This window comes from Haliotis rufescens, unplaced genomic scaffold (genome assembly GCF_023055435.1).
Source record: "Haliotis rufescens isolate VD_foot unplaced genomic scaffold, xgHalRufe1.0.p SCAF_17, whole genome shotgun sequence".
Taxonomy (NCBI): Eukaryota; Metazoa; Mollusca; class Gastropoda; order Lepetellida; family Haliotidae; genus Haliotis; species Haliotis rufescens.
Genome location: NW_025963857.1, coordinates 8,350,580 through 8,415,977, shown reverse-complemented (window position 1 = coordinate 8,415,977; position 65,398 = coordinate 8,350,580). Strand labels below are relative to the sequence as shown.

The following is a 65,398-nucleotide window of genomic DNA, read 5'->3' as shown; positions in this document are numbered from 1 at the left end:
ACACATATACACCTGTGTCTACCTGTACACAACACGTGTATACTTGCATCTACCTGAACACAACACGTGTATACTTGCATCTACCTGAACACAACACGTGTAAACTTGCATCTACCTGAACACAACACGTGTATACCTGCATCTACCTGAACACAACACGTGTAAACTTGCATCTACCTGAACACAACACGTGTAAATTTGCATCTACCTGAACACAACACGTGTATACTTGCATCTTCCTGAACACAACACGTGTATACCTCCGTCTACCTGAACACAACACGTGTATACCTCCGTCTACCTGAACACAACACGTGTATACTTGCATCTACCTGAACACAACACGTGTAAACTTGCATCTACCTGAACACAACACGTGTATATTTGCATCTACCTGAACACAACATGTGTATATTTGCATCTACCTGAACACAACACGTGTATATTTGCGTCTACCTGAACACAACACGTGTATACTTGTGTCTACCTGAACATAACACGTGTATATTAGCATCTACCTGAACACAACACGTGTATATTTGCATCTACCTGAACAAAACACGTGTAAACTTGCATCTACCTGAACACAACACGTGTATACTTGCATCTACCTGAACACAAGACGTGTATACTTGCATCTACCTCAACACAACACGTGTAAACTTGCATCAACCTGAACAGAACACGTGTATACCTGCATCTACCTGAACACAACACGTGTAAACTTGCATCTACCTGAACACAACACGTGTAAATTTGCATCTACCTGAACACAACACGTGTATACTTGCATCTTCCTGAACACAACACGTGTATACCTCCGTCTACCTGAACACAACACGTGTAAACTTGCATCTACCTGAACACAACACGTGTAAACTTGCATCTACCTGAACACAACACGTGTATATTTGCATCTACCTGAACACAACATGTGTATATTTGCATCTACCTGAACACAACACGTGTATATTTGCGTCTACCTGAACACAACACGTGTATACTTGTGTCTACCTGAACATAACACGTGTATATTTGCATCTACCTGAACACAACACGTGTATATTTGCGTCTACCTGAACACAACACGTGTATACTTGCGTCTACCTGAACACAACACGTGTATATTTGCATCTACCTGAACACAAGACGTGTATACTTGCGTCTACCTGAACACAACACGTGTATATTTGCGTCTACCTGAACACAACACATGTATATTTGCATCTACCTGAACACAACACGTGTATACTTGCATCTACCTGAACACAACACGTGTATACTTGTGTCTACCTGAACACAACACGTGTTTATTTGCGTCTACCTGAACACATCGTTATACAAGTATACACGCATTGTGTGAACAGAATCATATAAATCATCAATAAAGATGATCATATTCTTTTACAGTATTTCCTCCACCTCCTTCTGCAACAAGATCGAATAGTTTAGTCGTTATCAAATTTTAAAAAATAGCGTCACCTTATTTATGACTGCGGGGTGATGTTTACATGTTGACGAAGTCATCACGACTCTGTTGTACATTACTCCGTGGGGGGTATGTTTGAAATATGCAAGTCTGCCCCGTAATGACGTTAAACCAGGGACGCATTAGATTCTTAAGCGATCATCAGATTTTGCAAAATGCTCTCTAGTTCCTAAAAACCTAACCTCCATGAACCAGTGATGTCTATTCATGGGAAATACATCGTTAAATGCAGTACATAACATTAGCTTTAGCGTTTATACGCATCAAAGAGAAAGTGCTTTTAAGAATTTGATAATAAAGAATTCCGTGTTCACTAGTTACCCCCTTTGACGAGAACTTCTGACGAATGGGATTTGATTTATGGTTTAAATAGAGTGCCAAGGGTTAACCTATTAGAGGCGTACGCATAAAGAAACGAAAGTCATCCATCTTCTTTGAAACATAAAGGGGAGATAATTGGACCGGTGGCCCGCTGCGCTGCAACTCGCTATGCAGAGTTACGCCCCTTAGCTTTATCAGGATCAACTGCTATTCGTTTTAAATTCCAGATTTACTGGTATTATCACCCCTGGTATGTCAGCATCATACCTGTGCTCGTTTGGTTTCACCAAAGTGATAAGTACCATCACATACGTAGTTGCCCTGCGGGGGGCACGGGGGGGCCCAGTCGTCTAAGGCGCCGCGATTCGCTGTGCAGAGTTGCGTCCCTTGGGCACGCCAGAAACCTATGATTGTGGGTTTTGAATCCCGGTTCGCCCCGATTATGTTTCTAGGTTTGTCAGCACCATACCCGTACTCGTGGGGTTCACCGAAGCGGTAAACGTCTGAGACCTGCATCACTTCGGGCTTTCCTCCCACATTAAGCTGACACGCCGTGATATAACTGGAATACTGTTAAAAGCGGCTTTCAAACCCAACTCACTCACTCACTCTAACATATCGCCTACCTATATTTATCAATTATTGTCAATTCTCCTACAAACCTAATAAACGTCTATATTCCCTTCGTGTTAGTGTACACAAATGATATTCAACGGTTAACAGGGATTTATATTCTATATACATGACTTATTTGTTGGATTTACGATTACAAACCTGCTGATTAAAATATTGTACTCTTTGGACAAACTCTGTTATAAATGTTTCGTGTCGAACTGCGTGTGAAATCCATAAGGAAATACAGTAAACTACGTTTATAACGAACCGTCGGATATTACGAACTTGTTTTGGACCCGGACATTTGCTATATGTATGCTGTACTCGTGCTTAAAACGAACTACGGTTATAACGAGCTAATATTAGTGCCCCCTTGAGTTCGTTATAACCGTAGTTTACTGTAGTAGTTGGTTGACATAACTAAAGCTTATTAAACGATCACACTGGTCTAATGCTTTCAATGAAAGATACCATTGCTTAGGACATTGAGGTAACAGTTCGAATCCCAAGCTGAAAAAGGTGTAAAAAGGTGTTCAGTTAATATGCCACACAGTTCAGCATTTCAATGAAAACTATCCTCGTCAGCGTTTAATTTCACGTAAACTTTTGGCGACAGTTCATAAAAAATCGCCCAATATCAACCTGATTAAAGTGAGATGTTTGCTCCGATTCGACACGATTCTTCATCAAGAGGGGCAGTCAGGTAGCCAAGTGGTTAAAGCGTTCGCTCGTCACGCCGAAGACCTGGATTCGATTCCCGACATGGGTACAATGTGTGAAACCCATTTCTGGTGTCCCCCGCCGTGATATTGCTGGAATATTGCTAAAAGCGGCGTAAAAACATACTCACTCACTCTTCATCAAGAGACAGAAAGGGGTGATCTATCTCACTCAAAATGCAACTGCTCAGTATTCGGGTACAGTGAATATAAGTGAATGAAGGGACATAAAATCTCTGTTGTGCTTCGGGGATCATTTTAAGGCCACACGAGTCTGCACAACGTATACGTGGGCGAGCATGCCGTCAGTTTCAGGTGAATCAGCGTTGTTTATATCCGTTTTCTTGACCAAACACTGAAAAACACATGATCGACTACATTTAGTACTAATAGGTGGCACACTCATTGCAACCTTTACGTTTTTGGTACATGCATTTCTGTTGTATTATTAGAGAGTTGCAACTTGCTTTGATAAATAAGTGACAGCAAATAATTCGTCTCGCTGAATACTTGAGTGAGTGAGTGAGTGAGTGTGTGTGTGTGTGTGTGTGTGTATGGTTTTACGCCGCTTTTAGCAATATTCCAGCAATATCACGGCGGGGGACACCAGAAATGGGCTTCACACATTGTACCCATGTCGGGAATGGAACCCAGGTCTTCGGCGTGACGAGCGAACGCATTAATCACTAGGCTACCCGACCGCCCCCTGAATACTTGAGAAGTATATTAAAAAATAGCAACACCGAAGCTAACTGTTTGTTTGTTCATTATATAACGCCGCACCCACCAACTTTCCAGCTACATGATGCCGGCCTGTGAATAGTCGAATCTGGACCAGACAAGCCGGTGATTGATATTATCGGGGTGGATTACAGGCAATTCAGTATAACAAGCATGGGTTAAATGCTTGGAATCTACTTTTTCCGTGAATCCCCACATGGTTGTATACGGTACTACTAATATGTGGTTCCTGAACTGTGGATAAAGGCCAGTATTCACTGCCATAAATGATCAGAGAACTATATTACTCCTGTAGATCGAACCCCGGACCTTCCGCTCTCCGGGCGGACGCTCTACCACTAGACCACGGAGGCGGTCAATGTTCTCTTAAATAAACAATCTCACAAACTCAGATACATTGTCACACATTCACATTAACAATATGTATCGCTCGCTCGTTTCTAAAATATTAGAAAGCAAAAACGTGTATTGTAAATATTTATTTCATTTCTTCAGAAATACGTCTCTTTCTGTATATTTCTTTGAAAAATGCAAACTGATACATAAATGCTTCTTCATGCATCAAGAAATAATAAACGCTGAGGTAATATGTTTCCTTGCCGTACTCCAGTTTATTTATGAATGCGACAATATCCATCCTATATGCATCTGGGGCAGAGCTGGAGAGGGTAGGTGAACAAGCCTGTGGCAAGACGCAGGAGCTGATGATGGTGTTTGCGGGGAGAGTCAATATTATCTACAACATACATCTAGCTGAGAAAACAATGCCGTGTAACCGTTAAAACAAACCTTGAAAAGGTAGACAGGCATGTGTTATGATTTCCCCAGCGTTGTCACGACGATCGGGTTCGCCAGGATTCATCAACGCAAGGGCGGTACAACTGAAATTGATTCCAATAAAAATAATTGGATTTCACATGGGGCCGTGCATTGTATTTTGTTTCAAAGCCAACATTTACCATTTTACGATTATTTCGTTTAGGTATTATAAAATATGTGTGACAGGAACGATTCTTTTGGTAGATATGCAGTGACAGTCAATGCATGATGTTTTACGCAGGCAGATATAACATTATAAGGATAATTACCAACGGCCTAATGTAACTTTCCCATTCATATATACACAATCTCTCTCTCCCTCTCTCACACACACACACACACCAAACAGACACACACCACACACATTACACACGCACACACCACACAGACCCACAAAACCACACCAGTAATGCACACACACACACACACACACACACACACACACACACACACACACACACACACACACACACACACACACACACACACACACACACACACACACACACACACACACACACATGTTGTGTTCAGGTCACACACACACTTACCAAAGACCCACCAAACATCACACACATCTCTCTGTATGTCCCTGTCATTCTCTCTCTTTTTCTCTAAGAGCAGGAGTAAAAAGGCATATCTCTCGTTTATCTATTTAGTGTAAAATTGTGGAAGAGTGTATACATATTTTGCATATATTTCATGTAAATATACTCGCGCGCAGACACACTCACAACCTACACACACCTAACACTATACTCCATACAGTGTCTCTGTTGTGATGGATCGTAACTAAAGTACAGACGTTTGATAAAATGCAAGACATGAATTACCAGAAAGGGCACACTTAACCTGACTTAGAAATACGAGAGAAACGCGTCTAAGCTCATGCTCTCGGCTTCACATCAAACAAGACAAATATCACTCGTTCGGCGAGATAATTACTTTAAATGAAGCAAATGTGACAAAAATTCCCCTCATTTCGACCTTCCGCCGGCACCTGTCCGACCGGAAGTTGAGCAGGAAGGTGTCGTCTACTCTTCTCGCCAGTGGCGGTAATAAGCGAGACTTTGAGACCAGCTGTTTCACAGGCTTGTGACCCTGTCTTCTATCTCATGGATGTGTTAAATCAGTCTCAAGGATCAATAGAACAATAGCAAGCATAGGTTGTCAAGACAGTAGAACAACTTTTCAGTCACGTGACTACATGAACGTATAAAATATAGTATTAAGTTGCAAAATGTTTTTTGAAGATCCGCAGTAGATCATTTTAACATGTTGATTTTTGTCGTTTAAGAACACACCTGCTCATCGTTTAAATTATATAGTCGATTTTAGTTGTCTCGAACGATTTCATATACATTTAGATGCAAAAGATTCAGAGTGACAAAACACTCTCCACAAGACAAGAGGGATGACGTCAACTTTCCAATAGTCAACTTTCCCTTTACGTCGAGCAATATTCCAGCAGCTCCAGCCTTATGTGTCTACATTTTAAAACTTTTGCGATACAATCGAACATGCTCATTCTACCAACATTTCAAACGGCGTCACACAACTCTTGCTCAGAAGTTTAAAACAACTTCTGAGCAAGAGTTGTGTGACGCCGTTCAACATTCGAGGCCTCAGTAATCTTTCATAAAGTTTTATGGTAAACATGTGGAGCACATTTCCAAATTTGACGCATCAGTGACAAAAATTAAGTCCGACGCGATTCCTCATTTTGACTTGCACCATATGATCCCGTGTTTCCCAGGTGAACAATTGCCTTGCCTTTGCATGTGTTTGTTCGAGTGCTACCGGTGGGACAGGATACACGCACCTTTACGCGAACACCTGGTATCATCGCTATTTAATAGTGATTCATAAAGACATGCTTATCATCATATCGGAATCGTACAATCGACTCTTCTATTGGCAGTTATTTCTTGTGAATATGGAAAGGGTTTCGCCCCTTCTATTTAACATTTAAATGGAAGCAATGGATTCTTTTGAATTATTGAAATCTAGTCACTACTTACACAATTACAATTCTTCCACAAAAATTCGTACAATCGACTCTATTTTGGCAGAGGTTTCTTATAAATATGGAAACTTAAAGGGTTTTGCCCCTTTTATTAAATATTTAAATTGAAAACAATAGATTCTTTTGAATTATTGAAATCTGGTCACTACTGACACAAGTACAATACTTCGACAAACATTCGTACAGTCGACTCTCTTTTTGGCAGAGAATTCTCATGAATATTGAAACCTTTATTTGTCCCTTTTATTTGGTTGTCTCGAAGTGATTTCCCGGTCCAGCATCTACCGTACAATCCGGCAAGGTTCTCATTCTCTGTCAGCTATGTTAATGCCATGGGGACCAACAAACAGCCAAACAGCAAAAAACGCTCAAACTTTTTTGTTTTCGTGACTCTCTGGGCCAAAACCGCCTCCGTGGTCTAGTGGTAGAGCGTCGGCCGGAGAGCCGAAGGTCCGGGGCTCGATCCCCGATCGCGTCATACCAAAAGACGTTAAAAGATGGTACTTGTTGTTACCCTGTCTGGCGCTCGGCATGAAGGGGTTAAAACAAGGAGTGGTGGGCTGAGTCAGTGTACTGTGTCTGAGTGGGGTATTCATGTTAAACTGCGGCATGGTATCTCAGTGAGCTAGCACTATAAATCGGCATCAGTCCGGACTAGTACAAGCAGCCACACACACACGCACACACACGTGCATGCACGTCGCTATATAAGTGCAATAATCTTGGACGCGACGTTAAACCCAATTTCACCTGAACTTCTGGGCCAAAACTGATATCGGCACCTGACGCTGTAGTTTAGACATGGCATTTAAATGTGGGTTTAGTGTAACTTACCAAGACGGAAATCTATGACGGAAAGCATGCGCATCTGAAATAGGCTTCACACATTGTACCTGTCTGTGGAATCGAACCCTTGAAGAACGAACGCTTTAAATAACCACAAGACCACCCTAGATACTTTTAGAGACGGTATGTCTCAATACATGAAGGCGTTATGTTTATACATATTTGAAACACTTGATGATTAATATGGTGGTTATGTACATTAAGTCACGAACCAAACCTATCAAGACTGAAAATCGTCGCCTATGTCCTATCTGAAAATAGGTAACGCCAGCAAGCGAACCTTCGTATATTACTCCATAAATCAGGACCCACCCCCTTCAGCTAATAACATATAAAGTAGGTGGTAGTATGCCACGATATATGAAATTTTGAATTTTGAAAACAAATATTTCCATGCATTGTAAACAGTAAAATGTTTAAGTACAGTAGGCCTGAAAAGAGTACCTTCAATATCAATGCGAGGTCAGGCCTACATTAACTAACAGTACCTATACATGTTGGATATACAATACGCGAACGAATTTAAAGATTTATTGATATAACTATATTTCATCTATCATGCCATGATAGATAGACTACAGAAATATGAAATAATCGGATGTTTTTTTACTTTTTTGAGTAGTAAATAATGCTGAATACAAAGACACATCCTTTGTTAAAGTTTCAGTGTCAGTTTCTGGTGGTTTTTCGTCGGCAGTTATAAGAGCCGTTTATCGTGTCGGCCAAAGTTTTCTTTAATTCATTCATATATAAAATATTAAAATAATTTCGTTTCAGATTTGTTGACTATTTAAGAAAATGCGACATGTAAAAATTGCTGATTTGTTCACTACGCGTAGAGTTAAATATTAACATGATTTACATACCATGAGTGAAAATTTGCTTATTTTGTAGTCACGCATCATTATTCATTATACGGCACTGAATACCAGCTCAAATGTATCATTTAACAGATGAATGAACATTTGTAATACAAACATATTTCGTCGTGCTCTAAATAACACTAAAACCAGAAAACAATATGTGCCAATTATGAGACCCGCCCGGCTAAACAACGCTACGGCGGTCTGCCGTGTTCTCACACACAAGACCACAAGATCGCGTGACAGGTGCGATCTCGCGTGGCTACAACTACACGTGGGGGCCGCGAGAATTGAGCATGCTGATAATTTGCTAACTAGGGACAACGCAAGTGATGTCATTATGATTTGTAAATAATTAAAATTCATCATGTCTTCCGAAGTTGAATTAAGATTGAAGACAAATATCAATTTATAATGGATAAGGGAAAATTTGTTTGCATCGATTTGATGTCGGGTTAAGATTGAGCAGTGAAAACGAAAAACACTATGCTGCGACGTCGTTACAGTGTAGACAGGCAAGGAGACGACGCCGTGGCGGCTAAAACAGACACTTCCATCGTGAGGGCCCGTCCTCTTGTCCATTTGTCAAGAAGTGGCTCACCACAATAATGAATAGCCATAAAAACAAAAGGTTTTCTTCCTCATTTTTTCATTACAAGCAATTTGTTTCAGCAAACGTAAGATATTTAGATTCCATCATTACTTCATTGTATTCCAAAGCGGAGCAACATTATTTTCTGTATGAGAAGACGACCCATTGTAAACTGTCTGACGGGGTATCGTTCGGAAGAACACTATAGTGGAGTTCCAGTCCGGTCACATATTTTAAAATTTCAATTCAAACGCACAGTAGTAAATATTTTAGGGTTGTATTGTTAAAGTGATTTCCGAGTTTGTTTTAGCACTCACAGTGTAACTTGAACCCCCGTGCTTTAACTGTAATGATCATCTTGAAGATGAAAAACATGTTTTATTCGAATGTCCACTATCCGATGATCTAAGATCTACATTATTTACGGGTATAACGGCTAAAATGTCCAACTTTTTAAACCTATCAAACAATTAGAAATTGTGTGTCCTTTTTAAACATTGAGGTATATTTCTCTGCCAAAACCTGCTTTTTAATATTACAACGAAGAAAGCTTTTGCTGTATAGGTAAAACGTTTTTTTATCAGTATAGACCATCGAGTTCTGTGTATCGTCTCTCATAACTTTTTATGATTGGCGCTGTATTGTTATTTTTATGCCAAAACGTCAATTTTATGCATGTTTTTTTGTGATGAACAGCGGTGAGACGAAAATAGAATATCTGTCTGTCTGTCTGTATTCTCACGAGAGTTTCTGAGTTCATTGCGATATTTAAGATGCAGCCAAGTGTTACTGACTAAAGCCAAATCATGAAGAGACAGCGTTTGATCTGAAAAATATAATACATAATTACATTTTCTGTCTGTCACAGTCACCTATATCGGAGGCCAAGGTGGAATATGGGACGTCTACAACAACCGCTTTTAATAACTATAAATCTTTGCTCACCATTGATGGCGACATAGTGTAATAAAAAGAAGTGTTAAATGCGCATAGTTTTGTCCATTTTTTAGCTTAGAACATCGATGTATTATTTGTTATTTGTAACTGTAGAGATTTACGAGAAGAAATACTGGTAGTTTATTGTTTTAGAATGCAAATTACTTGGGGCGTTTCATAACAGCTCTAGCAGCTTCGTATAACATTGTATAAAGATGACATAGTGACTCTTCATGTAGAGTTGATCTAAATCCTAGTTTATTGATGTAAATAGATGTCATCTTTTACAAATAAAGAATCTTCAGGTCTATTATTATTATCATCATCATTAATATCATTATTGTTATTGTTGTTATTATTGTTATTGTTGTTATTGCATATATTAGTATCCCCGTGCAAGCTTAATTATCAACAATTATGTTCAGTATATGACACTGAACCGAATGTGTCCTTTCTAAAAAAATAAATCTTAAATGAATTTGCAGTTTATTACAAAACAGTATTAATATTTTGAAAATATTACTTTCAGTTAAGGGGGTACACTGCTATTTGTCTTTCACACACAGAGAGAGAGAGAGAGAGAGAGAGAGAGAGAGAGAGAGAGAGAGAGAGAGAGAGAGAGAGAGAGAGAGGCCCGCGAAAGAAAACAAAGCATTAACATAAGATAAGAAACAAGCTTTGGGTTGACATACAACTTATGTCTGCTATTTGAGAGATGATCGAGAATTGTTCACACTTTGGCCGCTGTTGTACTTGTACTACATTCGAAATACAACGGTCGTTGTATCGGCGTTGAGGTATTTCAAGACGAATTAAGCCAAGAACGGACAAAACAAAGCACTTGACAGTGTTACTCCCCGCCTTTGAATATGTCTTTCAAAGACCCGAATATCCTCATAGTTATTATGATATATAACGCTATATAAATTATTATTTATTAATATTTTTTACACGATATACGCCTTTTCCACCAGACGAGAGGTCAGTGTCGTGGGTGCGCAAATTGACGTTCATATGTGTAGGAACGACATATTTTTACGTTCATACATTTTTCACGAGACTGTATTCTTGAAATGACGTAAACACTGACGGACTACTCCCACATGCCTTGGAGAACACCTGGCAATTCCCCAGCACGAATAAATACAGAAACGTTGTTTCTGATCATTTAGACACTATAATATTGAACACAGCGTTATAGCTTACTCTGGGATAAGTCAGCGAGTTTAACCGAATGTCCGTTCAGGAATATCATCCCGACGACCAATCCTAGTGAACAAAATTATCCTAACTATCGTAGTATCGACTCGAACAATCACAGCAATCTATGAATTTAATTTAGTATGTATTTGACACATATCTTTAATCACTTTTCAATGATCGGCCAATGAATCAATGATGTAACCGCCACAGGTTCATAAAATCTCTCCCGCCACGATTATCGTGTCGGCCATTTTGACGTCTTGTACTTGATGTGAATGTACTACGTCGCGCTGTCATTGTGACTACCTTTCTGAGGTAGTCCTTAACACATCGTTCTCATCCAATGATGATATTATTTGAATGCATTTGTCGTAAGAAAAACTACAACAGACGTTCCTGTTGAGCAAGTCGAGCATACATACGCCCACATCACCCCTCTTTTCGAGGAACTATTTTATTCCGCGATACAGCTGGTTGTGGAATGACTGTCAGACCTACATCCTTCGAAGTAAAAAATAGTAACATAAAACATTATAAGAATTGACTCTCACTTCGTGTGAGTTCATTGGAGTATGAACCTTCATACCCCCAGTGAGGGCCAAATATTTCATGATTAATTTATTTTTTATTATAACAGACAGGTGTTTTGTTTTGTTTTATACGGGTAATTCGTTACTTTTTCCAGGACGGGAGGGTTCACATTCAAACGGGCAAATGGGTTAATACAAAAACGTACTTGTTTATCTTTTAATTGGATGTAAATTTCAAACCCATTGAAAATGAGAAACACTAAATAACAGATGCCCTATCATATAGGGGGCGAGGAACAGTATCGGGCTTTAAAGATACTCTCGTTGAAAACAGCGGGAGATCTAGACGAAGTGGGAAATCCTTTTTAACGATCGTACACCTATACCCAAATAACTGCGCTCTCACGAATTATGTACCCTTCTTACAGCACATCCAAAATGATATTTCAATGTGCACGAAATGCATTGTGAAATTCGTGTGAGGTTTTGCACGGGTGTCAGGATATGTATGTACCACACGTGATGAAATGAAGATCCACCATTGGATAAAAAGCCTTTACAGACAAGACAGGTGGAGCATCTTGAGAAGACAAGCATGAGCGCTGAGCATGAAAGGAATAGCAAGGGGCATATAACTGTGAATAGATAACTCGCGTTAGCCAGGGGCATATCCAGATACATTGTCTAACGATGCTAATAACATGCAATACATGCTAATGTTACACACGGGGGTTTTGTTGACTTTAATGACCAGCACATGTGTTAAATGTCATTGTTGCTATCAGATAGGTTCCATGTGGATGAACTGATCAATGACGTCGGCGAAGTGCGTATGATATTTTTTTCATTTTTTCAAAGTAAGAATGTTGGAAATCAGATTTAAGACTTTTTGTGGTTGTTTTTATGTACTTTTAAACAACTTATGTCGCGAAGGTGGATGTTTGAGATATTTTGTTCCTTTTTAAAAAGTCGCAATATGTCCCAGTGGTATTTTTAAAAAAACTTGCGTTTGTGTTTGATTAGATATTTTTTAACGGAGGTATATAGCCACGACTGTGGAACATATTAGACGTAAGACCTTTTACAAATCCGCGGCTCAAGCCCTTTGACTGCAACTGTGCATTGTGCTCCGTGTTGTGTAGGTGTGAAGCTTTCTTAAAGTTTGTTTGTTTGTTGTTTAACACCGCACTCAGCAATACTTCAGCTATATGACGGCGGTATGTGAATAAACGAGTCAAATTTCAGGTTTTGACACATTTTCGATATTCACGGTCAGTGGACACCAAATTCGTGGAATACTAGTCAAAAGAAGTTCACGAACATCCGATTTTTTCAGATGACTCTAATTAATCTGTCATGGCCGCTGTAAACTCCTCCTGTTCTCTAACATTTTTGTAGTAGTAGAACATTTCCGTTTTGTGTTTGGTTCCGTCTGTGTAAATATTCATATATTTAGCAGTATGTTTGAATATTTCATATCTCTTAAAGTTATTTATTAAGTAAAGTCAGAGTTAGAACATGTTATTACAGTAGAAATAGCAGAATCTTGTCAAAGAAAGAGTCCCCACATGACGACACATCTGACCCACCGGACAGCCTGCGTGGTCTAGCGGACAGAGCGTCTGCCAGGAGAGAGGAAAGTCGGTAGTTCGATCCCCATGCCACGTCATACCATAAGACGTTAAAAGTGTTACCCTGCTTGGCGCTAGGCATAAACGGAATAAAACAAGGCCTGGTATGCTTAGAGTCAGTATACTGTGTCTGAGTGGGGTATTCGTGTTAAACTGCGACATGGTATCTCAGTGGGTAAGCACTACAACGCCAGCATAAGTCCGGACAAGTACAAGCAGATACACACGCACGCACTCACGCACGCACGCACGCACGCACGCACACGTCCATATATAAGTGCAACGATCTTGAACGCGACGTCAAACCCAATTTCACCTCACCTCACCTCACCTCACCTCACCTCACCTCACCTCACATCTCACACAACGTAGTAGTAAGGTACACATGGACTCCAAAGTGGCTGACTAAATGTGACGTTGTGGGTCGTCTCGGTAAGATAAACAATCGCTTGAAACCAGAAACATCTTGCATATTTTAATTATCTTTAAGATAAGCAGGAAAAAAAGCTCTCATATATTGATAAAGGACAACCAATTTCAAAAATAATTCAGATACAGAGAAACCTCGTTAACTCGAATTCTGCAAACTCGAAATACTGTTTAAGATGATGTGGCATAACGGTCCTACAGAATCGTTATCAGCATCATGGTCTATGTCGAACTATGGACAACTCGATGTAGGGCCCTGCACCTCGTATAAACACTGTTATGCTGTATACTCGTTAGATTCGTCATATATGGACTGCATTGGGTGATGAAAACAATATATACAATGTATTTACCGAACAAATTCCTTCCAGTTCGAGTGCGCGTTGAATGCAGTCACAACACAACTAGCGCGAGACAGGTGTCGGGGAAGCTCTTGCCCACAGGGGACTACTTTTTGTTGAGTGTTGTGCACTGATCTGCGGATCGATTTCCTGGCCGGGAGCCGCTTTGCAACTCTGTAGCGTTGATGAGATTTTTAGCATCCATCAACGAGGCTCTATCGCTGGAACACAAATAACGCTCACAACCTGTCTTGTTGGTGTACAACTTTGATGAAAGCTTCTGTTACCGCGGAATAATATTTAAGAAAGAAACAATCTCCGGTGGAAGAGAGATCGCAACGTTTTGAGGTTGTGATACGGCGGGACTAGGGGTGAAGGGGCACCTGCATAGAGGTGTGATGATATGTCGAACTGATCAGCCTGTAGATGAGAGAGACCTGCACAAAGTGCAAGCCAAACACTTACAACAGCTACGAGTGCATTGAAACTGGAAACCAGTCCAAGATAGCATAACTGGCGATCCTTCCTTTGTGAAAGCAATGTTGTCATGCTTAAAGCGCCACAATGTACATTGACTTTAGAATGCAGTAATTTGGAAATAATTCGTGATATCCAAAATTTGTCAAAGTTGTTAAAATCATTATTTTAAGTACTGTTTGATATTGTTATATCCTCCTTTAAAGGTACCGACAATGTACATTGACTTTAAAATACAGTAATTTGGAAATAATTCGTGATATCCAAAACTTATCAACGTTGTTTAATCGACTAAACACCATTATTTTAAGAACTGTCGGATCTTCTTATATCCACCATTAAAGGTACCATTGCTATGTTTCTGTGGGGGTGATATAGTTTTGTGGTAAATGCTCGGCGAGTCGAAAATCCAGATTTGATTCTCACCATGGTATCTTTGCACACGTGAAGCCGTGATGTGGCTGGGATATTGCGAAAAGCGGCTTCATCAATACTCACTCACTTACTCAGTCGCCCAGTGACAAGTGAGGATGTGATGAGCAGACAGTGAGGTATTGTGACTTCTCCGGTACTCAAGATCTGACTGCAAGTAACGGACAACAAACATCAACATTTAGAGATACATTTCTAATTTGTTGATGTTATAGATTGCAAATCATTATCTATGCTAGATATTTTCAGGACCAACGGCCTTTGGTATGTCGATATTCGCTGTTCTGAGTTGCGTCCCTTACTTGGCCAGGATCCACTAGTCTGTCCAAAGCTATATTTGAGCCGATAATGAGTGAGTTTGGTTTAACGCCCCTCAGTACTAGGCTGAACGTCACTTTGAACAGAATGTCAGTTATATCACGACATGTCAGCTTAATGTGGGAGTGATGCCCAAAGTGATGCAGGTCTCAGACTTTTACCATTTTGGTGAAACCCACGAGCATGGGTATGATGCTGACAAGCCTACGAACATAATCTGTTCAAATCAGTACAAATCTGAAATTCATAAAATTCTGACACGTCTAAGAGAAGCAACTCATCGCAGTGAACAATCAACGACAATATAATGAACCAGCACGAGACATTTTTGACAATGAGTCCAACAAACCTACTTGTAAGATCGGGGCGAAAATGGTTAATACTTTAGGGGTGTACTATCCTTTCCTAATTAACGCCATGAATAACAACGGACCGTCGATGAAACTTTTGATAATATTTTTCCATCCAATTCGGGTTAAAACATGGCAGATAAAACTAAGGTTCTCTTAAAGTATTTGATGTTTTGAGAATGGAATAAACAATTTTCACTTTTGGTCGATGTAATACATTTTTAAAACACTGCGAAATATATAACTGTCGATCAATACTCTGTAGAATGTCTATGTCGGTTTTAATGTCATACGTTTCTTTGACGACGGCCGTCAACAGCTTTGATCAATTTGAAAACTTGGATCAAATATTCATCGAGTTTTTCAGTTTCTGTTCTTCTCTGTCAGATTATAACGCCATAACGAAGGGTAATTGCTGAATCACCTAAGGCAGCTCAAAATTGTCTTACGCCGCATTTAGATACATTCAAACTGAACTAGTAAATAATTGAGTCTGGATCAGAATAAAACCAGAAGTTCATATTATGAGAAGCGTCCCATGCCATCAGATACGATGATACCCAGTCAGTCAAGTCGCCGAACCTTATCCTCCGATCCAGAATAGTCACCTTTTACGACAAGCAGTAGAGTAAAACGTCAACGCTGAGAAGATTCAGACACGATTATCCGCCAAAAAACATATTCCATTCGGCGTAAGAGGCAAAGTGGTGACGCAAAATATGCATGTATCACTGAAAATCAATGATGACACCAGGTGTTCGCGACAAGGGTATCATATATTTTTTCTGACGGTAGCACCCGCTACTGACATCCTGTGACCAAAAGTAAGTGTTTGTGTGTTGCCTAGCACCCGACGGAGCAATAATCCAGGGACGTTTAGGTACTGTCGACTCTATATTTCTAGGTTCTATCGAATACATTGTAAGACTGGAAGTTATGTATTGCTGTCGATGCCTCGAAAATCTTCTTGTATTCGAGATAAAGGGAGTACCTCGATGTACTGATGCCCTATTTCACAAAAACCTTCCACTACCTACTCCGGCCTGTACAAATAGGAGCCTGGGTCAAAAACAAAAAGTGGTTGATATTATGAGCAATGACCCATGTCATCGGGTAAGACATCACGCGATCGGCACAGTCAGCGACCTTGACCCCAGAATCCAATTTACTCGTCTCCTACAAGTAAGGAGTGTCGAGGACCCACTTTAACCAATACTGCCAACTATAGCCTTAGGTATTACAACATCTGTACCTTTTTTTTCGAAGCATCCCTTTAAATCGAAACATGGATCTTAATTCCACCATACTGTTTACAAAATTGTGCACTTTTCATTGCCCTTTTTGTTTTAATGCCTAACAAAATATGTTAATATAAATAATCATTTCATTTCTGACGAAGACTGCCTATTTATGAATGACCGGCGACCTATTATGCGTTTGTTTAATATGAGAAATCGATCCGTGTTCAAAAGCAAGAGTCTAGAGGCTACAGTGGAACGAAATACAACCAACTGGCATTGTTTACACGTTGTCTTAATTCAGGAAAATGAGACTTATACAAATCCATATTACGACCGCGAAACCGGAAGTCTAGAAGAGGTCACGTGATCACCGTTTCCGCTGTTCGGAAGCCATGCGCGTGGCTGTTTCATTCAGGTGGTCTCTATGTTAGTAGCCGCCTGGAAATGTTGAAAAAATCTGGAAATAAACGGAACGCGCGATTTCTTTTCATTCATACACACAAATGTAATCATATGGGAGGCTCCAGGGAGAAAATCGTATGTGTCGGATAGTTTATGACTTTGATATCGGCATTGCTTATTTACTCAGAGAAACACCGATAGATTTCCCATGCGAATGGGTGGGCCAAGTTATTACATGTGTGATGCACATCACCACCAATAAACAATAGAGCGATACATTGGGTATTAACTTTCATCGGCTAAAGATCCATAAAAACAAAACTGCTTGTCAATTTCAGGAACCAAATTAATACGGTAGAAGCAGCTGGTAGCGAAATATCATAAAATATAAAATGTCTTCACGTGCGCAGCCAAATCTGAAGATAATGATAACTTCAAGCTTAAAACAACTTGAAATGATGCATAATTGGGTATTAATTGCAGCGTTTATACAACGATGTAGCGAAATAAACACGTTCTTGACTGTGTACATTTCGCGAAGTAATCCAATAGCAAATTTTATCGGGCTACGTTTGAAGACCCCCCGCAGATGTGTGGTATACAACGGGCGGACAAATAAGCACAGGTCCAGATGAGAACTAAATTGCTACCTCATTGCCGCGTCGGAGATGTCGCCTTGCTGCAACCAAAGAAGATGAAACAGGTTCTGCTGATACACACATCTTAAGCATTCTCGTTAACGAAAAATCCACAAATTCCGGGGTTTTATTTTTAATATTTTTATTTGAAAATTGAATATATTTACTATTTGTATTATCTCTATCAACACTGTGTGGAATGAATATGAAAAAGGTTTGAATTTATGTAAAATGTAGTTTATCATTTTTCAGTTACTACTTACTGTGTCATGTAGGCTTTTATTGTTTATCATAATTGCAATCACGTATCTCGGCGACCACAATACACGTGTATCAATAATTTTGATATGATGTGTTATATAACTGTCTTCTTAAATATATAACGTCAGAGAATAATCAGTCTGAATTATCTGCTGAAACAGATTCAATTGGGCGTAAAAGGCGAAATAGTGATGAAAATTATTTTAATAGATCACTGAAAACCAGTAATGACAAATGACATGATAAATTGTATTACTGACTCTAACAAAGGGGGGAGGGTCGTCAAATGATGTGTCATATATTATTTCCTTCTACAAATAATGAGACAATAACGACAATTGACATGCGGGCATATTATTCTCTTTTTCAAACAATGATATGACAGCGACAAATGACATGCGTTGTAATAGTTATACCACTATTGCTCTGCGACCACTTATTATTAATTACGACATTAGTGTATAAACTGCATGCATGTATATGTATACATGGGTATCTCTGCCTCTGTCTGTAAGCATAATGTATACGGGTATGTATATGTTGGTGTACGTGTGTAAATATGTGTATGTGTTATATGTAAGTGTAATCATGCGTGTGTATGTATGTGTGTATGTAAGTGTGTATGTATGTGCGTGTGTATGTGTGTGTGTGTGTGTATATATATATGTGTGTGTGTGTGTATGTGTGTGTATATATATTTGTATGTGTATACAAAGGGCATAAGTGTGTGTATGTGTGCATATATGTACATGTATATAAGTGTATGTATTTTTGTGTATATTATTATGTATACATATTTAAATGTATGTGTATGTATATATGTATATGTATGTTATGTGTGTATGTATATGCACATGTATATGTATATGTATATGTATAATCAATGTCTGTACAAACACATCACGGAAAGGGCCACCTAAGTTGGATAACTTTTGCCCAATCCCTTGACCATATATGTCAATAAAATATGTTAAAAACTACTGTCTTCTTCTAACAATAGGATAACATCGACAACTGAAATGTTATGTCACATTATTGTTCTCTCCACAAAATGATAATACATGATATTCTGTGTTATTTATACATTTTTTCTTAAGATTAATTATCTTTTTACACATACTATTAAACATCGACTTCATACACACCTTGTTTCCGGGCATGAATTTAGCACATGGAGCATCATGTAAATTTATGTTAAACCATGGGCAGTGAGTGAGTGAGTGAGTATGGTTTTACGCCGCTTTTAGCAATATTCCAGCAATATCACGGCGGGGGACACCAGAAATGGGCTTCACACATTGTACCCATGTCGGGAATCAAACCCGGGTCTTCGGCGTGACGAGCGAACGCTTTAACCACTAGGCTACCCGACCGCATGGGCAGGAATCAATGTAAAGATATCGTAGGGAAATCTCATCTTCAGAAGAGAAAACCGTTCATAAATACTCAAACACAAAACAAAAATAAATGTCGAGTAAAACACTGTTTGTTTGGAGTTGTGCAGCAGCTCTGATATAAAGATGTAGGCAACGCTTCCCTGGGAGGGAAAGCATCAGAGTTATATCAAAATACTTCACCGACATCCGACAGTGTTACGCTATTTTGCGTTTAACGCCTAATGGAATCTGTTTCGGCAGATTATCGAGACTGATTTTTCTCTTAAGTTGCCGTTTTATAATTTGTGTTCAATTTCATTTATTTTCATCTGCAGTTGGGATTATTCAATTAACTGTTTCAACACCAACATAGAACACCAGCCACATTTGGCCTATACTGAAACGTCTTCAAAACTTACATATCTAAAACATATATAATATACTACTCAAAAGAAGTACCATGGCAGATTAAGTATAGTAATATTAAAGAATCAGATATTCTTTCAGTAAATTTGAATAGTCCACATTTAACAAAAATCATAGACATTTGAATTACTGAGAGTACTAAAAAATCGTACAGAATCCACGATATATCGATTTTTATAAACGCCTTTGATATTTGATATATAGTCGGCTGACCGGAAAGTCGATATGCCTAAATACAATCCAACAGTACTCTCCAACTCTGCCCCTAATTCTCACCTCGACCCTCAATTCGTCTTTAGGCATTGACCACGTGTCTCTATCCCAATACATGGCATCATTTAAAGAGATAACAACGTGACCCGGGTCTATTAGAAAGTAGTTAAATATTGATAGATCGATCTGTGAGAAGAGCAGGTGTTTGAGCTCTGTAGCTTCGATAAAGACGAACACTTTAATTACAGAGTGTGTCCTGCACTCGGCTCAGCGGTGCCCGGCGTTATTGAAGACGTCCATCGCAATTGAATGTCATCGCGGCATGTTGGAGTAATGAGAGCATCACTTTAGTGTCTCTAACAATCTTATTAAGTGATTATTTGTATCTGTTTAGTTGATATGTTTGTATTGGGGTTGTTGAGATTGTCAGTTAGATAATATGAGGGGAGATTAACGTATTGGAGCTGTTAGTTCTTCTTAGCTCATGTAATCTAAACGATACATTTAGATTTATATCTGGCAGCATGTTTATTTTGATTATGATGATGTTATGACAGAAATAATTATTATATGATTTTTGTTATTTGAATGTTGTTGTGTCAGTATATAAAATTTAAAATAATAATTAAATGAAAAATATTTTTTACAAATTCAAGCTGTTATAAACCTTTGAAAATTAAGAATAAGAACTGCGCAGTATCATTTATATAACACATGTAATAAATATTATTTTGCAGAATTTGATTCATTCTATAATTTAAATTTCATGCAACAATTAACAAATATATCCAGGGCGTAAGTCAAACTGCAACCAATTATGCAGTATAAGAATAGAAACTGGTATATCGGGATGCTGAATTTGATGCCTGCACAACTGCCGTGTATGGTGTTCTAATGATTCGGTGATGTTGTAGATCCAAGACACAGTGTTTTATATTAAAAAACGGCAATTAATTCCTAGGTTCCGACATGTAGGGTATTTGTTTTAAATTGAGTGTATTCCCGCAACATTCTCTAAACTATGACTTCACTGCATGGACGTGATGTCCTCAATAGAATGTCGCAAAATACGTAAAGAGGCACGTTTTCTTATCGATGTGCGAAACTGTAGCACACTAACACTTCCATTTATTACGATTTTTCATGTTGATAATCCTTTATCCATATGTGGTTGCATATTATAAACCTACTTTTGTACGTGACTGTGAACACTGAATGATTTCCCTAGTTTATATAAGTGTGAATTTGTCGTGATAACTAGCAAGTGCGCCTATATCAATAAAATCCAAATGAATCCCTTCCAATTTACCCTGAACAGTTAAATTAGTAATACCAATCTCAGAAAATACTCTCAACAAAGATCAGCGGATTGACATCTTCGAGGAACATTCTGCAAGGACAATTTCAATTTTAATCCTTATTGACAATTTCACACCTTGTTTTCTTCCCAGTTTATCGATAGCATGAAGTTTTCATTTTAACGGGGGTGGGAGGAAGCGTCAGAAAGTCGGGGCAGTCAGTCTCGCCAAATGAAAAGAAAAACAGCTTACTTGACCTGACATTAAAATACTACTCTCCTAATGTAAAATACACCCCGTGTTATGTAAACACTATATATACAACTCAAAAGAAGTTAAACAACACCCGATTGTTTCACATTGTTAGAGTTAATTTGTCACGTCATGGCAGATTCACTATAGAAATATGAAAGAATCGGGTGTTTTTGAACTTCTTTTGAATTGTACAATAATTATAATTGTAATGTCTGTACCAAACATCCGTGGAACCCACGTACGTTTAAAGTAACATTTCCGAAATTAATAATAAACAAATGTCCCTAATTACTGGTCAGTATACTTTCAGTGTCTCACTTTAACTCACTCTTTACGTACTGCAAACACATCAAATGACAATTGAACCACAAATTTACTAAATTAGCACATAGTGCATCATGTGTGGTGCATTCACTGCAATGGTACTTTTATATTAACGAGATAATGCCGTGCATTTGAACTTAAACTGCTCATAACCAACACTACGACGACACTATGTGATCTAATACATTTTTGGGGGGCAGGTTTTTTACTTCAACTATCCAATAGTAAACATTTCACAACTCTGGAGGTACAATCGAGCACGCTCTTTTTAAAGATTTGCTAACAAATGTGCTTGACTTTTTACAATCTCAGAAAAGTACCAAGTTCAAGAATCAAGTTTGTACACCACTACCCCACATGACAAACCTAGGACAAAATTCATTCCTTGATACATGAGATTTTTGTTACAAAACTTGGTGACCATAGCTACACTTACATATCTGTCTGGAGGCCAGTTTGTCAAAGCAAATGCTATCTGACGCTATCTGAGAAAACAGTATTTGAAATGCTGGACTTCCAAATTTATAACATCTATATAAAATTTTGGGGTAAAAATTTAGGGAAGAAGTACAGTAAACTACGGTTATAACGAACTCCAAGGGACTACTAATTTTAGTTCGTTATAACCGTAGTTCGTTATAAGCATATATACAGCATAACTACAGCAAATAGTCGGGACCAAAAAAGTAAGTTCGTTATATCCGTCAGTTCCTTATAAGCGTGTTCGTTATAACCGTAGTTTACTGTAGGTACACAGTGTGCTCCCCTTCCGGCTGATCTTGTTCTTTTAGCTTATAGATAAGAATTTCTGTTCGGTTTGGCAAAGTCAAACGAATGTATTTGGCCAAGAAGTTTAACTTAAGCTTCAAGTATATCGATGATCTGATATCGATGGATTAACAACAATCAAATAGCCAATTCCCTTCCACTGATTTACCCACCTGAACTGGACATACAGAAGATCAGTGAGACCACCTCATTTGTTTTATATTTAGATGTATGAATAGAGATTTAGAGTGACAAAACACTCTCCTCAAGACTGCACAACAAGAGGGATGACTTCAACTTTCCAATAGTCAACTTTCCCTTCCTGTTGAACAATATTCCAGCAGCTCCAGCCTTTGGTGTTTGCGTCTCACAACGTTTAAGGTACATGTACAATCGAGCGTGCTCTTTCTACCAAGATTTCAAAGAACATCGTTTACGACCCTTGCTAAGTTGTTCGATCAAGGTTACAACATTCAAGGCCTCTGTAAAACTTTCAATTTGTTTAGGGTAGACATGTGGAGGACATTTCCAAATTTAACGCATCAGTGACAAAAAGTATGTCCGATGCAATTCCCTATTTTGACGTGTTCCCGTGTGTTTTTTTCAGTTGAATTGACTTGCCTTTGCATGTGTTTGGGACGGATGCCACCGGTTGGGCATGATACGCTTACCTTATCGCGAACACCTAGCATCATGGCTATGTGATGGGGATTCATAAACACATGCTCAAGATATAGTCGGAATCGTACAATCGACTCTGATTTTGGCGGATATTTCTTATGAATATGGAAAGGATTTTGTCGCATTTATTTTCGAAGATTTCAAAGAGTGTCACACGACTCTTGGTCAAAAGATGTTTCATCCCGGTTGCAACATTTAAGGCTTCAATAAAGCTTTCAAAATGTTTTATTGAAGACATGTGGTGGACTATTCCAAATTTGAGGCATCAGTGACAACACTAATGTCCGAAGCATTTCCCTACGTATGTTCCCGTGTTATTTTTTTCAGATGAACAATTGACTTACCTTTGCACGTGTTTGTGACTGCTGTCACCGATGTGGGCAGGATACGCCCACCTTTTCGCATACACCAAGGCATGGTATCCTCACTGTTTGATAGTGATTCATAAACACGTGCTCTTGATAGATATAGATATATTTATCGAATCTACAAACCGAAATTAATTCTGTAATTATCATCTCAAGTATTATTGGAGGTCCAAAACTGCCGGACACTACCGATCAGCGCCGGACACCATTGTAAAAGCGCTTTTGATATGCAACCAATTGAGGTTATCACAGAAAGTATAAAACCAATTATCTTTGTTAACTTTTATCAATATGTTTGATATTTTCCAAACACCAGATGTACTTCCTCATTAAGTCAGGGGCGTGAGTCGTCTAGAGCGCCACCATTTGCTCTAAGGAGTTCCATCCATTAGGCGTGCCTGAAACCTACGATTGTGGTTTCGACTCCAAGATTCGCTCTGATTATGTTCCTTGGTTGGTCAGCCTCCTACCCGTACTCTCCATTGTTGATTACCAAATTTGTAAACGTCTAAGACCTACATCATGTACGGCTTTCAACCCATTAGTATATAACCGAAATAGGGGCGGTGGGGTAGCCTAGTGGTTAAAGCGTTAGCTCGTGGCGCCAAAGACCCGGGTTCGATTCCCCAGATGGGTACAATATGTGAGTCCCATTTTCCGGTCTTCCCCGCGTGATATTGCTGTAATATTGCTAAAAGCGGCGTAAAACCATGCTCACTCTCTCACTCCCATAACCGAAATACAACACACTTGTTAAGAGCGTCGTTAAACCCACTTACTCCTGACAATATCACGAAAATGACTTACAAATGAGTCATTTTTGTGCCATCAACCCAACACGATAAAAAACATTCCGAGCTGGTCGTGTATGATATCCCCGTGTACTCGGTTCTACATACACACGGCATCATTGAGTGACATAATGTACTCTGTAGAAAGTATGGTTTTGATTTTTGCGTGTCTTGACATTTATGTTCGGCTGTTTGTAATTGTTGACACGTATTGGGCAAGCTAACATTACATCGCGACAATCCGACTTGAGCGTATCCATTACCCAAGCCGGATCCACCCTCTCGGTGTTATTGGAAGCATAGCGGAATCCAAACTATGTTTTTATACAATTTATAAAGTGCACATTGTGTTGTGATAACTAAAAGATATTTCCCCACTTCTCCGATTTTCGCAGTAACACATGTTCGAGGACAAACAGCACCCTGTGCTCACAACGGGTTCTTTCTAGTGAAGTTACATGTTCAATCAAGTCCATTAAACGCAGTTCTCGGGACGTCTAAATAGAATAATTGTTTTATCAATAATGTATATTTGAGGTATTTTTCTTAAATGAAAGTAGTGTTTGGTGCAGCGTTGCTGGGAAATGAACCGGGTCATATGTCTCGTCAAATCGGTAATTTGATGTAAAACATATAATTCAACGACAGACATGTCTAACACGGATATGCAATGGGCCCGTTGACCCTATGTGGGTGAGTGAATGTTGTTTTGTGCCGCGTTAGCCAGCGTTGCAGCTCCCATAGATATCACGGCGGTCCTGAAAGATCGAGTTTGGGCTTGACACACCACTGGTTGATAGCATGAGTACATGTACGTCATTGACAAAACCATGTAATAGAATCCAGTGTTTATCTACTGTAAATATGGTTTGTTTATCTCATTATGTTGACGGTTCCTTCCAGCAATATTCCATTTATATCACGACAAACGGTGATTGATATTATGAGCAACGTCCCAAGCCGTCGGGGTATGATGACATGCACTCGAGCAAATCACCAAGCCTGACCAGGCGATCCATGTAATCGACGTTAACGATAAGCAAAGAGTGGACCTATTCTAAATTCAAAACATCAATAAAAAAGACATAATCTCGATTATCCGCCCAAACTTTTTTATTGGGTGTAAAAGGCAAAATAGTGATGAAACTGTGTGAATGGATAACTGACAATCAGTGAGGACACCAGGTGTTCACGAAAAGGGTAAGCATGTCCTGCTCTACCTGTCCTGCTAGAACCCGCCACAATTTGCAAAGAAAGACTAGTCTTTGTTTGTTGCCTAACGCCGCCCCCAGGAATACTCCACGGGGCGGTTAGGTACTGTCGACTTGACATTTCAAGGTTATGCCGAACACATTGCATACATGTATCTGGAAATGTAAACAGTCCATGACTTCGAGACAAGGGGAGAACCCTCGATGTAATTATGCCCAATTTCACAAGCAACCTCTGCTACTTACGGAAGCCGATGCTGTTATTGTTGTTAAGACTGCAATAGTAGATCGTAATAGATCCAGTCGAGTGCATTTAAGCCATAGCTGTGATGGCTGTTGGACATGTGAAGATCCCGCCAGTACAGACTTACTATAGACGTAGATATAATAACTGCTTATGGAGCTGCTGTTCTGATTAATGGCCTATACAAAACAAACAAATGATTAATGTTCTGTTACCCAATGACCAAATCAATTGTTTCCCTATTTTCCGGAGATCACAAATCTTAAAAATTACAGCGTAGAATGTGGAGTTGTCTACCCGTTTCATATTACATCCACAGTTTTGAGAGTAATTTTAATAAGTTCTTTTTTTTATCTTCTCCATGAAAACAAGTACGCAGTAAATCTGAAAACCGCACCCAAAGTCCCACGCACTCACCAAAACAAACCTTTTACAGCCCTATCGTCGACCTTACAAAAATAGGGATGCTTTACTCAACCCCAACAGATTTAATATCAACCCATTGTTTTGGTGCTTTCTAATGAACATCGAAAATAGTACAGTTATAAAAGCTGTTCCAAATGTTTATGTAAGTGACAGGAAAGTTTTAAAAAATATCTTTAAAAATGTATACCTGACCATGCATAGTTTGTTAAAGTCTGACAATGGCGTCCATGTTTCTAAGAGGGTGCCAACACGAGCCAGCACCAATCAGCCAGCCTCGGGCAATCTCGTGCCATGTCCGTCGCCGTTACTATGAATAGCTTCCTCTCAGCGGAAACTCTCGGATATTGTCCCCGCCTCGCCTTCCTATCGCTCGCGTGATACGCTAACACTGGCATTAATATTAAACCCCCCGATCAAACGTTTTTGTTTAAACATTTGCGATATTTCCTTCTCCCGTACAAGTCGTAGCTCATGTTTACGCCAGCGAATTTTGTCTACGGAAATTACGACCAAGTTAACATTGGTGACGCGTGCCTTAGGCAGGAAAAGATTTCTATGAGCTTGGCGCCTGTCAACCACGGGGAAAGGTACAGCGGTGTTGACACATTGCAGGTGGGTGCACGCGACACCATGACAACCTATTCCCAGTATTCCAGAGTCAAGATGGAGCCAGCGGACCGAGGGGGTGGGGCAAGGGGGTGGATGGACTCACAGCCCAAAGGCCTCACCCCGGGGATTGTTGCCAGAGACGATAAGTTAATTTCCTCGGGGGTACCTACCGTGAAGAGACTGCAGGATAATCTTCCCCATCCCCCAAGACATGGATATCCTGCTCCAGACAACTCGAATTCCGTGACGGAAATTATCGGAAATGATCCACGGAAAAGTGCCCCTCAGCTTATGGGGCGTTCGACGCTAGGTGACAACGTCATGTATAACTTTCCAGGCTCTCCTTACCTACCTCAGAGGAAACAACCACCCCTCCGTCAGTCCAGCTTCTCCCCTACCCCCGGGGAGGTGACGTGCACGGAGAAAGTTCTACCCAAGGTGTTTGTGCCTGCAGGTGAGTTGACGGCAATTGACGTTACAACGGGCCAAGGGATTTAGAGTAATGGCGTCCTCATTAATTTTTTCATACGTGTTGTTAAAACTCCTTAAATGTTTGCTGTACTATAAAACTCATTTTGACTAACTACTAGATTAAAAAACAACAACCTTGTTTTATGTTTATAGAAAGGTTACATACTTAACATTTTGGCTGTTCACAAATAATATAGCATCATAACGATTTAAATCAATAACAGGCAGTAGTTACCTGGATGTAGATATCGGAGATATTTCTTTCTTTCGGGGTCCAATTAATGTGTAACCTGTCCCAAGATGCATTAACTCAGGAAACGTATGTTTCCCTGGGTATATAAGTGATGGAATAAATTGTGATTGGTGGAAGATAACAATCATGTTATCATACATATATACCTCATTTGTACTATGTCATAACAAGGGATTAAGTCACGGTGGGCCTATGAAATCAGTATTTACAAAAAGTAAAATACCAGAAAAGATAATACATTGTATGGATGACAGCTTCGTTATTCTACTATGATGCGACTTTCTTATTCTATTATGATGTAAGACTCTTGCTTGACAACGGTATAAGGATCATACCAACACGTCGCAACATAATAGAATAAAAAAAATTGTCATAAATAAAATACCATATTCTTACGATTACTTGCCAACTTCTAAAAATGCCAATCAAACAGTTCAAAAAGTAAAATAAACAAAGTCTTGATAACCTTCTTGTTGAAACGTTTGAGTAATTGAATGTTATGTCACATAGATTGTGTATGACTAATGTACTTAAGATTATCATAGTAATTCGTGTTAAGACATCATTTTAAACAGGTATGTATGCTTTTTTAACATATCATACATATACAACGAACATTTCTAATATATTTATAAATGAATTGAATAATCTATATCGTTGTGCTCCATCTTACATCAGCATCATACCTCGGGCCATAAAACACACTGTCAGTGTTACATTTTTTTAAAATTTGAAAATGTTTCCACGTCACTCAATTGATCATTATGATTTTACGAATTTATTATCAGAACACTTTGTGCGAAGAATGCATTTATTCTACCGGAGAGTGCATTAATCGCGTATGTTTATCAATTGTATTTCGTTTTTGTATATTTTCTTATATGCGGTTGCGATGAAATATCAATAGAAACTGTTGTTCCTATGAGTCATCACCAACCCGCGACACAGGACCATTTCATTGTCTGCCCAAGTCGTTCACATATTGCCACTGCATTATTTCGTGCGTCAAGACATGCGTAAAGTGTATAGATTGCCCTTTGTACATCTATATTGCCTTCTTTATACATGTACATTGACGTTTCCATACATGTCTTTGCACCTTGAGAAACTCAAATACCTTTATATAAAGTTTGACAACAAATAATATTACCTAAGTTGACAAGCATGGCACCTATAGTGAACTTTATCCTGTTATCAACAGGTTCTCATTTTCCTTTATGATCATGGAACAAGTATATTTGATGAAGATTTGTCAGCATCATCAATATTTATAATTCCTATTCTGTACATATGGGATTGAAATATATCAAACTGTGACAGCAGTAGAATGTTTTCAAATCATGACTTGAAAGTCTTACTGAATTATTATAAAATTACAATGCGTTCGCTATATCTATATGTAATTCCTTATAACACAATTATCCAACACCAAAAGCTGTATGTTATCCCCAACATATTAAATACTCAAGATCAGACAGTGTTTCATTATAAAAAAATGTTCGTATTTCCAGAAGGATCAGTGGACATGGTCTTCTGTGTTAATAACCCTACTGATTTTTAACAGAGTGATTAATACAGACTAATATGAAGCTACAAACGAGGAATGCTTTGAGAAGATTATTTCTGCATTGCAGTGTTTTAAACAGTATACACCAATCAGTACGCATTGTAATAATGCCCACCGACAACCACTGAACGCCGTCTCATCCAAGTATCATTGCACGTCGAAGACGCATACATGTGGTGTATATGGTTCACCTCCCAGGCGATGAGGAACAAAAGGATGGTATCTCCGTCTCCATCTATCAAATAATAACAGTGCAGCCTGTATTTAACACGTCCACGAAAAGAACACTATTAACAGGGCTTTATGCTTCTTCTTAGTTATTATAAAAACTGGATATTTGAGCGAGAAGAGAGATCAAAGATTTCCAAAGACAAAATTACCACCGGCCATGAGCAACATATAAATAAATTGTTGTATTATATTGGCATAACATATATCATTGCACCCTTACACAGAACGTGACAACTAATAAAACATAAATCTTCCTCTACATCTTCTTCTTCTCCGTCGTCTTCTCAATGTTCAAGGAGTGTGTATATATTCTTTAAAAATATAAAGAAGCTGTCAGGTGATTGTTAGATATAAATATGAATAAGAGGAAAGCCAAAGCTTAGTATTTTTGCCTTCATTTAATAATTAGTGAATCATACTTTATATTATATAAAAGTAATATTGGAAGATGAAGAGATGATAATGAATCATTTAAAAAGTCGAAACCTTCGGGGTGCTCCTTTTCGTACATGAAGAGCAAGGAAAGGAAGAATATACAAAATAATACTTTAGAGCACGTATAATTCATGTGACCAGTATATATTTTTTTATTAGATTATCAATATTAGCAGTGGCTTTATTCTTGAATATAGATGGCATTGTTTAACATTTAGCTGCTGTATCAATGAAGACAAGTTGGCTTATGGGTTCGACGTCTTTATTCTTTCAACCCTGGTGCCTTCATCAAGGTCCAGGCATCAGAACCGAAACGTTGCGTTGAAAGAATAAAGACTCCATCCATCCACTCTGAATCGTTACTCTTGAAGTCAATTTAGTTTTTAAGTATCCAATACAAATCAGAAATAATGTTGGTGAAAGCGGAAAATTCGTCAACCTGAAACATGATACGTTTCCTATAATTTATCGTAACCGAACTCATTAAGCATTATCGCGAGGAAACAAAATATAAATGAGTCAAGCTTGATGGTGGCAGATCATCAGAGAAGAGGAAGAAACCCGACCTACCAAAGATAAATAGTAGTAATGTGGCGTTTGTGGGGGATCTTGGACAAATCAGAAATGTGAAGTATGTTGAAACCCTTTCAGATGTATCTGTTATATTGTTAATAAGGTTTATTAATCATACTGGATTATTATTTATCATACAAACTACATGCGCAGATGTGGTCACAATTTGATATTTGTAGTGTATCTTATTTGGGTTATTGTATTGTATTTTCATCTGGTGTGTGGCGTCATCTCTGATTTTTAGTGGTCTATTCATATACTTTCCCCCACTATTTTGCCAATGGAATCTTTTATACGAGACTGATTATTCTATGGCTTTGACTTTTTATTTTTAACAGTATTGGAACTTATCTACTCGCGATTGGGCTTTGCTACTGTAATGTAGAAGACTATAATCATACGTGTAATATAGGTAATAGTATACAAAGATGTTCTCCATTGTGTCAGTTCCTTCTGTATACGAATGAACAAGCTGGTGTAAGCGAGGATCTTTGGAATGCAAAGACAATATATTCTGTTATTCAATTCAAACATGTTTATTGTGCGTAAAACGTTTCAACAAAATGAGTTAATGTGCAATGGACTTTGCTTTTAGGGGAGATTCCTTATTACTATAGAAAGGGTTTTGTTGCTTTTGTTCACATGAAAAAGATTGAATTGTAACTCAATGTCATCGCATTCATATTTTAACATTGTTGAAGCATTAACTTATATTCTAAGACGTATCACATGAACTCTTATACCGGCTATTTAGGTCATTTAGTGTTTTGAGCCGCCCAAAAATCAACTTGAATCAATGTCCAGGTGTGAACCATTTTGAATACATATGTGCTTTGTTTCTACTAGTTTATACCAATAAGTAAATTATTAATGTGCCCACAGGGATCGGGAACGACAGATATCGATTATCCCGAGCTCTACGAACGATATATGTCAACTAAACGTATTATTCGTATATGAAACATTGCTAAATACACACACAATTTTTTTCCCCAAAAGACAAATTCAAATAAGTGTGACAATCCATATAATGATGTTAAATTTGTCCTCACATTCAGATTAAGTTTTCCCTTTGTTGGTAAACTCGCATTAAAGAGAGCGTTTACACTAACAATGTATTAATGATATACACAGAATTGTCTTTCACGCTATTATATATGTACAGTATATGCACTATTGAAGTAAAGCACGCTATAAGAACACAATGCAAAGTTATGAATATCAGTTATATAATTAGTCGTTTATATTGCATTGACTAGGAAACACAGGTCAGGTATACCGTTAATACCCCGCGCAGATATGATTTACACAAACAGATAGGGCTAACCACTTGTCATGTCGAGGGAAAGACACGTCTAGGTGAAAAGGAATGCTATTTCAATTAAAGAGTTGTTTCTTTTGTTCAAATTATTTGAATCGATTAATTCCAAATTATAAGAAAAGATACTGCTCTGTATATGCAGGAACTCCATAGAACTGTCAGACATGTTCATCACAGTTTATTAATTCTGCTGAATTGAATATATTCTTAATAAAATGGACACAAAGAAAATATCGATTTGGAGTATTTCTGCACGTAGCAAACTTCATTAAATTGTCATTATTGTCCACGTGTCAACCAATTCTAGGTGATATTAAAAGGTGTGTCTTGGTCACTGAATTATATACCAGTAGTAAATTATGCATGTACCAACTCGCATCGGATTGGACATTTCAAATGAAAGATCTTTTTGCGTATTAAATCTTATGGCGATATAACGACCCCCATGGGATAATGGATTTTTTACAATCAGTATCCATATAGTTAGTGAAGCCGCAAATAGTAGATATGTTTACACACATATATAAAATTGGATTAGGTTTAATTTGAGATCAGAATCACCATCCTCATAAAAATACCCCGGCTTTTAATGTCTGTGACTTAAGAACTATGGGTTTTTTTCTACTGAGAGTATAAACAAGTAAGTTTTATCATGCATGTGGTGAAGGTAGACATGCCACCTGTGAATAGGGCCCCAGTCTGATGGTCCTTTAGTCCAACTAAAACTTTAGTCCAACTAAAACTTCAAACTAGAACATCATTCAAGCAATGTTTTACACATTCAGTTCATTTTGATTATCGATAAAATATTGTTCGTTCAACTGTACTACACTTTAAAATGCCTTATTTAAGTATTGGTTGAAACGTGTTTTAGTCTATGCTGACATATATCGGACACAAAGTATCACAACTTGATATACACTTCCTCAAAGGATTTGCAACAAACATGACAGTTCTATAACTATAGTAAAACAAGGATTGATAAGCAAAGTTAGGAGAAGGGTGAAATAAGACGTCTCATTGTCATCACTGATTTTCAGTGATCCATTCATATAATTTTCAGAATCTGTTATAGCAGATAATCGAGACTGAATCCGGCGTGGACGTTTGTATTTTCTTATATCTCGTTCTGACAATGTGCATTTGAACTGCTGTGTATTAGTATTTACATTTACAGTTGCATCTGCAGATCACCATATTCTAAATAATGTATAAACAGTCGAAGTGTTATTGGTCCGACCCCCCCCCCCCCCCCCCCCCCCCCCCGCTGAGTACAGATGGTAATGACAGATTAACTTTAGTCATATGAAAAACCGGGTGTTTTTAAACTTCTTTTGATTTGCATGTATCAATGGAAAATGATAGCGAGTTAAACATACTGTCGTCTTTGTAATTTTCACACTGTTGAAAATGAATTTTATTTCAAATTTCTGTTAAATGTCCATTCAAGACAACCTGATTCATCATGCGTTTCAAACAAGGAAGATGCAAATGATTCCAAAATTCTTATTACGGTTACGGTTGCTGTTATAACTGTACATGTCACAATGACAAGCCTTCATTAAGTCTCTTGTTTGATGCTGCTGTAAAGGTATTGTCCTGGCCTCTGAACTGTGCCTCGGGATGTTAAGTACGAGTATTGACGAAGCTGCAACAAAACGAAAAACACAATTGAGGAGAGAGAAAAAAGAACATGTACGTGGAAGAGGAATAACACATGCATCCTGGTTTCATTTTTCCGTGATTTTCTTTTAAGAACATAGAGATGACAAGTGTTCACTGATAGGCCAATGAAGTCCTACCTACATTGTTATTTATCCATGTACTTCAGCAATGATTGTCTTGTCGTTGGTGGACTCAGCAGTATTTCAGCTGATGACGCCGGCCTGTCAGTGATATTCAAATGGAGTTTTGACCAAACAAACCAGTGATTGATATTATGAAACGCTGTCGGGGTACGTAGATGTGGGTTGCTGGGGACAAATGTAACCGCACGGGGTTTAACATTTTTAGAACATGTTACCTGATAAAGCGTTATAAGAAGCGATCGTCTATAGTGATTTTTCGTGGAAATTATTAAATTTAAGTGTGTTTCAAGTTTCTCTGTGCTGACAAGACAAAACAGCAAGGTACGATATAGTTTATACTACCTATACTCCTTTGGGTTAAATAACATGAATCGATTAAAATAAAAGCGACAAAAGCTTTTCCACAATCATAAGAAATCTTCATTGTACGATACCCACTATATCATAAGCATGACTGTGTTTATGAACCACTATGAAATAGTGATGATGACTGGTGTTCGCGAAAGGATATGCGTACCCCGTCCCTCCGGTGGCACCGTTACAAACACATGCAAAGGCAAATCAATTGACAATTACAAAAGCACAAACAAATATTCTTACTCCCACTCATACAAACAGGCGTCGTGGAAAGGTTCGCGATCTTCTAAAATTTCGTTAACCAAGCCCTAATTTAAATATGTTTAATATTCATAAGCAAACAATGGCGTGATTCGCACATTGAAGGCTCCAATTGCCAGCCTCCAAATAACTTTATTACGTCCAAAAAACACTCTGTCAAACATAATCAAAACATTAGCGTTAGTTTGGGTAGGCATTTTGGCCCCAAGTAACTTAGTCTAAGTAATTCGGTTAAAAGAGAATGCTTTTATATCGAATGCCTACATTTGTGCCAGGCCTCAACGACAAACGCATGTTTTAAGTGGCTTTTAGTAAGCTAAACAGGAAGGTATTTCGTACATGGACCTGGCTTTCATTGAGTCGGGGTTAGAAATCACAATATAAGACACGATATGTAAATTTTCGATACTCCATATCCGTTTTAGTGTGGCGTGAGGGTTTCCAACGACAAGCAGGTGTTGGCTTATTCTAGCCCAGACCATTCTAACAACTCCGAGAGCGTATGTCATTGTAGCTACATATAGATGCGTGCCGCAAGGCCAAGCTGCATTGTTTCAGAGAAATATTCGCTGTACTTTTTATAGGATTCTTCAGCTGATGAATGGTTGGGCGTAACGTTCTCATTCACGGCATTCAACACAGTGGCACTCAATAGTGAAAACATAAATATGTAGAATAAAATACGGAAAAAATTTTACAGTTCAGATGAAAATTACGAACAACGTGTGTTTTTTGTTTATTTTAAGAAGGTACAATGGTTAATGTATATAGCTTAACAGGATTGTTTTGCGCTCGTTAAACTTGGGATGTCGTGGAGGGTTGTCACTTTTTTGTCTATTAATGCTTATAATTTGTGTATAAAATACCTGGATGTGGGATTTAATTTAATTTCCACTTTTAATTCTAATAATTGAATACAAACAAGAAACGTTTAAATGTGGTGCTTCATCTAAAGAGGAGGATGGAATATGGTTGGGCGCCACACAGAGCAATCAAATGTCATTACTTTTTTCGTTTAAACATATCGTCATATCGATTATTTCCGGGGTGGTACAGGAATGATGCTGATTGTACAGATGTGACAGCGTTGGTGGGGTAGCACAGTTGTTGAAGCGATTCCCTACATGGGTACACTGTGTGAAGCGTAGCTCTGATGTTCCCCAGTTGAATATTTCTAAACGCGGCTCCTGAAATCTGCTCATTCATTAACTCATAAAGAATAAGACACTGCCTTTCGGACAGGGAGAGCGGAAGATCGATGCTTCGATCCCCGGTCGCGCCAACATATGGTACTTGTTGTTTCCCTGTCTGCGCTCGGCATTAAGAGGATAAAACAAGGACTGACCGGCTTGAGTCAGTATACTTTGTCTGAGCGGGGTATATGTAAAACCGCGGCATGGTATCTCAATGCTGCCATGGCACTATAATGTCACTTAATTTTCAACGAATATTTGGTCGTTAAACACACTACAGTTGATGTTTGGCATCTATATACTATATAGAGAGAGACTTCATAAATTTACCAGACACATATATGCAACACCCTGATAGTCCCGAATTATTCGGTTTTTCCTTTCTATTTCAGTTTTAAAGTAATATATGAAGTTTCTAACCATGACGACACCCGACCATTTTGAAACGCGCATCTGTCACTCTTGCATTAGCCCTTTGACTCAATAATCACCATAACAACAATATTACTTGATGACTAAAGTTATGAACCGTTTTACATTTACAATAAAATAGTCTTCGGTAATTATAAAACGCCAGAGAAGAACTAGTCTCGATTATTGGACGAAACAAATTCCCTTGGGCGTAAACGGCAAAATAGGGATGAACATTATAAGAATAGATGACAGAAACTCATGACACCAGGTGCTCGCTAAAAGGGTAAGTCTGTCCTGCCCGACAAGGAGCACCAGTCATTATTTCCTGATACAAGTTTAATCCTATCTATTGTGACCATTTACTCGGCCAATATGCCGCAATCACCGCGACTGTATACAACATGAATTTGAACATGTGTGTGATCCTTCCTGCATAATACGGCAACTGTAAGCATATCGCATTAAACCACGGAAATGCATGTAAGCCTTTGGGTGTATTAATGTACACGAGGTGATAGAATACATTTCCCTTCCAAGGAATGCATGTCCGTTTGTACTTAAAGCAATAACATATGCATTTGTGTGCACATGGTGCATTTTGTGTGCATGACATGCCCTTCGTTGAAGCAACGTTCAGAATGCACGTCATTTTACTCACAACTTAAGATTACTAATCCCAACAACGCTGGCATATATCTTATCCCACAAGTTCATGAGTTACATTATCAGACATATTTGAGAGTTGATTCCAGCGAACACTTGCTTCTGAAATACGTTTCAAGTCGAAAATCCAACAAGACGTGCAAGTTAATGCGTATTTTCCATATGCTGTCCTTGCAGGACCCAAACGGGTTAATTGTGAGGCCGATAAAACTGGTTCTCTGATGGAATGCGCTTGCGTAGTTGTACAGCCTATTCTCTGTAGACGTCGACCCAGTACAAAGACGTGCAAGATAGCGCGTAGGCTCCTCATTGTGTCGTCATAGGGGTCGGTTGTGGTGGTTTGTCCCGGGGGTAGTAAGTAAGCGCTCAAGTGCTGCCCCACTCCCCTCGCACGAGGCCGGGCGTTAGGTACAATGAAGGCGTCGCGTCGCATTCTACTTCAAGGTTTGAATTTACAAACATAAAGCTTCTTTTCTTGTCGTAACATCCCTCCTGGGAATCTCATATCGGCGCACAGAAAACAAAACAAAATGGAGAGGCAGTTTAGAATTCTCCTGTTGTTTCACGTTGCGTCCATTATGGTAAGAACAATAGGAATAATTGGAAACGGAACAAGAGTCATTTACAGAGGTTAATGTGCAAGTAAAACTGGACCTAAGCCCTCCTTGTCTCTGTATTAGGGGTCCGAACCCCCTTGCATCGGTATCACGTGCATGTGTGAGGCATCTGTTTGCATGCACACCATATGATCGGCCATTGTTTAGGCAACGCTGGAACACAGACTAACGTGTCCTATAGTACGGTAACAAGAGCAAATGTAAAAGTTCACAAAACTAGCGACATATAAAAACACGGTTGGGTGGGATCACACGAGGCCAGCCTGGGATGAGAACCAGACAGTTCGTGTTTGTTTATCGAGTGCAAAATTTAAAAGGGGAGGTAAAAGTGAGAAAATGTGGTCGGAAAGAGCCAAAGCCTCCACCCTCGGCCGGCAATAGCCGTGTTTGGACAGGCCGATACAACGTTGACAGGGGGTTCAATCTGTGTTTACTGTGGCCGCTAACAGGTGCCCGTCCCAAGAGACTCAACGTTGCTACATTGTAACAGTCTTGCTCAGAAGGGGGGAAGAAGGGGTTAGATGTGGTAAAGGAAGGGACTAGCCGAAGAGGTATTTGTTTTGCATCCTTAAGGAGTTTGTGTAGGAGTTAGATATTACATTAATGTTTTTAGAAAAAAACAACGGGAATATTTTTCTAACGTCGTATAATCATTGACGTTATGGGGCGCCGTCGATGGGACGAAAAGCGATTGAATGTGGTTGGTAATGCTTCCATGAACCCCAACTAGCCGATTCCATACACCTGCACATTAATGATAATTATTATCATTATCACAACATACCTTTTTATGCACATTGTGTGAGTGGCTGGCGCTACCAGTAGGGCAGGACATGCTTGCCCTTTTAGCGAACACCTGGTGTCAACATTGATTTTCAGTCATCCATTCATATAACATTCACCGCTATTTTGCCTTTTATGCCCAATGGAATCTCCGTTGCCGGATAATCGAGACTGTTCTTTGGCGTTCACGTTTTTTTTTCGAAGTCGTAATGGTGCCGGGGTGAGGTTTTTTTTGTTTTTTTAATTTATTTTGTAATATGTTTATTCAGGAATTTTGCCACGCGTTTCCACGAAACACCGACTGGGCTAATAATTAATTTTGAAATATTACATTTCATTACTAAGTGCAGATTTGTTCTAACACATGTATTTTTTCATGACATCTCGGAGAATATCGAACAAAACCTAGGATTGCATAAATATGGATTCAAAACACAAAACCAAAATATTCGTTGGTTGTGCATTTCCTCCATACAATTTTATGTTTAGTTTCATTTATTTGTTCATGTTAACGTGACTAACCCCTCTGAAAGGCTGGTGGAAAAACAAGCTTAGTAAGGCTAATATTTCAAGACAATTTGAAACCTTATATTGTATAGGCAATTCGACATTTTGTTTCCTGGACAAAGTAAGTGTGTACAAGTGATATCCTCGAAATAGGTCAAACTAGCCCTCACCTTCACAACATTCTCTCACATTGTTCGATTCTCAGATCGGAACCCAGAACCGCCAAACAAATAAAATTCCGGACATAAGGCTTAAATTGATACCAATATTGTCATTAACACGTAAATCCAAAATGGCTGATCATAAACATATGTCCGCGTCCATTATGACGCACGTTTTATGCATTAGACTAGGGTCAGTTCTTGATGTTTGCCTAAACAATATGAAATCCATTCGGATGTGAATTGTTCACAGTTTCGAACAGTGGTTCTTTCCATTCTCACGGTAGAGTATGGGACTCGCGGTGAGAACTTGTGCTTTTTCGGTTGTAGTTTTCACACGTGAAACAATGTGATGCCCAAACGTTGAACGAATTGCATCGAAAACACAACGCTGAATGTAAACCACAAATGTCAGCAATGCAAAGTGTCGTAAGTGGTTGCACTTAGACCACTACCAAGAATATAACCTTCAATCAATGTAAAATGGGTTTATTCACGTTTGGCGGGTTTAAAGTTTGTGACTACTTCATATTTCTTCCTATACATATTTAAGTAAAAAAATCCAAAGCAATCACTTTCTGATTGGCCTTTAACATTATAGTAATGTGGGCGTTTCTTTGGTGTTCCTGTTGAAGCCCAATATATCTATTCGGTTATCTGGATGAATGACGACAGTGTGTTGAATGTTCCAATAAATGTATATGTGTTTAACCAAGAACTGATAGTAAAATAAGTAAGTGAGCGAGTAGAATTTTACGGCGCCTTTAGCAATATTTCAGCGATATCACGGCGGGGGTACTCCGTCAATGGGCTTCTCACTGTGTGGAATCGAACCCAGGTCTTCAGGGTGACAAACCAACACATTCCCCCACCAGACTACCCTTAACACCATTATAATGATGTCAAAACCTTTATTTGGATCATTACTGTAACAAACTGGTCTATGGACAATTGACAAACGTAAAACGTCTTTTGTCGATTCATGAAAAACCCGCTCAAGGATGTAGATTGTATACACTAATGACACGAGGGAATGTCTCAGTTTCACACAATTAAAAGTTACCAATTACAACGCCTTGACTAACCCCTACTTAAGTGCAAACCTATTTTAATATATATTGTTCAATTATGTAATAATGTCATAATGAAACTGATAACATAAAACATAATCCATATTCAATAATGATAATAAAAAAGGTCAATCTGGGACTAATCCCCCGACATATATAGTTTTCTGAGTCAACACTTTGTGGTACAATTGAACAAATATAATGTCCCTAACCCTACACAACACAGGCAGACGTTGGTTTATGTGTATCCGTGCGTTTATTGCTTGATCTTGCTGAGGAACAAACCAGATAGGCTTTGTACTGCGCACAGGATGTGCATGCAATAACAACATCCTCTCTGGGGTGTCCGCCATATTTATTCTCGTGGAAAAACGCGTGATCTCGTTGATGAGCTCCACTGAAAGAAAGAGTGCTTATTTTTTCATCGACTCTGTTTGTTTCACCGCCAAAGGAGATTGTTCCTCACGGAAATATTTGTCCGTAATGTGAATTTAAATCAGAGAACCTGTTGAGCAGATGCACAGAAACGTGTGACGTCATCAGTTCCTGTGCCTGGAAGTCATCAGGAACAGTAAGATGTTCCTTATCCCATGGGGAAATCAGAATGGCAGTGAGGGACCGAGGCACACAGACAATAACAAGATTGACGTGCTTTAGTTAAGGAATAAATAGTTCCTTTGCGTGTTGCTCTTGAGAAGGTTGTTTTAGGACTTTCCGCTGCTTTTTCAGCTTGCAAACGAAACAGTGCTTAAATGTTTACTTTATTATTTTTTGAATTGAATCCTTTGTGTACTAAAGCAGTGTTAGTATGGTTGTTCAAAATCACAAGGACGTTTTTCAAATAGATGTTCACATCGAAAGATGGAATTTATCTTGTTTTGGGGGAATGAATGCAACTCTCGTTTGCGCATGGTTCCCATTTGGTATTTGTTGTTTTTGTAATTCATGCAGGTCGAGTACCCTCGCGTACACCAAATTGTCAGGAGAGTTTTTTTTCCAAAATGTTGAATGAAATTCTTTAAAATGTTTATAAATATAAGGATAAAGTCATGCTGATTATTATAGCAGTTCGGGATGATTAATAACAGACTAATTTCGAACGTTTACTGAATTTATATAATTTTCAGTAACAATACACTGTTGCCCACCTGTAGCGTACTTAAACATTTCTGGATGCCAACACAAATAACTACTTCAAATATACTAAGATTTTAATGTGCCATTATGATTCTGTTTCAAGAGAATAAAACCAGTCCTGAATTAAAAACAAACTGACACCATCATACACAGTGGTCACTATAAATTCTGGTGATAGAAAGATCTCACAATTGTGTTGCAGAACAAACGTTTAGTGACTATTACATACAAATGTCCAGACACCAGAATGTGTCGTTTTGTTGACAAGAACCTAAATTGACCTTTGTGGTTGTTGTTGAAAAAGATACATGTTGTGGTTCAACAAATCAAATGTGGAGCACAACAAGAGAAACATTTGACCCAGTCTAGAAAAAATATAACCGACAACTGGGTTCATGAACAATTAAGAACCAAGTAGTTTTTTCGACACGACCGAAACAACACCATGCGATATATAAATTCGTGTAAAAAAACCATCAAAATACCATTCAAATTCAATATCAAACAACGTAACATTTGTTTTGAACCCCACCCCGAAACACCACGCTGTCAGCAGTAATATCTCACAAATGACCAATAAATGTTTTGGGGTTTTTTAAACGTGGTTATTGTTGTTTTCATCTAACTTCGTCACGCTTACAATAGTGTTACTTCATAGTAGCAGACATTTCTCAAACAAACCGATAACCGATGATACCGATGATACCGATAATAGTCAAAGCGGAAATTTTATAGCTGATAAAATGATAAACATACACAGCTTCTTCAAATATGTGAACATTTCTCACCATATTGTTGACATATCGCCCGATTTTCAACAAAAAATCAACTAAAACCTCAATAGTATGGAGAATTATTGCCACGAGACGTTGTGTTTAGTAAAATTAGACATTTGGACAATCACCACTTCCCTCGGTGCTTAATTGTAGATTTTTGTCATTACATTAACTTCATCATATCATGTACGTCAAACATTGTGTCTTTATATTTATGTAAGTTTTACACATTGAAAATAATTCAACCCTATGATGGTAACAAGCTGCCCTGCAAAGTTAAATCACACATTTGATTCATCAATTTGAGTGATATTATACGACCTTCCCGCACAGTTACCTACCAATATTATTATTCAAATGCCGATGCTGCAAATAATTCTGAAGCTTCATATATAGTCTAAACATGTACACAGCGTCTACACCTATTATCATCTTTAAAGAATTTTTATTTTTTTGATTGAATATAAGTTAAACCATTTTGAAAAAAATATGGTGCCATCACTACAACATGCATGCGAAGATTCAGTATAATTGATAGCGATGACGATAAGGACACTGATAACGATGCCGACGATGACCAGGGGCAAACATTCGATAACAAAAGTTAATTTGGGTCTATAGACCAGATGAACTAAAATATATCATTGAAATGTAGTCAAAGTGTATAACAAGAACTAAAATGTATCATTGAAATGTAGTCAAAGTATATAACAAGAACTAAAATGTATCATTGAAATGTAGTCAAAGTGAATAACAAGAACTAAAATGTATCATTGAAATGTAGTCAAAGTGTATAACAAGAACTAAAATGTATCATTGAAATGTAGTCAAAGTGTATAACAAGAACTAAAATGTATCATTGAAATGTAGTCAAAGTGAATAACAAGAACTAAAATGAATCATTGAAATGTAGTCAAAGTATATAACAAGAACTAAAATGTATCATCGAAATATAGTCAAAGTGTATAACAAGAACTAAAATGTATCATTGAAATGTAGTCAAAGTGTATAACAAGAACTAAAATGTATCATTGAAATGAAGTCAAAGTATATAACAAGAACTAAAATGTTTCATTGAAATGTAGTCAAAGTGTATAACAAGAACTAAAATGTATCATTGAAATGTAGTCAAAGTGTATGACAAGAACTAAAATGTATCTTTGAAATGTAGTCAAAGTGTATAACAAGAACTAAAATGTATCATTGAAATGTAGTCAAAGTGTATAACAAGAACTAAAATGTATCATTGAAATGTAGTCAAAGTGTATAACAAGAACTAAAATGTATCATTGAAATGTAGTCAAAATGTATGACAAGAACTAAAATTTATCTTTGAAATGTAGTCAAAGTGTATAACAAGAACTAAAATGTATCATTGAAATGTAGTCAAAGTGTATAACAAGAACTTAAATGTATCATTGAAATGTAGTCAAAGTGTATAACAAGAACTAAAATGTATCTTTGAAATGTAGTCAAAGTGTATAACAAAAGAAACAGATGATAGGGTGTTTCATTACTTTTTAAATACAGTAAACTACGGTTATAACGAACTCAAATGGACTACTAAATTTAGTTTGTTATAACCGTAGTTCTTTATACGCACATATACAACATCCATACACCAAATGGCCGGGACCAAAAATTAAGTTCGTACTATCCGTCAGTTCGTTACAAGCGTGTTCGTTATAAACGTATTTACTGTATTTCCATTTCATTTATCGTGACCAAATATGTTTCAAATTGATCATGATTATTTAGTTACGTTACCAAATTTGCATACTGTTGAATAATATCAAAAGTAAAACTAGACCTTTATTGACATTTAGTTAATATAGGTAATAAAGAAGTGTATGGGTGAAAATATGTAACGTCAACACCAGATAATCAATCTCGATTATCTGCCGAAAATGCAAAAAGTGATGAACGGATCATCAATGATGACACCAGGTGTTCGCGAAAAGGTTAAGCATGTCCTGTTCTACCTCCAGCACCCGCCTCTCACATAATTTTAAAAAAATGGATGTTTAAAAAGGTAATTGTTTGTATATTGCCCAACGCCGCACCCAGCAAAACACCCTCAATACGGCGGCATATATCGTCAATATACTGTAAAACAAATACCAGTTCACACGAAGCCATCACGTTATTCTGATTAAACTGCGCTGATCCTTCAGACATAAATGATTAAGTTTTCCACTTCATTGACATTTTCGGTTCTCAGACATGATAAGGAAAATACCCCAACTCGATACAGTGGCGCCTCCGGGGTCTGAACAATAGAGTTATCATAAACACAGTGTGGCTGAAACTAATAAAGACACACTTCTTCCTAAATAGACACATCATGAAGTTTTCTTTAACGCAGCCACATGCGCGACGCTTTTCCCATAGTCCGCCATTGGAAAAACAAGTCTTTATGCGAAACAGAACAGGAAAACAGGCGAATTGTTGTCAAAAATGCGCCAATAACGCGAAATACTAGTGCATGAAACCACGCGTACTCCAGTGGCTTCACCCAGGGTATGGCCGTGCTTCCGCTGTATTGCACTGATAATCATGCACAGGTTTGGTGTGCATTGCCAGAGATCTTTTCAAATCATAACCTCACATTATGTACATAGTCCACGCGGCAGGAGATCCGGATATCAGAGAATATTAAATTCTAGGAAGCATTTATCTCAATTTTCACGTAGCGCGTGTGTCATGCGTTGTTTTGGCATTTGCTTGGCGTACATGATTTTCGTATCGAATCGTCGTGCTAGGAAATCAAACGTGACATTTATTCGGAATATATATAAAACGGCTGTTGACGTATTTATGCTTCTGGACATATCATATTTCAGAATCAAGGAAACGTATCTTCGTCGATGGTGTATGAAAACGTTTCTTGAAAAAAACAACGTGATAGTGCTATAATCTTAATATACACGTGATGCGTTTTGACTAAATAATGGAAACAAATAAGATACTGGTTGTTTATTGGTATTGTTCAGTTTAGTGGTATTGGTATAATTTTTAAGTTGTGACAGCAATAATAGTGATATACCATGTTAATGCTGTGATGAATATAAGTATGGGTATTAGGTATTATATTTTTTGGTTTGGTTTGGTTTGCCGCACTCGGCAATATTGCAGCTATATGGCGACGGTCTGTATATAATCGAGTCTGGACCAGACAATCCAGTGATTGACATCATGAGCATCGGTCCACGCCATTGGGATCGATGACGTGCATCAACCAAGTCAGCGAGCCTGACCACCCGATCCCGTTAGTCACCTCTTACGACAAGCATAGTCGCCTTTTACGGCAAGCATGGGTTGCTGAAAACCTATTCTACCCCGGATATTCACGGGTATTAGGTATGAGAAGCACTTACTTGATATTGTAACTTTGTTTAAAAGAATTTCCTAAGCTATTTTGAGTTGTAATTTATATTTTATAAACAAAATATAAATATCACGAAGGAACATCCCAAAATTGTGATACATGTGTTATGGACATCTAATCAGATAAAACAATATTTATTTGAATAATGTTCGTCGAAGTATTGTAATTGTGTCAGTAGTGAAGATTTCAATAATTTATTGTCAGAATCCATTGTTTACCATTAAGATATTAAATAAAAAAGACGAAATCCTTTCCATATTCATAAGAAATAACTGCCAAAAGCAGAGTCGTTTGTACGATTCCGAGTATATCATGAGCAGGTGTTTATGAATCACTATCAAAAAGTGATGTTACCAGGTGTTCGCGAAAAAGTGAGCGTGACCTGCCCCACCGGTGGCACCCGTCACAAAAAACAAGCAAAGGCAAGTCATTTGATACACGGATAGAAATAGATACACAACTCAATAAGATAATCAGAAATTAATACACCATTGACAATGATAACATGTTATTGAGCTACAGAACTATACATCCACTAACTGTAGCATTATATTGGTGCAAATAAATAAAACATTTGACCAGCACCCTAAAATGACCACCCTGGTCAGTATTCTGCTGGACATAGAAAATACAGTATCACCACCGGTCACGAACACATATGCAGTGACTTCTTTCAGTGGCATTTAGAAGTTGGTTTGATGAAGTAAGACAAGTTCTATAGATGAACAACTTCTTTATTACAATTAGTGCAAATGGATGAACAACTTCTTTATTACGATTAGTGCAAATGGATGAACAACGTCTTTATTACAATTAGTGCAAATGGATGAACAACTTCTTTATTACATTTAGTGCAAATGGATGAACAACTTCTTTATTACGATTAGTGCAAATGGATGAACAACTTCTTTATTACAATTAGTGCAAATGGATGAACCACTTCTTTATTACGATTAGTGCAAATGGATGAACCACTTCTTTATTACGATTAGTGCAAATGGATGAACAACTTCTTTATTACGATTAGTGCAAATGGATGAACAACTTCTTTATTACGATTAGTGCAAATGGATGAACAACTGCTTTATTACGATTAGTGCACTAAAGAAGTTTTTCATCCATAGAACTTGTCTTACTATATATGCAGTGGCTTTTTACTGTATATTTTTACCATTCTAGAAATCTACAGAAATTTCAGAACGTAATTATTAAAAACGTAAAACAATAGACGCCGTTTAATTAGAATCAGTAGCACATATACACTAACATGGTGAAGACGCAAAAGAAGTAAGGTATTAACAAACTGGATTTCACGTCGGGTTAATTACAGTATAAATCTGCAGCGCCAATTCTTGGCCCAGAGGAAGAAGATGAAAGCATGAATTTTTAATGACCAATCCCAATCGCTCAACGACAGAGATAATACTTTCGTGACAACTAATACTTGAAATACGGCGAGCCCAATGAATGGGGCTACCGAGATTTGCTCGCTCGATACAATTGCTATTTGTGTTCACTTAACATTTGTAAATAATACATTTGTCTTCATAATTATGGCTAAATGGAGATGCTGCCTTATTAACGACTACTTGTTAACAATGAATAAATTGCGCCTCTTTAGCGAGCGTCTAAATTATCACATGCAGAGGGTCTTCAATTAAACCAGCTTGACTCTTTACAAAGCTGAAGGTTAAAATTAACACCTTTGCACGTGGCGGTCACCTTTTGCCCAGTAGGGGGCGCGCAGAGTCAAATACGCCGTACCCGAAGGCTATTTTCAGCATGTCGGGTAACACGCGAGTTTTTGAGAGCGTTAAAGAGGTAGCACTGAAACCGTTAAAAGGTAATTTTAATCTCGCCTGGTAGAAAGAAAAGGAAATCCGAACTGTAAGTCTCTAATTTGTGGGATTGAATCTTCAACGTATCAAAGGACGACTTTTGGCCCGTTTCCTGTCAGATTGTTTAAATGTTAGACTTCAGAAGAGAAAAGATACACGCTGGCGAAAAGATCCGAGATAATTTCTATCACATGTTTGAACGTGAGTAAGCCATATTATAAAAGGCGTGAACCCCACGCCGAATAAACTGATCTAGATTTGTCCACAATACATCTACAGCAGCAAGAACCGCTTACAAGTACACATGTACGATCTCATGTTTCCGCCAATGGGGTTTCTTCGCTGATGCTCAAGGGCAGGGTTTATTAAGCCTGTCATAACGCTTGGCATTCGGGTTCTGTTCTTAAGAGTTAAATCATCTTAAGTGTCGGAATGGCATATCAGTTTATCAAACTAACGCCAGGATTTGTATACGTCTATAACGTGCAGTCGGCGTGTATATGTTCGGGTGACTAGGTCCGCGCTGCCAGTTTATCTGACATATTCCTCACATGTACCGCTTTGTTGAATCAGCCAGTGCAAACTACTCGAGCTTCGACTACAACTATTGAAGTGATCTACGGAAATGGATTCGCTAGGGCGGATGAAGAAGTGAAACCCCAACATCTCCCTGTCACGTGTGGAAGTTTGGAAGTCAAAGACAAAACTGGAAGGTTTCCTTGCACTAACCGATGGACAAGGTTCCGCGTGGTGATTAACGGACTGGAGTTCATACCGTTATGATGAAGTGAAAACTTTTCACGTGTTCTAAGATGATAAATGTCACTAGATATGCATAGCACCGTCAAACATTTCACAGCTTGGATCGACAACTTGTAAACCGATAGGCAATTATCGGATAATGTTGCTGCATATATAAAACAATTTTTTTCTCAACTGTGAAGGACTTATATTTCATTGAGGTAACTTTCTGGAATTAACCTGCCCCAACCTGCAAAGAGGATATTTCATTCATCAACAGCTTTCTGTTTAGATTCAGCGGAGGGAACATCACAGTTTCTCATTTGCATACAAAATTCCATATTTTGGACTGAGTTTTATTATGTTTTTGTCAGACCCTCAGCTATGGAGCGCGTGGCACGTGCAGCAGTGGGTGGATTGGGCGGCACGAGAATACGGCCTCAGGGAGGTGGACCCTGCAAGGTTCATGCACGTGGATGGTCGCGAGCTGTGCCGGATGTCACGTGACGACATGTGTCGTCTGGTTGGACCATACGAGGCGGAGGTGCTGTTTACTCACCTCAACTACCTGCGACAAGGTGATTATAAGTCTTTTTGCAATATAACGTTTTTAATTTATCACACGTTGATGGAACGCTGCCATTCCTTTTTCGATCTGTATTTCTATAAGGTTATACATACATTTCTTTCGAAGATACAATCATTTTAAAGAAAACATTTTTTAAAGTTTTTAAAGAACTTCATTTGGAACCGGAGTTTGTGAGTTTTGTTTAACGCCGCATTGAACGTTACTTCAGTTATGTCACGGCCTGTCAGCTTGATATGAGAGGAAGTGATGCAGGTCAGGCGTTTACCACTAAGGTCAAACCCACAAGCATTATTTAGGAATTCTACTATATATGTTCGTATATATCACGTGAAGCCATTTCTGGCGTCTCCCGTCGTGATTTTGCTGGATATTGCGGCGTAAACTAATACTCACTCACTCGTATGTTTCATGGTTTATTGAGTACTCGATGCCCAAACATACCGATTTAGGTCGATATGCATTATTTTCAATACCGATGCTTCTGTACTACTCAAAAGAAGTTAAGGACTACCGATTCTTTCATCCAACTATTGATAATCTGTCAAGCAATGACAAGTGTAGAGAAGTGTTTTTTGAATATACAACAAACCTACAATCATTGTGTAACTTTCGTGTAGTTTTCTTATAAAGTTTTCTATCGTTTCCATTTTTGTCATTAACTTGTTGCTATATAGCATTCATTGGCAGACACATGTTATGTTTATCTTGACATGAGTCATTCCAATGCAAGACATAAAACGGAAAAAGAAAGATTTCAAAATTGTTCATAACATAAATGATTTGAGCTAAACACCATAAACCTGAGTTAAGATCAGAACAACTGAAATGATATTGATTGATATTGTTTTTACTTATTATTCACATTAGACACTATTCATCTTCGGATGCATAGAGATCGTCGCTTTTCTTTTATGTGCGTTCACTTAGTTTTTACCCACGGTATATTGAGGAACAATGGACAAACTCCATGAACCATAAACTTAGTAAATGCTCTATCGTGTCACCGGAGTTTGTGTTCATCACATCACTTGATTGTCTGGTCGTCGCATGGCAGGAGTACTGCTGTGCGGCGTCAGGTAACAAACAAACACTTACTTTTTTATGAAAATAGTGTGGCGGGTGCTACCGGTAGCGCAGGTCATGCTAACACCTGTGCCATCACTGATTTTCAGTGATCCATTCATATATTTTTTCCGTTTCGGCTGTTCATCGAGACGCTGACGCTGACATTTTATATATTGTAATAAATGTTCATTATATTCACAATTCGCATTAAATCATATTTCTAATACCCCAAGGACAGATGTCAAAGAAAAACTTTCATTTCAAAAGCATTGTGTTAATGGATGAGCTTATTATAGGTGCGCAGTTTACATATCGGTTGGTTGGTTGGTTGGTTTGTTGTTTAACGCCGCACTCAGCAATATTCCAGCTATATGACGACGGTCTGTAAATAATCGAGTCTGGACCAGACAATCCAGTGATTGATATCATGAGCATCGATCGACGCCATTGGGATCGATGACATGTATCAACCACGTCAGCGAGCCTGACCACCCGATCCCGTTAGTCGCCTTTTACGACAAGCATGGGTTGCTGAAGATCTATTCTACCCCGAATCTTCACGGGTCTTACATATCGGAGATCAGTGTTAACAGAAAGTGTTGATATTGATTGCTTAAATACTTATATTGTCCTGTACTGAATACTTGTATGGATGTATTGAAGTGTATATTATGTTCCGTTTCAGCGAGCTCCAGCTGTATCTCTCCCCTACCCCCAGATAATCGCGACCGGGGGGTAGTGAACACGCCCTCCGTCCCTTCATCCCCAGGGTCGTGGTCCTACCCCACCCTGTCCACACCCGACTCCATGGGGGCAGCACACAGGCAAGGTAGGAACATTACACTTTAACAAAGTAATTCTTTGTTCATTTGGAACCCCTTTCTGACATTTACTGTTGGGAACGTATACACATATACAAATATAATGATATATATAAAACTAATATATAAAGGTCATGTTATCAGGGGCCTAATTTGGCGATAAACATACTATGCTTTCAATGTAGAGCTAGGTTACATGTAGATTTAACCCCGCTAAATTGAATTTGGAAACGAAGGCGCAGCGTGAGGTTTCAAATGTTAATTTCAGCTCCATTCTACCATGACTAAATAAAACGCAAACTCTATGGTGTTAGCGAATATACTGAGTTAGTGAGTATGGCTTAAAGCTGCTGTCAGCAATATTCCAGCAATATCACGGCGGGGGACATCAGAAATGGGCTTCACACGTTGTACCCATGTGGGGAATCGAACCCGGGGCTTCGGCGTGACGAGCGAACGCTTTAACCCCTAGGCTACCCCACCGCCCCTGCATATTTATTGAGTGAAGCGGCATAGGTTGAGTCTATTGTTTTGAGTAGGATTTCGATCAGAATCACTGACAACAGCCTTTAAACAAAACATGGGGCTCTATATGACGAAGCAGTGTGTTAACAGCCTAATACTTCACTCGAACTTATGACAGGCATTGAAAGCATGTAGCACGCCAGTTTCGGAAGCTAACATGAGGTGGGCACCCCTAAAGAAAACTAAGCAAGCCGTGCAAAGGTTTCGTTTTACACCGCACGTCACTATTATGACCTCATATCGCTCATTCTATGAAGGGAAGTTACATTTAACCGTGGCACATACTTTGTTCAGATGCTGACCTGGCCAAGTCCCCATGGTTGACACAGGGCGGATCCCCTCACGGTGAGTAGTGCTATACACACCCTGAAACAAGGTCTTGCAGGTGTACAATAACCTGCCGGGCAAAGCAAAATACACACTTGAAAACTGGATTTGACCAAAACTTCAGAAACGTTACTAGACTGAAATCAGTCGCTTGTTGTGAGATACTCATTGATATGATGCATGTAATTTCGCCTTTGATACCCGTATCAAATGAATACCTCACCATCGAATAACCGTATCTTGTTTGTTTCATATTTAACCACCATGAAACATGGGTGTGAACTTTCTTTTGTCTAACCTTTTAGGTAGACAAGTATATGTTTCCTGTGTCAGGAGTCTGTACATGGAAATATTTACTGGCGCCTGTCTTGTACATGTATATTTAATACATATAATATAAATCTTTTTCATACCATAGGTTAAATGTTAGGCAATGTATCTCATAAATGCAACTCTGACAATAACCAGTTGGTCGGTGAGCACTCCATGGGCTAGACAGCACCAAAGTAGCGGTGGATATTGCATCATGTTGTGAGAACAAGCGTCTCCCTAGTTATAAGCGGTGTATCAATTACGTTGTGTTAGTGAGTGAGTGAGTGAGTGTGGTTTTACGCCGCTTTTAGCAAAATTCCAGCAATATCACGGCGGGGGACATCAGAAATGGGCTTCACACATTGTACCCATGTCGGGAATCGAACCCGGGTCTTCGGCGTGACGAGCGAACGCTTTAGCCACTAGGCTACCTGACCGCCCCACGTTGTGTTAGTGATTGAGTGAGTGAGTGGGAACAGTTTTACGCCGCTTTTAGCTATATTCCAGGCATATTACGACCCTGGGCAGCAGAAATGGGCTTCTAACATTGTGCTCATGTTGGAATTGATCCCGGTCTTTCGCGTGACAAGCAAACATTTTAACCTCTTGGCTTCTCGACCACTCTCTGTGCAGTTCAAATTATATCAGGTGCATAAACCTCATGAAGTGACATAATTAAATATAATACAATTTTTGAATTGCTAAATATATTAGAAGTTACGAATGTTGATTAAGTTATGTTTGTTTGTGTAATAACTCAGTAATATTCCATCTATTTGACGACCATCTGTAAACAATTGAGCAATATTCAGCAATATTCCCGCCATATGAAGCCGGTATAAATTAATCTAGTCCAGGCTAGACAAACCAACGTCCAACGCCTTTAACGTATGATGACTGGGAATCAACCAAGTCACCGAGCCTCACACCCCATCCATCTGGTCACCTTTCACGACCAGCATAGGTTGAGCACCTGGTATAACCCAGAATCCAAATAGATACAGTGATGGCACTCAGTGACTTGGTTGATGACGGGGCCACTGTGATATACCTTCAATATTTCAGACAGAAGCGATAAACAACAAATAAATAAAATAATTATCAGGTCTCAAGATATAAAATTATGTTAATATCCCTAGCAATTCTTAATAACAGAAAACTACGTCTATAACGAACACGCTTATAACGAACTGAAGGATAAAACGAACTATTTCTTGATCCCGTCCATTTGCCGCATATATGCTGTACATATGCTTATAACGAACTACGGTTATAAGGAATTAAAATTAGTGGTCCTTTTTAGTTCGTTATAACCGCAGTTTACTGTAGTTTATTGTGTAATTGTTAAAGAAAACTTTAACCCGTGGATGTTGACATTTCAGGATTCAACCCTGGTGCGTTTCCCGGTGTCAGTAAAGGTGGGATGGATCACAGCGCCTCCTGGCGGACGCAAGGTAAGACTATTGTTGTTAACGAGTATTACTGACGGGTATTATAATTGTCCAGAAACGCTTTTCTTGCTTTATTTTCAAGTCAATATACACTTTCTATAATATGATAGCTATCCATATTCTTATTTGTTATTTTTATTATATCAATTAATCAAGCGATTTTGTGTTGCAGATCCCTATAAATTGTTTGGACACTTATCAAGCAGGCTGTCAAATACAGGTTGGTATTCCGAGCTTTCACTGCATTTGACCATCACACGAAGTGGGCAAAGATTATGTCAGAAAGAAATTGTACACGTGTAGCCCGTTCAAATAAGGCCCCTTGTCATGCTTGTCATAAATACTGACGAATGAAGTTGGCAGCAATGTGGCGCCATGATATACCTGATAATTGCTATCTGTGGCGCTAAATAATATTCACACACTTGACACAGGGGGTGGGGTAGCCTAGTGGTTACAGCTCGTCACGCCAGAGGCCCGGGTTCGATTCCAAGTATTGGTCCAATGTTTGACTGCCATTATCCCGTGATGTTGCTGTAGTATTATAATGGGCGGCGTACAACCTCACTCACTCACTCATTAGCTATAACATGAGATGAAGCAACAATATCTGAAAAATATATATCATATGTGTTGATCATACATAATTCAGCTTTGTGTTAAACGCCTCAACATATTGTTGACATGTTACAAAACAACATCACAATCAAATGTTGTGATAAAGGTATAATTACATATATTCTTTTGTGATGTCATTTCATATTACACATTCATTTAAGTATTTGTTTTAAATACATCTTCAAGATAAAATGGATCACAACAACAGTTAACTCTAATTAAATGGATAATAATTCAGCGGGGAAGTGGTCTAATGTTCAATAGAATCGCTTGTCGTTCAATTGCAAGTTAGTTCAGTGTAGCGAGGCTCATTCATAAAACATCTGAGTGCTCTTGCATCGGAATTTGATCAAGTGGTGCAAAAATAGCCTGCAGTGATGTGTCACGTATGCGTTACGTGCTAACAGTTTGTTTTAATTGTAAGTAAGGTAGAAAACTCGTGCCAGAACGTATCTGCTCATGCCGGAACTGCTGTATTTGTTGGGGAACAGTCATGAAAAGCATCTCTTTGTGCAGAGTTGCGTCCCTTTGGCGTGTTAGGAACCTATGCACGTGTCTTCGAAACAACAGATTCGCCCTAATTATGATTCTTGATTTGTTGGCACCAGACCCGTGTTCGTGGGTTTTACCAAGTGGTAATCGTCTAAGACATTCATCATGTTGGGCTTTCCTCCCACATCAAAGTGACACGTCGTTATATAACTGAAATACTGTTCAAAGAAGCGTTAAACACACTCACTCTGAATTGCCTTCGATAGTAATATTACGTAGCTATAATATATAGTGAGTAGCTGAATATGGTACAGGACTCAAAAATGAGCTTCATATGTATGGATGTCATAAATCAACAAGTGACACGTCAATGCTGTAACCACTAGGCTACCATACACCCTTAAAACTAAAGGGGCGGTGGGGTAGCCTTATGGTTAAAGCGTTTGCTCGTCACGCCGAAGAACCGGGTTCGATTCTCCACATGGGTACAATGTGTGAAGCCCATTTTCCGGTGTGCCCCACCGTGATATTGCTGGAATATTGCTAAAAGCGGCGTAAAACCATACTCACTCACTCATTTAAAACTGAAAACATGAATCACAAGATGCCTTGTCTTCTCTTCCCAGGCAGCGGTCAGATCCAGCTGTGGCAGTTCCTTCTCGAGTTGTTGTCGGACAGTCGGAACGCGCCTACCATCACGTGGGAGGGGACCAATGGCGAGTTCAAGCTCGTGGACCCGGATGAGGTCGCCAGACGCTGGGGGGAGAGGAAAAGCAAACCCAACATGAACTACGACAAACTGAGCCGTGCACTGCGGTACTACTACGACAAGAACATCATGACGAAGGTCCACGGAAAGAGATACGCCTATAAGTTTGACTTTGCTGGCTTAGCCCAAGCCATTCAGCCCGCGGCCCCAGAACCGAGCCCTTACAGACACCAAGACCTGTTTCTGTCAAGTTACACCACGCCTAAAATGAACTTTCCCAATGCTTATACGTCCGTTCCGGCAGTGACGTCAGGGATTCTTGGGGCCCCTGGGAATTATTGGTCCGGACATAACGCCAATATCTACCCAAACCTCCAGAATCACGTAATGACCAACCCCCCAAGTCACATGACGTCACATGTGGGGTCTTGTTATGCATGAATATTTTATTGTTGAAACTTGCAGTATATTTATATGAAATATATATATTAAAATGAACCTTGCAATATATTTATACATACCGATGGACCTATTTATGTGACTACCTGCAACACTGAGGTCTACAGAGACGGAAGCGGATGAAACCACACTGGCTGTACACCAACAAAGGCTAGCGGTAATCGAGGTGCTATTTTGCTTCAGATTTATGTTCCCAAACGACCCTCTATACTTTCTGGGTACACACTGTTATTGTGATGAAAGACTGTGTGTTAAACATGGTATGAAGTGGTGGCATACCGCAACAAAACAACGGTTTGGGAAATTGTGTTTACATTGTGTCCGTGAACCAGGGGGGATAACTCTTAAACCAGGTGGACACGCAGGGTGTACAGAGATGCAAATAATTGTAAATAAAGTGCTATGTCGTGTAATTCCATGTCGTGTTGGGTTTGCTCTTTGAAGCATTATAAGTTCTAAGATATACAGTGTGAAACCTCTGAACTCACAAAACGGCCTACGTTAATACGGAGTAATGCGTCATGTGCGCCATTAGCGGAGGACAACAGTGCATATTAATATAATGAACGTTGAGGCTCGAAAACTATCGTACAAGTAAAATATGTAACAAATTTAGCTTTAGTCACGAAGCGGATTAATGTGCACACCCCCATAAACGCAAAAAAAATCAGTTCTGAAATATAATTTAGTACAACAGTTTCTGTTTAATACCCTAATTGTTTGATCAAAGAGATCGGTCACACGATGAATGTCAAACATTGCCGCATAAAAATTCCATTAAGTTGACTAATCATCAATACATTTAAGGGAGGACTTTCTTTACAATTACAGAAAGTATTTTAGTAAAGTGGAATTAATATCATGTGGATTTTCAAAAAACTCAAAGTATTTTTTTGAATGTTTGCAATCTCAGAAAAGAACCAAGTTCGATTACTCCAATACATTTCATTTTGTCAACTTGGTTGGTCAACACAACAAACTTAAAGAAAACGTTCGTTCCTTGATCCATGAGGCATGTGTCACTAAACGCGGTGAAGGTTCAGGACAATTTGTAAAAAAAAAAAGCAAATGTAATGTGAAGTTTACTACGAAAACACAATATGAAATCCTGGACGTCCTCACTGATGCTAAATGAATCTATGTGGGATTTGGGGATAAGACATCTAGGCAAGAAGTAGGAATCCCCATGGGCACCAACCGTGCTCTCTTGCTGGTCTGTGTTCCCTTCTTGCTGGTCTGTGTTCCCGTCTTGCTGGTCTGTGTTCCCGTCTTGCTGGTCTGTTGTTCTATGTTTATGAGTCGGACGTTCTGCTCGTATTGACAAGGTCAAAACAAAGGAATTTGGCCAACACGTTTGACTTAAGCTTTAGATATGGATTATCTGATGACCAAATAGCTAATTCGCTTCCACTGATTTACACATCTGACCTGGAAGAGTGACCAGTGAAACCGCCTCATCTGTTTCATATGAGATATGTGCACGTGGGAGAGGCATTCAGATAAGCAAAATTTGCTTGTTTGCCAATCCCTCCACTTTATTGAAATAAATATGTTTATATCCGATATGTGCATAAAGATTCAGAGTGACAAAGCACTCTCCACAAGACTGTATGACAAGAGGGATGACTTTCCAATTGCCAATTTTCCTTACATCTCGAGAAGTATTCCATCGGCTGACGCCTTTGGTGCCTACATTTCACAACTTTTGAGGTACATTCGAGCATGCTTTCGTCACAAGATTTCAGAGAGTCATACGACTTTTGCTCAGAAGTTGTTTGATTAGAGTTACAATATTCAAGGCCTAAGTCAAGCTTTAAAAACGTTTTATTGGGGGCATGTGGAGGACAAATTTGACGCATCAGTGACAAAATGATGTCCGATGCAATCTGCTATTTTGACTAGCAACATATGTTCCCGTGTTCTTTAAAGGGCAAGTTCACACGGAAATGAACCTATTTTTCTTGTACTTTTTCCACATTAAAAGTGTTAACCTAGAAGTGTCATAGACAAAAATATAAAAATATCACAATTTATTAACATATTTTTCGCATTAAAACGATTTATATTTTTCACATTTACCAAGTGTTCTTTTTCCACAACAAAAACACCATGGCTTATGCCCCTTGCAATATGACGTCATTGGTGCCAATTGATAAACATTATGACGTCATCATGCTTTGTTAGAGCCGCTTCACGTGGTGTAGGTACAGGTGTGTGATTCTAGCGTCTCAGATGCCAGCCAGCATAGTGTTATGCTGAGTCACCACTGCGCCGGAATGTGTCGTAGGCCATGTTGTTTTACCGCAAACTGGTACTTGATATCTTTTGCGTTCAGAATAGACAGGGACCCAGTTGAATTGGCACCAATTACGTCATAATCTAAGGGGGATAACTCAGGCCTGTTTAGCTCGAAAAAGGAAGGCCTCATAACGGCATATCATTTTCACACTATTGTGAGCTTCCTACTTTCACTGTGAAAAAAATGAGTGTATATTTTCAAACACAGATACTAATTAATTCTAAAATTTCGTTTTGTTTAGAAAAAGATAAAAAGTGATTTTTGCGTGTACACTTCCCCTTTAAGAGAAACAACCTACTTGCCTTTTCATGTGTTTGTTCGAGTGCTACCGGTGGGGCAGGATACGCTCACCTTTTCACTATTTGATAGTGATTCATAAACACATGGTTATGATCATGTCGGAATCGTACAATCGACACTGCTCTTAGAAGAATTTTTTTATGATTATGGAAATGTATTTTGTCGCTAATGTTTTGAGGTAATGTGCACGCACACACATCGGGGTGTGACGTGGTAAAAAATGTTTTATGAAACAGTGTGACGTCATAATGGCCATACCAACCGGTCAGCTGACTGGGTTGTGTTTTCTCAAGACCAAACAATTAGATTGTAGTTTTTATCTTCCATAATCCAACTGAACTGCGTTAATACGGTAATAATACCCAAACACAATTCTTCTGGAGATACCACAGTTTGTATATGAAGTGACAAGTACAGTCACGTGATCAGCTGTGGATGTACGAAGATATCTTCTAGACACAATTAAATATGTTCATTACATTACAATTATTAAGGAATGCCATGTCTAGATAGAATAAGAAGGATTTCTCAACATATACCATCAACAGAGAAATACCATTGCAAATACCATATTGAAAATCCGCTGTATTCCAAGCAATAATTGGTCTCTTGCTTGTGGTAAGAAACGACTTAATGGATCGGGTGGTCAGGCTCGGTTACATCGTCATACTGGGAGAGAGGGGCGGTCGGGTAGCCTCGTGGTTAAAGCGTTGGCTCGTCACGCCGAAGACCCAGGTTCGATTCCCGACATTGGTACAATGTGTGAAGCCCATTTCTAGTGTTCCCCGCGTGATATTGCTGGAATGTTGCTAAAAGCGGCGTAAGACCATACTCACTCACTCATACTGGGAGTGAATCCATTGGTTGGCTGCGTGTCACCTTGGATCATTGCTCACAGTACCATTCACTGGACTGTCTGGTCCAGACTCGATTATTTACAGGACGCCGTGATATAGCTGGAATATTACTGAGTGCGGCGTTAAACAGCAATCATAGGTCGTTGATTGTTAAGTTGTTTTGAAAAAAAAGGAACACAGTTATAATCTTATCAACATATGTAACAAAGTAGCTGCTGCGTACAAGTTTTGTGATGGATACAATAAACTACAACTTGGGTATATTTGGTATTTAAATTTATTACTTGCCCGTGAAGAGATCACCCGTTTAATAAACATACAGCTGTATTACACATTGTGTAATACCAAAACGCGTGCTTATGTACTCTCGGAACACGTTTCTAGAACAAATATTGAAAGCTCTCAACATCCCTTGGCTTATTCAACGACACTGCGTGTGGAGATGATAGATCACTGAGAGGAGCTTATGCACACTCGATGACCCCAGCAACCGTGTTGCTGGGCTGACATCACATGGCATTGTTTCGCCGAAGGATCTTGCAACAAAATTCCACAAATTACGTCATCGGGTATTGTGACGTGATTGTAAACCTTGAGCTGCAAGGCCCCGTTCCACAAAGCGATCGTACTGTAGCGCAACGACAGTCGTTGGTCCAAGTTAAAGTATGTGAGTTGCGATAACCTTAACGCTACGATAATTTTATGGAACGGACGCCTGAATTCTAAAGGTGGGCCGTTGTATGGTATTAAATTCATACGTTTCAACTTTTGACGTGTTTGAAGTATTATTGTGTTAAACTGAATTGGATTATGCCGTGGATCGTGTAGGTGTCAGCCTATTCACACTCAACAGTATAATTCTAAAAACGTTATAAATGGCAAGTAATAAATAAAATACTAAACTCGCTCCCGTGTAAAACCAATTTTATGAAACTCGTGAATAGTTGTGGTATCTGACTCGCTTTCGCTCGTCATATACCACAACTATTCACTCGTTTCATAAAATTGGTATTACACGGGAGCTCGTTTAGTATTCTATATGAATAAATAGTTTGGAAATATTACAGTCCCTTTCAGATTTAAAAGCCAGAATACGAATGAGTATATACACGATCAAAGATACGTCACCATTTAAGTCATCATAAATACGTTATATTTATTACATGAAGTTTCTCATGACCAAATCCATAAATATTAAATCTAACGCTTATCTTTATCCGCTAGCTTCATCTTATTGTATAATGCAATATGTAAGAGCAAGATTTTTCGTGTACAAATTTCGAAATATTTCGTCTGAATCTCATAGGGTTTTCCGTTTATGATGTGTGGTATACCATACGTCATAAAGCTGTAAATGTTTATGGAGGAATCATTTTTTCATACAACCTGCAACCGATATGTTTTGCTCCGTCTCTCATTGGTGTAATAAAGGTAGGTGGCAAGGAGTAGACAACAGACAGAGGCGTGTGTGTAGGGGTAATTCAGAGAACAAAATAACAGCTAAAAAAAATAATGGTAATTAAATCCGTTTTAGATATATTATACTTACTACTGTTCTCCATCCACAAAACAGTAAGTACTAAGTATCTAACAAAGCATCAGTTGATAATATCACAGTGACAACATTGGTTGGGAAAGTGAAATGTCTCTATATACATTGTCGTGACTGATGGTAAACATTTCATTATTACATCGAGTGATATCTGACAAAGACATATATATAGAGTTTTCATAAAGTTTGATAAAGACAATTTCATAAATAAACTCAGCTAATCTGACATTTCTGGCAATTTCGTTAAGTGGCGAAAGTAAATTTAACCTTCTCGTTTCAATAGTTACGGGTGAGGTGAGGTGAGGTGAAATGGTATTTGGTGCATGCATGTACGTGTGTGTGTGTGTGTGGCTGCTTGTACTAGTCCGGACAGATGCCGATTTATAGTGCTAGCTCACTGAGATACCATGCCGCAGATTAACATGAATACCCCACTCAGACACAGTATACTGACTCCGAGCCGACCAGTCCTTGTTTTAGCCCCTTAATGCCGAGCGCCAGACAGGGTAACAACAAGTACCATCTTTTAACGTCTTTTAACGGTATGACGCGGCCGGGGATCGAACCCCGGACCTTCCGCTCTCCGGGCGGACGCTCTACCACCAGACTACGGAGGCGGTCTTCAATAGTTACACGTACAATTTACAAATAATGTAATATTCCAGCAATATCACGGCGGGGGACACCAGAAATGGGCTTCACACATTGTACCCATGTCGGGAATCGAACCCGGGTCCTCAGCGTGACGAGCGAACGCTTTAACCACTAGGCTACCCGACCGCCCCTACAAATAATGATATTTCAGTACACCATATACATGACTTAAGTGTTTATTTACTTTACTCAAGTAGAAGGTATTTTGGTACGTTAGAAACAAATTTGTATATATCGCAAATGGAATGAAATGTCACAAACACAATACATGTGTATTTCATATTGAGTGTTCAATAGGTACATATACTGTTTTGTAACTGATGACTACTTTACCGTATTTGTAAAATCTTGGTGTATTATCAAAATATTCAACTATATGTTAATGTTATAAATATGAGAATATAATTTTGTTTTCGAAAGCTAGGAAGATTTTCAGCTCAATGTCGCAGTCAAGGGTCAGGTTCACATTATTTCAAACAGACAATTGGGATTCACATTTTCGATGTGAGAATTGATCGCAAGAGGCACAGAAATGGATAACTTTAGACAAATACGGACAAGATTTACACAGGCCTACAGCAGACTCAGTAGTGAGACATCAAATACCGAGAACAATAGGCCTTTGCGTTGCTATGTTACCGTGATCTTCGCTAGGTGAGTGCGTGAGTAGGATTTAACGCCGCTTTGAACAGTATTCCAGTTATATCACGGCGTGTCAGAAGAGCAGAGTGAGTGATCAAGAGTTGATATCACTTTGAAGAACGTCAGCTCACTGGGGGAGTGAGTGAGTGAGTTGGCTTTAACGCCGCTTTTAAGAGTTTTTCGATTATATCTCGGCGTGTCAGCTTAAAGTGGGAGGAAAGCCCGAAGTGATGCAGGTCTTAGATGTTTACCACTTCGGTGAAACCCACGAACACGGGTATGGTGCTGACAAACCTTGAATCATATTCAGGGCGATTCAGGGAATAGAACCCATTGATTTCGGGGCACAGGGCAGCGAATTGCGGCGCCTGAGACGACTAGACCAACCGTATCCCTCGCCAGGTGTATTTAATTTGTTATATTAAAGCAAGTAAGATGAAATGTTAGATTATTATCTATATTTCGTTTATTGATCGAGCGATATAAGAAAAAATATCATTTCAATTTCCCGTCGCCTCTATGTCCGACAGATTAGAAAATGAATTGATACAAAAATTGAAAAAGTAACAACAGCTATTTCATTTTCTTTAAACTTAGCTTCTTTTCTAGCCACTGTGAACACTTAACAGAGAACAAGACGTGAGAGTGTATAGCTCCCGATTTATGAACATTTCTAGCCTTTATTCAGTATCTTCCAACTCGGATAATATTTTTAGTTTAGTCAATCATGTAACAATGTACGGTCAAGTCCCGTTAATCCGACATCGACGGTTGCATATGATTATGTCGGATTAACGAGTATGTTGGATAAACGAAATTAAGTGGTATCAACGTTCGAAAATCGGACAACTACACGATAGATATAAGGATTCAAACACGTAATAAAAAATATGAAATAAATATTCATATTGTTATGTTACATTTTGTTGGCGGAATATGTTATCTAATCACGCAACCTCTAAAGTTTAATACAAAACAACTGTTACGGACTGTATGACTTACTCAAAATACTTTAAAAAGCATAGTCTGGAATGGAAGTCGGAATTAATAATAAAAATCGAAAGCCATAGAAAAATAAAGTCATATCCTGACGTCAGACTTTCCGGCGACTGAAAGAAAACACAGATCTTTCAGGCGAGAAGCACGTGCTATAACCTGTAAAGGTAGAATGATCGTATGTTATAACTTTCCGATATTCACACGTATTCGCACAGTTCTCAATGCAAATCGTTAAGTTGTAGCCATATGACGTCACGGTGTTTCAATGTTGAGAAACATTGAGTTTTTTTATCGTTGTTCATGACGTTAATAATTGATTACATTACGTCATCTGACCAATAGGCTGCCTTCAGTGAAGTTTTTCTTATGGGATGACATTTCAGACGGTTTTATTCTTCATTTTCGCTTTTAAAATGTCAATGAGTAAAATTTAGAATAACCTACTTGAAACTGGTCAAAGACACGGGATCAAGATCATTCATTCACACGGGACAGATAATTCGCGTAGCTCGTTGGTTTAAAATGTACTCTCTGATTGCGACCAATGTGGTTAAAGCCAATATTAATGGTTATTTTATGGACGCTTCTTTCAATTGAGCAAACACATGACACGAACGACAGTCGGGCCATAAATATTTTGTTTGTTTGTTGTTTAACGCCGCACTCAGCAATATTCCAGCCAAACGACGGCGGTCTGTAAAATAATCGAGTCTGAACCAGACAATCCAGTGATTGACATGATCCTCGATCCACGCAAGTTGGATATCCGATGACATGCATCAGCCAAGTCAGCAAGCCTGACCACCTGATCCCGTTAGTTGCCTGTAATACTACTATTCCACACAGACCACGAATCCCACGAATTGATAAATTTTAGGATTCGTAGTAGAATCGTTATCAGTTCGTGAATTTCTTAACTGATTCGCACATATTCGTAGTTAGTTCTTACAATTCTTGAGCTATCGGGAATTCGTGGCAAAAGTTTTGAGCTGTTCAAAGTTTTGGCCACGAATTCCCGATTCAAAAATATCGTAGTTAATTCGTAACAAATTCTTTATGCATTCTTAGGCATCGTAACTGAATCGTAATCGATTCGTAGACGCCAGACGGTATACCCCCATAACGTGTACAAAGTTTACAACGCGGGATTTGAAATTTTCATAATTTGATTTTTTTAAATAATTTTCATTGACATTAATGTTCAAATCAGCCTCAAAATACACTGTTAACCACTATGATAGAATACATGAACTGATCGTAGAGAGGTAACATCATTCTACATTGATCAGGTGCAAGCCTTTTAGTTACATTACTTCAAAAGTAATGCACTAGTACTGCATCAAACTAACGACGAATTTCTGATTATTCATGCATCAAGCTATAGACGACACGCGATTACAATCACAGTTATGTGACGGCCCCACCCAGCAAGTTCTGTATAGCTAATCGCCTCATTACAGATACAATAATAGGCCAGAATCAATCACAAATGAACAAACCTAAGATAAATTTTGACTATCTATACAAATATTATGTTTTCGACGTGGTCGTTCATAGTTATAAGCCGTTCATGTTCACAACCGACATGTAAGTAAAGCCGTGGCGCCGGTTTCATCTCCCCCCCCCCCCCAAAAAAAGAAAAAAGAATGAATAAAAAATTATTCCAGACGATTTTGACTTGAACCCCGGTACAATCACCCCAAGAACAGTCGAATAGAGAAAATAAGAAAAATAAGAATTAAGAGTTGTGTCCCTTATTATGATAATCGCGTTCTCTCCAAGTCGTCAAGTATGTTTCACTTCTGACTTACATTCGGCGATAAATGTAAAAATAATCACAAGGGGTAATTTAATAAAATTATAAATATCGGAACCGGCAGGGCTGAGACGTATTTGTCAGGTTTGATTACACACGAGGCCACGAACCGCGAATAAGAGCATGATTGTAGTCTTTGTTGGGTTTAATTTAAAGCCGTTTTGAACAGTGTTTCCGTCACGGAGTGTCACCTAAATGTTGAGCAGAGCCCGAAGTGATGCAGGTCTAAGACGTTTACCACTTTGGTGAAAGCCACGAGCCCCGGTATGATGCTGACAAACCTAGAAACATTATGAGGGAGCCGGGATTCGAACCCACAATCATAGGTTTTTGCACGCCCCATGGACACAAAGCTGCGAGTCATATTTCTGTATGTGCATAAATTTCGATTGGCATCAATGAAGACACACATCTCAAGTACATTTATAAGAGTGAGTGAGTGAGTGAGTTTGGTTTAACGCCGCTTTTAACAGTATTCCAGTTATATCGCGGCGTGTCGGCTTAATGTGTGAGGAAAGCCCGAAGTGACGCAGGTCTTAGACGTTTACCACTTTGGTGAAACCCACGAGCACGGGTATGGCTGCTTGTACTAATGCCTATTTTATAGTGCTAGCCCACTGAGATAACATGCCGCAGTTTAACATGAATATCACACTCAGTTTACTGACGCCGGGCCATCCAGTCCTTGTTTCAGTCCTTAATCCCGAGCGCCAGACAGGGTAACAACATGTACCACCATGTAACGTTTTTTAGTATGACGCGACCGGGGATCTAACCCCTGACCTTCCGCTGGCTGGGCAGACGCTCTACCATCAAACCACGAAGGCGTTCTCAAGTACGTTGAGGAGGTATATATTTTTTCTCTGAAACTGCTCGTCCAACGTTCTTCCAACAAACATCTCCGTCTTTGAACACGTGGCGAGAAAGCCACATTAGAAGGTATGCTCTCGAGACATAATTTCGGCCTGCAAACAAATAAAAATGTCATCATTGTAATTCATAACGCACTTACTCTGAGTGCAGACTGTGACCTTAATCCACTGGGGACATATTGGATGTCATTGTCTGACATTGTCTAGGTCACTTTTTTAACACAGGTAAACAAGATAAAGCGTTAGTTTACTGACCTTCCTGCA

The 65,398-nt window shown here is 38.8% G+C and overlaps 1 protein-coding gene across 1 annotated transcript; it reads left to right on the top strand.

The window, feature by feature from the left end:
* The first annotated feature begins 27,020 nt into the window (after positions 1-27,020).
* LOC124134546 (retroviral integration site protein Fli-1 homolog) lies at positions 27,021-55,372 on the top strand. The gene is made up of 7 exons (XM_046499470.2): positions 27,021-27,664; positions 48,150-48,353; positions 50,115-50,258; positions 51,070-51,120; positions 52,797-52,868; positions 53,038-53,085; positions 54,602-55,372. Exons 1-7 carry the CDS (start codon positions 27,073-27,075, stop codon positions 55,123-55,125), a joined length of 1,635 nt encoding a protein of 544 aa, XP_046355426.1. The 5' UTR covers positions 27,021-27,072; the 3' UTR covers positions 55,126-55,372.
* The last annotated feature ends 10,026 nt before the right edge of the window (positions 55,373-65,398 follow it).

Bases quoted from the DNA above. Each gene is read 5' to 3' on its own strand.
- LOC124134546 (XM_046499470.2), top strand. From the start codon at position 27,073: ATGTTTACGCCAGCGAATTTTGTCTACGGAAATTACGACCAAGTTAAC. The intron at 52,869-53,037 runs GTAAGACTATTG...TTTGTGTTGCAG, and splicing joins CGCCTCCTGGCGGACGCAAG to ATCCCTATAAATTGTTTGGA. The intron at 53,086-54,601 runs GTTGGTATTCCG...TTCTCTTCCCAG, and splicing joins AAGCAGGCTGTCAAATACAG to GCAGCGGTCAGATCCAGCTG.